Source organism: Polyodon spathula, chromosome 7 (genome assembly GCF_017654505.1).
Source record: "Polyodon spathula isolate WHYD16114869_AA chromosome 7, ASM1765450v1, whole genome shotgun sequence".
Taxonomy (NCBI): domain Eukaryota; kingdom Metazoa; phylum Chordata; class Actinopteri; order Acipenseriformes; family Polyodontidae; genus Polyodon; species Polyodon spathula.
In genome coordinates this window covers 20838716-20910804 of record NC_054540.1, presented here as the reverse complement: position 1 = coordinate 20910804, position 72089 = coordinate 20838716, and the positions used below count along the sequence as shown (strand labels likewise).

The following is a 72089-nucleotide window of genomic DNA, read 5'->3' as shown; positions in this document are numbered from 1 at the left end:
TATAGCCTAAATGGTAAACCCAAGCACATATATGTTTTTATATTGCAGTCTGATTAGTTTTGAATATAAATTATATTTAGACCCCTTTGTAGTATTGGATATGATACTAAGCTTAAAGTTGAGTTTTACTAAAAGCTGGGGTTGAATTATGTGCTTATATTCAACAAAGAAATACCAACAAATGGGGGGGGGGGGGGGGGGGGGGGGGGATCTTTGTGTATGCAAAACTGCTGTACAAAAACTGCTGTAGAAAATTGCAGCCACAAAAACTCAGACAGTTTAGACAGACTTCAAATTCCAAAATCCATACAGAATGACAAGAAATAACAATTTTATTCATTTAAAATATTTATAAATGTTATCACTATTTGATGCACAATCCATGACTAAATTGTAAACATAAAATAAAGCTGCTCACAGAACAAGAAACCTATGAGAAGGTTTGACAACATCTTGCATTATTAAGGCCATCGTTTGAAACCCATACTCAGTGTCTTGTCTTTTTCTTCACTCGGCATCATAAAACATTAAAATGCAGCTGTCAAACTGTACGTCACACTGTGTCATTTTTTTTCTGTCAATAAAATTAGAGTTGATAAAATAACTAGATACAAAGGTTTAATAAAAGCTGTCTGTAAAGCTTTTAAACACACAAACAAACAAACAAAAAACATTTGACAAGATGTAAATAACACAATTTCTTTATAAACGTCTTCACTATCTAGAAAACCAGAGGGCAATAGTAAACCAATTCCCTTGAAAAAAAAACCACCCAGTGTCCACGAAAGATAAATAACTGAATGACCTTGACTGTCTTGCTTATTGACAGATCTGCTATGGGTGGTAAATGTAAATTGACTGGTAAACAGTACTTCAATTAATCAACTATCCATTTGTATATTTAAGGTACTAAGACTCATCAAACTGCTTCTTACTAAATAGACTTTTTTTTTTAATTATCTAAGTAGTGGCTGATCAAAATAAGGTTATCCTTAAAACTCTTTTTGAGAACCAGCGGTATCTGGATCTTTAAAATAACAGATGGGATTCAACAAGACTCCCAAATAACTTCTACAAGGAAGCTTCTACATTATTTTTATTTCCCTGTCATACATTCGATTGTCTGTTTTATCCTCCTCTTCACCTCCTTATTCCTAGTCAGTTAGCCACTCTTGAGCTGCTGTTATAAGCAGAACTCTCCAGGGTTTCATTAATATTTGCACGTGTAACTATATAAAAAAAAAAAAAAGAAGAGTTACATGTTTTAAACATATCAATATTTAAAAAGAAACAGAAAATGTTGGTTTGTAACATAAGGCTTGGTCATGGCCTATACAAACTCAAAAATGAAAGTATCCTATTACTGAAAATTGCACACCATAAAAAGTCATATTAAGAAGAAAATCAAATGTCCTGCAGTAAGTTCATATATCTGAGGTGCACAATTACATAAAGTGTGAATTACAGAAAAGGCCTAAATAATTCTGTACGGCATATAAAAAGTGCTGAGATATAAAGTCTGTACTGTAGATATTGTCTTACAATATATGCAATGTACACATTTGGATAGTATGAAGGCATATACAGTACTCATGTTTACATGTCTTATTTGATCAGATCTCACCACCATGGGTAAAAAATTACCTCCTTTAGCAGGCAGATGGCTATTTTGTATAACTGCTCCTCACTAAACAAAGTGGCCAAATGCTGAGCTAGTGATTTGGAACTCTCTAAGTCTCTTCCACAGGGCTTGTCTATGATTATCCTGTGTCATTCCCTGGGGAATCCATAATTTATTCATAAGGTAGAACTGCATAACTGAAGGCCTCTCGCTATAAAGCACTGTCCTCTTTGGAAAACTGCCTAGGGGCAGATGTGAAATTTAAACAGACAATCCCACCAGGTAGTCAATCTTGTAAAAGCACTGATATTACAAAGTAAATACAAGAGATCTATTTATTTAAGGTTATCACTGTGACTGACAAGGTATTAAAACAGGCTTTCTACTATTACAAAATATATCACGGTCTTGAGTCCCAATTGATGTTCTTAGGCACGCTTATATCTTTTATATTTTTTTCTGTGGTGCCGAACTGGGGATTGGTGATTTGATAGATTTGAAGATGTTAATGTAATGCTAACTGAAACTCTCTCATCTACATTCAAATTCAGTAGATGTATTATAAAATTCTGACTGTTCATATTGGTTTGACTTCTAGGTAGCAACCAATTACCTTTTTTTTCAGCAGGCTATTTTTTATACATGAATTTGCTGCAGTAAATGTTAATCCTTTCTAAATAGCACCCTGCTTGTGTGATCATGTACCATTTTATAAACACAATTTTCTCTAACAAACTGTATTTTGTTTTCATTTCCTAAACTCATTTTATAAAACAACAAAAAAACCATAGAAAATATAAATTCAACAAGTGCCTCTTTATTAAAAAAAAAAAAAAAAAAAAAAAAAAACCCACAAAAATATATTTAGGTTGTCATAAATCAGTTGAAAAGTTAACACCTGCATTGATCTGCTTCTGGACAAAGAAACCAATGCAACTCTGGGGCCCTCCAGTGGCATTCCAATGGATTTGTATTTCATCTAAAAAATATACATACATTGACAATTGAAATACCCAACTGCTTCATGACAACCTATTTCTGTATTTGTTCAAATAAACAAGCAGATTGGTTTGTAAAATGTGTGATGCCGGTACAGTATTCAATGGAAACAAGTTTGGAAACAAATTGTGTACACAATAATTATATATACCCGTATATATCTATATATATATATTATAATATCATAATTATATATATATATATATATCTATATATATATATAATATCTATATATTCCTATAGAAAGTCTACACCCCTTGAACTTTTTTCACATTTTGTTGTGTCAGTGCCTCAGAGTTTCATGCATTTAAATGAGGATTTTTTTCCACTTATCAACACATCATATTCCATACTGTTAAGGGGATAAAAGGTTTTGTTGAGAAAAAAATTAGATATTAAAAATACAAAACTGAAAGATCATAATTGGATAACTTTAAAGCATTATAAATCATAATAAAGCATGTTTACTGAAACTTACAGCACCTTTAATACTCACATAGAAATTATAAATGCCTGCCAAGATTGCGTTCTTGCCCTTTTCAGTGTCCTCATCAGCATGTCATTCAAAACAGCTGCATCTGCTTGCTAGAATCTCAGCTAATGATTCAATAAGGTTTCAAGTATCTTCTAAGTGGATATAACTTCAGTTTGTGCAGAAGTGCACAGAAGGGTCATTTTCAAAAACAAAAATACTGTATATAAAGACTGAAAATACATACATTTTAATAATTTCCAGCATGTCTTCAACACCTTGAAATGAGGAAGTATCAACATTTCCTCCAGGATTTGTCTTTTTACTGTGCAGAAACATGGAACTGTCAACACTGCTGAAACAGCACTGGTAGCAGTGATACATATACAAGTGCATTGCCAGGACTGTATTCCATGTTAAAACACAAACAAAGGCAAGTGTCTACAACACAAAGTACAGTGTTATTTTGGCGCTAATGCAGCGACATGTTTGTGAAATGTCTTCCATTTTGATTGAAGTGTGCCACAATACAGAATTAACACAGGTCATTAAGAAAACTTTGACAATTGTCTTCTTCGATGTCTAGTTTTTTGCTTCTTGTAATGTGTCTCTACAGTATGTTTTATAGTCCCTGATAATTTCCTGTATATTGCATTAACAACCCTTTTATTTGGAGCAGACTTCCTCCCAGAGATGTCTTTTGACAGCTATGTTAGATGTTACATTTTGTAAAGTCTTTTAGCCTAAAAGTATCCCAAAAGGCTTAACATCTTTTATTTATTATGTTTGCTTTTCTTGCTTATTTTGATGAAAATGTTCAGCCTTCCCTGCATTTGGACAACTATTCAACTGAATAATCTGAATACTCAGTAGAAATTCAGGTTAACACCTGATGTGCATTAAGAACTGAATAATAACGGAGACTGAACAAAGTGTATGATTATGATCTCTTGAAAACGGAAATCTTTTTTTTTTTTTTTTTTCAAAACGTCATGCCAGGCTGTTCTTTTGAATGCCTGTGAAAGAAAGGTCATTAAAAAGCCACCAGCTGCCTCCATATAATAGAGTTGCATTGAAATATCTCCAACGCACGAAAAGACAACCAGTCTGTCAGAAAAGGGCTTTCAGCTATAAAGATAAATATTACATCTTACTAGGTTGTAATACATTTTTTTTTGCATAACCAATATTTTAAAATTCATGTTCTTGCCTCTTGTTAGCACTAGCAACAGTATCACTGATATCCTTTATAGTACTTAATATCGTGTGATTTAGAATTTAAAATGAGTGGTCCAGTATTTAAAGTCCAGGGCTGGTAACCGAAAGGCCACCTGTTCAAATCCCACCTCTGCCACTGACTAACTTATTGTGCAAATAACCCTGAGCAAATCACTTAACCTCCTTGTACTCCATCCTGAGGATGAGATGTTAAATCAATGTCCTAGTAAGTGAGCCTCCATATGATTTACAATTCACAGCACTGTAAAGTACTTTGTGATGGTGGTCCACTATGAAAGGTACTATAAATATTATTACATTTTTTTTATAATAAAATGGACAGCCTGTGTATAACGTGCAGCTGTGGGCTTATAGAGCATTTATCTCCTGTAATATGCACCTCTTATATATTACTGTATCAAAATCCATAGTATACTACAGCAGGCTATAAAGAATAATGGAATGGAATGGCGATTGCACTGTTTAGGGCAGCACAGTCAAAGACAGCAGTTGCAGGAGGAGCAGGGGGCGTGGCCCCTGGATGTGGACTGAGTGTGTTATGTCTGTATCAATATCAGTGTGTTTTCTGTGTTTAATATACATAAATATATTACTTTGTATATTTTACTTTGGGACACCGGATGGGCAATGAGGGCATCCTCAATGACCCCGAGAAGATTGCTGCCGGCCAGGACTGGCCTGTCCAAGCTGACCATCGCCACCTGCAGGGGTTCCTGGGCCTCACTTCATACTACCTCCGCTTTGTGGCTCGGTTCGCTGGCGTCGCTAACCTGCTCCACCTGCTGCTGCTGAAGGGAGGCCTGCCATAGCACCTTCAACACTGCTATTTCCGTCCCTACACTGCAGGTTACACTTCACCCTCCACGCCGCACTCCAGTGGCTGCTGAGCTTCTGGGATCCACAGGGGCAGGTGGTGCATTGGAATGAGCTGCTCCAGTCCTGCTGGCAGCAGGAGGTCAGGGAGCAGGAGCTGAGGGTTGCCCAGGACGTGTGTGGTACAGGTGGGCCAGATGACCTGTTTTGGGGCAACTCCAGAGGTGCACTCAGAGCTGTGCTGCTGGCTGGGGATCAAAAAAGACCTGCTGGGCTGGTGGAGAGATTTTAATCAAACCCTCTCCACCCAGCTCGCAATCGCCACCACTTCCTACCAGAGGGACTGGGAAGTCCAGCTGCCTCTGATCCTGCTGGCCTGTCAAACAGCAATACAGAATTCCACAGGCTGCTCCCCAGCACTCCTGATGCTTGGCCAGGAACTCCCAACCCCAGCTGGGCTGTTGTTTGACTGAGCCCCCCGGATGGTTGTGTTATGTCTGGATCTGTAACAATGTGTTTTCTGTGCTTAATTTACATAAATGTAATGTAATGTACATTATAGACTGCTAAGGGTCTTTCAGCCTTTTATATTCCACAGCACATCATGTGGAGAAACCCTATTCACGAAGTCAACCATGTCACTTTCAGTTTTTACAGTGCTGTTTATTCCATATGCGCATGATTGACGTCATCTTCTTAAAATAATTATACCTGAGGCACCTCAGAATTCCATTCAACTGAAGTGTTAATTCAAAACGAGATCATCACAATCTGCCATCAACCCAGTCGGTGTATGGTTTATATCGACACCCTCAGCGTGTAAAACAGACCTCGGTTTTCATCCTTGGTCTCTCTCCTTGCCCACATACATAGACGTTTGATGTCCTATAACCCTATACGATTGTCTGAGTATACTGAGCATCTTGTATATAATGCTTTATACAAACAGTGGTGAATTTAACAGAGCTCTTCAGCAGTTTACATATATACCCTAACCTTACCTAAGCAGGTACACATTGGAAGAGCAATATTGCTAATTTAAGTTTAACTGCAATACTCTTTGCATGCTCTTTACATCCATTGCTAAACCACACTGATGTGGAAGCTTGAAATGTACAGCTCCTACTGTGCAAATTCCTTATGGAAAATTCTCTGTTGGAAGCTCCCTTGGGGTGCCTAAGAAATAACTAAGAAATGGCCCTTTAGAGCATTTAAGAAATATGCATTGCCATGTATGTGTTAAGTACCATACTGAGTGAATTTGAAGAGGAGTGCTTTGCAGAGATTGTTTTCTAGATTCATTATGAGGTAAAGCAAAGACATCTGAAGATGGTTGCTTGCATTGAAATAATCTATCTACAAATAAATGCACATGTAGCAAGTGTTCAATTTACATCCATCTATGTCTGGCATCGTTTTCAATAAACTGAGTGATTTCAGTACCATTTAGCAGCTCGTAGCAGTGAAGTTCTCCTGTTGAGATTCTAAAGGATTTATAAGGCTTGGGGCGCTAAGGCTTGTCTCCAGCTCAGCAGACATATTGTTTGTTGATGAAGCATTTAAGCAACAGTATGAAACAATAACATAGTACTCTGTCACATAGTAAATGTCATTTTTCAGTGTACGTGGCAACTCCAGTGGAGCTGAGGGCAATGTAAAACTACTATATGAGAAGGTTTTTAAATAGGGTGGTTACATGTCACTGATAACTAACCCACCAGAAACATCGCACACTACAGTATAGGTCACGCTTTATTTTAAGCAGGATTTTTAGTTAACCTCTAACTAACATGGCAACAAATACTGTGAGTTTTTTGTTACTTGTACCCTATTTGTTAATTAATTCGTACAACCAATGGTAGCATATGTAGTAATTTTTAAAGAAACTTTAATGACAAGTTATTCTCAATGTCATTTTAAAAGATACCTACTTTAGAATGATGAATTCCAAGTCAGTTAGAACAATGACACAGGGTTAAAGCAAATTTGTTTTATATTATTATTATGCTTTTTTATGAATAATATGATGGAGAATGGACAATGAGATAAGGGTCTAAATGACTCAGACTGGTGGGGGTGGGTGCCTCCTTGTACGCTAATGAACACCCAACATGTTACCATTGCGTACCACCTGACTAACATGCTGGTAAGAAAGATGTCTCTGAAGAGTGACTACATTTTAATAAAGAAATTAAAATCTTTATATAGCACCTTTCATAGTAGACCAACATCACAAAGCACTTTACAAGATACAAGACTAGGGTGTGTGAACTGTGCATCAGCTGCAGAGTCACTTACAACAACGTCTCACCCGAGAGATGGAGCACAAAGAAGTTAAGTGACTTGTTCAGGGTCACACAATTAGTCAGTGGCTGAGCCACAATTTGAATTGGGGACCGCTTGGTTAGAAGCCCATTTCTTCAACCACTGGACCACAGAGTCTTCTATAAATTGATAATATTATTGTTACTATGTCGCTTATAAACAACACAGACAAACGTGATGTAAACATGGAAGCAGTCATGGAACATGCTTTGCGATTCATTGTACATGTATATAAAAACCTTAAACCATATCAAGTTCAACAAGACATTATTGCATTGCTGCCAAAGGCTGCAGCAGGAGCTGCATTTATTAGATTGTTTGAAAGACTTTTCTAATCCTTGGTTCAATTGGATTCTTATTGATAAATTACTTTCACATGGGAAGCATTGCTTATTTTCCTATATATAATTTTTATTTTTATCATCTCCCAATGCATCTAAGCTTTAAAAATGTATCGCTATCTACAGTACTCTCTGCAAGTCCTTTTTTTTTTCTTTACATTGACTGACACCCAGTGGTAAAATGTAAAATTGCAAATGACAAATGAACAGGGGAGCAGTATAATTATTGGTTTGTTAATACAGTTATGAAAATTGCCCTATATATATATATATATACCTAAGACATCACACAACTTATATAGTGCATAATTAAGTACAATTGAACTAGATTAATCTATTTATACTACTTTTCTGCTAATTATTATTAACTGGGAATGTATTGAAGTCTGTGATCTGATGCTGAAGTTGATTCCAACAGAGAAGGCTCTGGTGGTTAGAGAAATTGACATCTTGAGAAGCTGTATTTAGAAAACAGAAGTAATGTTGAGCTTGCTACTTGTAACAACAAGCAGCCCACAAAAAAAACAGTTTTTTTTGTTTGTTTGTTTAGTGATACATTTATGGACAGATGTGTTATTTAGTTTGTGTGTTAAGCTCTGGTTCTAAAATGTTTTGTTTTCTGCATCGTCATGTTGAATCATTTAAAATGCAAAACAAACAACAAATATCAAAAAAAGGTGAAGCATGATTGATTTCCATTACATGAGAGTAGATGTTAAACGTCATGCTGATTTGAACTCGGCTCTCGCCAAGATAAGCATCAACTAAGATATAACTTTACAGTAAACTAATGTGATCCATCTGCATCTCCATCCATTTGCGTTGCTTTCCATCTGATGATGTAGATATCCTTCTGTCTGGTGTTGATTGTTGAAGTGTAATGCTGGCTCCAGGGATCATCTTATTTTGCCTCCCCAGCGCATCAGTACACACAATGGCTGCAATCAACCCAGTGAGGTCTCCCAAGCGCATCAGCATGACAACCGTCTGGATTGAACTAAGTAGGGTACATCTCTGGAGTCTTCAAGTGGGCACCTTCTGTCCTCTGTGTTTCGTCGACTAGCCCACAACACCTCAAGAGGGCTCAACAGTGATTCTGGCGTCCCAGCATCACCCCCCTCCATCCCCCATTCAGCTCAGCCCAGCTTACTTACCCATACATCAGCGTTGCTTTCTTTCTATTGTGCTTGAGATCCCTATCCAGAATCTTTCTGTCTCAACCACAGTCAGTTGCTGCTCCTTTCTGCTGCTTCAGATAAGTTCTTCACTGTGTGACGCAACTCTTGGCCACTGAACCCGACATCTCTGAGAAACCGAGTTGTAGAGTGTGCCACAAATTCTCGACAACCCAGCTCCACTGGGTAAACTTGGACTCTCCGTCCTCGCTGTTCCGCTTCAGCAGCTAGTTGAGCATATCCAAAGTTTCTTCCTCTCATACACCTCATCCACAGCATCCTCCCATGGCACTGTTAACTCTACCAGTTGAACAAGGTATTCTGATTCAGACCACAAGACAATGTCTGGTCGAAGGTTAGTGGTGGCAATCTCAGGTGGAAAAATAAGCTGTTGACCATCTTCCAGTCTCTAGCAGCTTCCAGTTGTCCTGGGCGAGGCTTGGTTTTAACACCTTTTCTTGGTGGTTGCTCTCCTGGATGGAGGAATATTGTCTTTTGTGTGTAATGCTTTGATGGAACTGGTGGCAACTTATTAGTCAGGTTACACTTGTCTTCCAATGCTAAGGTCAAATATCGCAGCACCTGGTCATGGCGCCAAGTAAACCATCCTTGGCTAAAACCCACCTTACATCCTGTCAAAATGTGCCTTAATGTTGCAGATGATGAACACAAAGGACATGAGGGATCCTCACCTACCCAGAGGTTTAGGTTCTGTGGTGATGTGAGAACATCATATGTTGATCTGATGAGGAAACTGATCCTGCTCTGTTCCATTGTCCATAGGTCTTGCCAACCGATCTTGTGTTGTTCCACACTCTCCAATCTTATCCATTGTCTCTGCTTGGCCTGGGAAACTGCCTTTACACACCTGATCCTCTCCTCCTGCTTTTGCACCTCGTTGACTACCAGCCTCCTCCGTTGAGCTAAGGTTGCCTTGTGCCATGTAGGAGGAGCTGAACTGAGACCAAGACCTCCTTTTCCATGCTAAACTTGCCCCATAATATCTCCAATTCAAAGGGCAGCCTTAGCATCTTCCACAGCTTTATTTGCCGACCATTTTCTTCCAGTTTTCAACACAGGTGCTGCCTCCCTTATGCATTTGTCACATGAGTCTACTAATGTCATTTCCAGTCGGATTTTGGCACATTTAAACTCCTCGGTTAGAGCAGAGATTGGTAGCTGCAGTATTCCTTTACCATAAAGTCCCGCTCTAAGTTTTCTCTGTTTAATATGAAACAAAGGTTACAAAATAAGACCATGTTCACAGGCATGCTCCCCTCTCAGCATTTCAAGAGACAAGTATCTATTGCTACCCTTTGGCTTCTGGGCTTCCAAAAAAACATAGTAACACAAAACACACTGGGAGTGAACAGCAAGTGCTTGAGGCAGATTTGATTGGGTTTCAGAGCTTGGTAAAGAAGTTGAAAGGAACCAGGCGGCTATGTTTTGATTAGTCAGAAACTCCTACATTTTCAGATGTTTGCAGTGCCATACATCCTTCTTAAAAAAGGGTAAAACATATTCTGGTCAACAAAATGTAGGTACATCTGCATTAGAGTGATAGTAGATTAACATAGTGCACTAGAAGAACCTGCCTTACACAGTATACCATGCTGTATGCATAACCCAGTGTGGGGAGCCGTAGTCTAACTTTGTGGTGTGTAATATTTATGACAGTCTGGCTCTAGTAGTGCGTTATATTTACTTACTATATATAAAATGTTATCTTAAAAAAAACAAACAGTAACTACAGTGTGCATTTTGGGGATGATATCACTAACATTTAAATAATAGACTACAGAACCTCTCTGTTCATTTAACATAAACCGCTCTGCTGTTTTAAAATTTAAAAATGCTTTTGGTGGATATTTATAGTGCTCTGTATGTTGACGTTATGTAGCAAAAGGCAAAATTGATTTTGCAGAGGATTTCTCTTGGGTGCTCAGAGATTGCCAAACATACAAGAACAAGATACAGTACCTTTTGACATGCTGAATGGAGAAATACCAAGTGAAACCAATACTGTCTTAAAGTAGTACATGGATATGTGGATTGCTAATGTTTAACTGTAATATATCTATGATTCCAGCGCTTTAACTTGTATTATTGCCATGGAAAATCATTTAGGTTCAGTCTATATAATTATAATCTACAGAAGCGTCCTAATGCCAATTTAAAAATAAACACATAAATAAATAAATAAATAAATAAATAAATAAATAATCTCTTACGTACGACTTTTTAAATTAAATTTCCATAGCTTCGATTACATATTGGTGAATTGATGCATCAAATTAGAACCCAGTTGCCGGTTTGCATTAAAACCTGGTGTGTGAGAATTGCTGTCCTTAGAAAGGTAACACAAAATTCCCCTGTCGCTGTGCTCTGATTGGCTATCATATTATTGTTAATAAAACAATGAATAATCTTCTTCCTACACCGAAACCCTAACCTTAAGGTCAGTATCTTATAGTGCAGTCATCATACATCTAAAGTAGTTAATATTTCGCTGTGAATAAGTGCTTTTGTTCTTTAAAAAAAAGTGACCGGAGGCGCTGACTTCCTCAGCAGAGGAGGATTAAGATTTGTGGTGCCCTGGGCACAAAGAAAACTGCAGCCCCCTCCCCCTCCCCCTCCCTATTAAAAACACAAATGTATCAAAATGCATTAATAAATGGACCTGTTAAATGTTTACACATTGCATTAATCATGAAGCAAATCAAATTGCAACACGCGATGCCTAATCGAACTACTCAATTTTGCCACATACAAAACTCACGCCGATCCATACGGAGTGTTTTGTACAGAAATGTCTGTCATATCTTTGTTTTTTGGTGCGTCTGTCATCTAGTTTGCAAAAAAAAGTCTTAGGCTAGCTTACAACAATAGTAAATGTTTTGATGTAATTACACACAGTTGGACATTGTATTCTGTCATTAATATGTTAAATACAAATATTTATTTAAGAGTATTATTTTTTTTTTTTTTTGCCATAGTAGTGAAACAAGGATCAAGGGTCACAAATAGAGATTACATAAAGGGGCATTCAGAACAGAAAATAGGAGGCACTTTTTTACACAGAGAATGTCGAGGGTCTGGAACCAACTCCCCAGTAATGTTGTTGAAGCCGACACCCTGGGATCCTTCAAGAAGCCGCTTGATGAGATTTTGGGATCAAAAAGCTACTAACAACCAAATGAGCATGATGGGCCGAATGGCCTCCTATCGTTTGTAAATATTCTTATGTTCTAGTGTTTTTTCCCATGGGCCCGTGCATTAATCCGTCACTATTCCTCAGTTGTCCTAACAGTAACATTTTGTGGTACCTTTGTAGCACAATACACACTTTAGGCCTCTACATTTGCATTGGATACCCAGTGTAAAATTAATTTAGTTGCTTCACTGGCGAGTCTATGCATTTTTATATACTAAAAAGTGACAAGAACACAACATATAACTTTTATGTTATGCTTAATCATTTAAAAAGAATGCCAATATTACATTTACCGATTTACCTTTTGTTTCAAAGTATTTTGTGTTTGGATTATATGAATATATTATATAAAAAGAATCTGTATTTAGTACTGTAGTTAAGTCAGGAATTGTGAGATTAATTCAAAAGTTTTGCTTTGGACATAAAATGTTAACAGTAATAAACAACCACAGTTCACATAGAGTCTGTAGAGTAGTTCCTAGAAGCCCATGAAGGTTTCTGTATTATCAAATATAAATATTTATCAAATATGTAATTAAATCTTAAATGCTTAACTGCTTTTATCCTACTGTTTCTACAACATTAGTAATACACATATTACTAAAATGTATCAGTTCCACAGGTGTATATATTGAAGAATGTGTAACAATCAAAATCATGCAAAGAAAACGGCTTTGGGCCCTCATAACAAAAGATCACACTGGTTTAACTTAATTCATTTACTTAAAAAAAAAAAAAAAAAAAAAAAAAAAAAAAAAAATGTACAGCACAGTTTGTATGATATACACCATTCTCTTTAAAAACTTTACAGGGGAAATTTGTACATTTTTCAATATAAATTTTAGCTTCACACCAGCTACACAGATTACAAACACGTACTCACAACTCCTTCAAATGACTGATAGAAATGTTTCCTTACATTCTTTTACACCGATTGAGAACATTACGAAAATAGATAGCAAACATTTACACACAAAGAACTAATACATTTGAACACCAACAGCTCGATTATATTTTAAATTAAAAAAATTGCAGTAAAAATGAGACACCTTCTTTCTGTATGGAAATGACAATCTTTTTTTTCTCATCTCCAAGTTTTAGAATTACTGCCATAATTAGTAAGTTGTCTTCTACTCGTGCTGTAGAACTGTGGAGAAAATATATACAGTATGTATCCACTGTTGTGCAAAAAAAATATATAAATGTGAAAATCTCAGTATCAAGTGAACTGAACTAATTCTTCCTTTAATTTAAACCAAACCTTTTCTCCCATAGAAGATCGGCTACAGAAGAGCTGCTCAAAACAATTTGCATGTTTCTCAGTCTCTGTCAATACTGCTTAAAACAGTTGTGGATATGGGGTTGTGGTGGCTTAAATCTACCATAAAAAGAGTTTGTGCTATCAAAATGTATATATTTGTACCATTATACATTCTTAAGACATATCTGTGGGTTGTCATGCGACCAGTCAGATGAGGCACCAATGTTCAAACGTATGCTTTCATTACAAGACATATCGCTAGTTCTCATATCCCATTCCACAAAAGGGATTCAAACTGGCTTCACTCTCATAAGTGGAAAATCGTAGAGCTTCAACCAAACTTCTGTAAACATCTCAGATCTTAAATGTAAACTAAAATAGAGCACTTCACATTTGGCAGCAACAACTATCAATTTTACAATACATTATGTGCTTCTTTAGTATTTTCATCTACACTGTTTGCATTCTATTAATACAAAGGTAGTATGCCACACACTAGGTTGTTCTGGTATTCATGTGACAAAAATCAACTGTGGTACTGTTAATGTTTCAGTTCTGAGCTTAAAGCATGACAGGACATTTTTTCTAAAGTTTAGTAATCTGGATTACAAAAATGTTGTCGTACTGTTCAAAAACAAATACATACAAAAAAATTAAAATAAATCACTAAGCAATTCTTTGATAACAAAATAAAACAGAACATGGAAAAGGCTAATTAAGTGACATATGTCACTGCTTCTTGGTGGTCTGCTTGGTATCTAAAAACATTTGAACACAATTATTTAAAGCCAGAGTTAATATACTGAGGTGGTGGCCAGAACTACAATATGGCAATTCATTCAAAATTGGCCCTGTCACCGATTATGTTTTACTCTGTTCCTCCAGCACTGCTCACAAACATGGTTGGAAAATTAAACCTGGTTAAAAAGTAAACAACATACCAGAATCCTTTCAAAAAGCTAAAAGAGCACATAACAGGCAGAGGCCAGAATACTGTTTAAAAAAGAAAAAGAAAAGAAAAGCATTGTCTGTCATTGATGCAAAAGTTAAACCAGAATTCATTAAGCAATGATTTTGGATAAAGTGCTGCTACGAACCTGGTACCTGTTGAACTAAATGAGTTCTCATATCTTGCTGCTAACAGTACAACTATTTGCAGTGCATTCTCAGTGAGCATCACTGAAGTGTAATAAGCACGTGAGGCCAAAATACAAAATGCTGACAAGTATAGATACTTGTACTACCTGGCTATTGCCATCACTGCCCTTCTAAAGAGTGACTTTAAGTGCTTTGGTATGGGGATTTGGAAATGGTTTGTGCTGTGTTCACATGATCGGCAACTGTGTAACTTATACTGAACAGTAGAAACGGTATTGGTCATTCTGTATCTTGTGGTCTAGCTGTGTCTCAATTCCTTTTCTTAAACACTTGCTGGTTGGGGCTACTAAACAGTTTCATGAAAGATTTATTTATTGAGTTTTTGTGCAGTTTAAGGGTGGAATAAGCTTTGTGGTTAAAAACAAAGACAATCTTCAGTGCCGTTGATACAGTAGTGCTGAAGCCCAGCAAGACTTTCATACTTTCTATTGTCTTCTTCCAGTTGTGAATAGGAGCCTTTTGTAAAAACAAGGACGTTTATTGCCGGCACCTCACCCCTTTGAAGCATTTCACTTTTCTTAGAGATACAATAATTACATATAGAACATGTGGATGGTGTAAGTGGTCTATGTATTAGTTGGCTAAAGGCAGGCGAGGGGAGGCAATTTCACTGAGGTGTTAGGGTGCACTCATCCTGCAATGGATAATAAACCTGCTGGGAAAACTACATAGAAACCCTATCAATGACAATCTAGCTAAATGTAAATAATCTAAAATAAGAAAGTCACTTCTGGCCTGAAAGCACTTAAATTAACACTTGTAGTTATACTGTAGGGCATATATGGTATTACATATAAATTACTGAGTAAATGTTCTCCAAGTACAGTGTCAGTAATAGTGTAATTATTTTAGCAATAACAGGAAACTATTTGGTTATTCCTGCCATGTATAATATAATTGTAGTAATTACATGGTTACGACTGCTGTAATGTATGAAAATGCACTCTATTGAAAGTTTGTAACTCCTTACTTACATGGTAACACTAAATTAGTTACCCAAGTTTCATTAATACCAGTACTGTAGTCACCATATAATTACTTCTCAATTACTATGCCTTGTTTCTTGAAGTGTTGTACCAAAAAAAAAAAAAACACAAAAAAACACAAAAAAAACCCACATTTCTAGGAGGTCAAAACTCAGGATAATCTCCCAGGTTCTTGTAGACTACTCCTTTCACCACATATTTAAATCCTTTTTGTTTTTTTAACTAAATTAATTCCTTTTAGAAGGTACAATATTGACAGGCATTGCACTGTCCAGTCCATTCCGCAGGACTTGTTTTATACATGGAATTGAAAAAGGCTTCGATTTGTCTTTCTCCAGGTCAGTCTTAACTTCTATTTTCTCACACTTTCAAAGCACTTGGAAACAAATGCAAAAAGTGCTTACTGTGCAAGGCTTGCAGTAATAGTTACAGTAAATGTAAGAAAAAAAAAAGGACAAATACAAAAAATACACAAACTGTACAATACAAATTTCTATGACCTCAAAAACGTATTGCAAAGCAGGCAAAGGAGTCCTTGGCCCACCCCCCACCAAGAACAAGAGAGACATGAAGACAGTTTCCTTGCTGCTAGGTTTCACTGATGGAAGCTGCAGACATTATTTTCATGTACTGGGTGAAGATCATCTCAAAGGCCTCGTCTCTGTGTATCATGGCACCAAACACCAGTGGCTACAAACAGCAAAGAAACAGAAGACCCGATTTCTGGTTATTTATTTATTTACTTAAAATCAGGCAGAGACATTACATTACCCCCTGTCTACACTGCAAGAGACTTTTGCCTTTGTTAAAAGATAAAAAAAAACTGCATTATTACAATATTAACTCCTAATTTTTCAAATACACAGAAAATTGACAATGTCGGATAGCTTTCCGCTCATTTTATTATAAGCAGGTGTTAATCAATAGAGACTACATTTATACCACGTGGAAACAGGTGTAACCAGTAGATGTACAACAGCCTAACACCAGATGTGTAAATGCTTTCCAAATCACAAGTGGGGCTGTCTTGGTTCATTGAACTAGCTGTGCATCCATTAAAACAGAAAGATGACTTAAAAAAATGTAAGTGCCAGGGAGCTCCTAAACTTACATATTGGAAATCATTCATACTAAAAAGCAGCTGTCTCCACCAATGAATACATCACTTACTCATGCATTAACCCATTTGTACATGGGCCCTTGGTGTATGGTTAACTCACCTTTTGTGTAGACGGTGTTGCTATTGAAATGCCCATTCCTGATCCTGGCAGGACAGACAGCACTTTGTACTGGAACAAAAATACACATGCTTTTAAACTGAACAGGTCCTGCTTCATGCTTTATTATTTTACTAATTTAATTCATTAGCCAATATTTTCACTGGAATTGTAAAAGGCTAAACAAAAAAATATTTTTTAAAATCTATAATTTATTTAACACTGTATAAAAGACATCAGATTTTTGGGGGGATGTTATTTGTACTCCCTCAAATACGCTTTACCTAAATTGAACAAAAATATCCGAGCATTTAACTTAAGAGGCTGCACAGAACATTACATTCAGAGACTGCTTGTACCTTCGGCCTCTGAGTATCATACTGAACATTTTAATGAAATCATGTCAATTAATGAAGATATTTTAAAATAAAATTATCCACAAACTTGAACACAGATGAACTGATGTAGTATTACTAGGGATGCACCGAATCCAAGTTTTTAGGAGTCAGCCGTATACCGAATCCATCTCAAAAGATTAGTCCGAATACAGTTAATAGAAGAATACAGAATTTTAGTTAATAGTATTTTTTATTACTGAATGGAAATATATCCCTGTGGCAGAGCAAAGCTTTGCCCTTTTTTAAATTGGCAGGGATGGGGTTAACTTCCCCTACCTGCCTGGGTTTATTATGTTCAGGTGGCTGGGGTTGATTAGTTGATTAGGTTAATTAACGATCAATCAGCGCCCAGCCACCTGACATAAAAGGAGGCCTCTGCTTCTCATTTGGGAGAGGGAGCTGAGGAAGCAGGTTGGTTTTTTTGGTTGTTTGGAAAGTTTGAATCCAGTGAAGGCATTGCCCAGCCTGGAAATTGTTATTTTTGTAAGTTTTGCTTTTTGTCTTTCTTTGTGTTTAAATTTCTTTGTTTTGGCCCTTGTTCCCTTTCATTTTTGTGTTTATTTATAATAAAATAGTTATTTTTTTGAACTGCAGTCTGTCTCTGGGCCTCTTTCCACTCGCCTGCCTGCCACAATCCCCAAATAAGATTTTTTTAAAATTTGAAACTAACACAATTTACTGCTCGCCCCGCCTCCGAAAACTGAAACGTCAAAATCCTGAACCGTGTACAGTACATTTACAAAAAGGAGAGCTACATTCTTGTCCTAATCCACTATTTTCTTTAATCTGAGGTTTCAATCTGTGTGACACACATCTTTGAGAGCTTTAGGACAAAATTACTGCAATTACTGCAAGTTTATTTTCCAAACATTAAAACTGGGATGAAATCTGGGGGAAAACTAAAATAAACCAGAAGTTGCAAGCATCTTGACGGCTTCCAAGGCATTCTTGTTCCATAGTAACCATGAGCCTGCCTGCACTCCCTAAGCAGTTATAAGCCACTTTTCCATTTGACCGTAGGGAGAGGTCAAAGGTCACAGTCCAACATTTTTTGATAGAGCATGGGTTCTTGTATGTGTTCCATAGTAACCATGACCCTATCTGCACCCTAAGGTGTTATAAGCTAGTTTTGCATTTGACCGTAGGGAGAGGTCAAAGGTCACAGTCAAAGCAATTTTTGAATAGAGCACATATAGGATTATTTGTGAATTATATAGTAGCTATGGCACATGTAAAACAAGTTTTACATGTGAGCTTTAGCAAGGTAATATGTGCAAATATGTGCAATTTGACCATAGCTGAAATCTAATTGGCTCACGGCAGCCATGTTTTTTTATGTAGCGACTTGCTTTGAACAAACTTGCCAAGGCCATGTATGCAGAGTTTTGATTCAATCGGCACAATCATTTCAGAGACGTCGTTGTTTGAATACTTGACAAATCCAATATGTCCGCCAAACGATGTGACCGATTGACTTCTCTTGAACAACCGTGAATCTAGGCCATGAGGGGAGTATGTGCACCAAGTTTCAGATCTCTGCGGTAAACCGGTTCAGAGAAGAAGATTTTTTTAAATTGTCCAATTCTCAAAAAATCCAATATGGCCACCACACCATGTGACCTATGACCTTCATTTTTGCTCTGACACAACTTCCCTTAGGTGCTTACAATCCCTACCAAGATTCATGAGTTTCTGTACAACTGTGTTGATTTTAGAGATTTTTTGAAAAGAGAGGAAGAAAAAAAAAAAATCCTAACAGAAACAATAGGCTTCCCAGCCATTCTGGTTTGGATGCCTAATAATCAGTTTAAATCATTGTTTAAAAAATAAATAAAAAAAAGTCAGAACATTCACATTTTACTGCATGCTGCTGTAAGTATAAACCTAACCATGTTCAACTATTAACTAATGTGTTTGTACTTCAAAAACAAAATGTGTGTACATATTGCTGTACTCACCAAATTGAAAATTGAAAATTAATCTTCCAGTGCACTCAATAGTTCACTGACTTGTATCGCAGTGCATCCACCTCACCCTTGTCTTTAATTTTCTTGAAAGTTTGAAAACAAGAATTTTGTTTTATGAATACAGGCATGGATTTGTGTTTTCACTCCATTTGCTCGTTTTGTGGGGGTGTTTTAATCCAACGCCACGGATTTGGCAGGCAGCATCTGCATTCATGTTGTTTGATTTGCTGACCTGCTCTGTGTCCAGTTTGCATGCCGCGTTTCTCAAAAATAAGCATCCGCAAAGACTGAGTAAAAAAATATTGGACTGTACTGAACTGAAATCCTTGTAATTTATCTAAGTATATAGGCAAAAAAAAATGCAGAACACTACAAATAGACTGCGAAATAGTTCCAAATTATTTGAATAACTGCAGCTCTCAAATGGTTCAACTTGTATTGGCATCATCATGTAAAAATGTATTTACTAAAACATATTGTTCAACAACACATCTGAATGTTGGAAAGTTACAAAAACTATTTCTGTGCACTCTTATTTCTCAAGAACACATTTCACAGACAAAGTAACAAAGCAAAAAATCTACCAGTTTACCGTAAGTATCTATCTATCTATATCTATATCTATATATATACATATAAAAAAACTACAGCTTTTACTGCATGACTTTACTGCATAGCATGAAAAGTGTGATGTATTGAATGTGCTGTTGCACTGTACATTCAGCAGCTGTGTGACGTGTTTAGTGTGTGCACCGCCAGTAATTTAAGGAGTTTGAGAACTAGACTAGTTAAAACGTGTTTTTGCCTGTTAAATACAAGTTGAATTCAATACTCTATTTATTTCTGTTGGAGGGATATAATAAAATGTACGTGTGTCTTGGCGGAGATACAGAATTCGGATTCAGTTCACCGAATTCTAAATATTCGGCTGAATCCGAACCCTGCCCAAAAAGTATGTATTTGGGCCAAATCTGAAACTGAATCCTGGATTCGGTGCATCCCTAAGTATTACCAACAGCAAAACTGACATTTCTCAAAACACCTATTCATTATTCTACGTTTTTCCAATGAAAAGGCTGAACAAAATGACTGATATAATCACATTAAATGAAAGCAAAACAACAAGGCACACAACTATAAATGTAAACTTTGACATAAATTGTAAAATAATGACCAGACGAAGGGAAACAGAAAACAAGCACACACATTGAGAACATACCTTTTGAATATCTGTTATGTCTGTTAGTTTTATGACTTTATTTTTCTTGGATGATCCGGACTTGGAGCTTTCAAAGCATAAATAACTGGAGAAGAAAAACAAAAAGGTATCTTTATAACCAAAACTAAAAGGAATGTATTTGCAAACTTTTGTAATTATCATTATATGCTAAATATCGAGATGAAAAAAAAAAAAAAGTAGTTTACAAAAGTTGAACAGACAATATACAAAATACGTTATGCTGTAATAATTAAGTCACTCTGATAGTCTCCTATGCCTATGCACACCGCCCAGCACCACTTTTGCCAGTCTACCCGATTAGATTTGGCATCTCCCTCAGATGCAAATTAGTTTGATCATGTGACGTGACATGTAATTCCCTGCAGTACTGTAAAGCCACCATACTTTACTTAAGCACTGCTGCAGATCAAGTCAAGTCAACCCAACCCAATTTGTACCCTGATAATGAAGGCTTTGTTTAATATGAAATTGCAACTATCCACTGTGTAGGAACTGCATGTGCATAAATTTAAGACAAGAACATTTTTCAAGTACTTCCAGTTTCAAATTATTTGGCTGCCAGTGTAATTAAACAGTTTAATTGTGTTCATATTGTTAAGAAAGTAGAATTCTTTTGCATTTCTTTTATAACAAATCTCCCCTATGAATTAATCCTATTGCTATGAGTGGAGTATTCCCTGGTGTTGACAGCCTAGGGGTTTCCAAGCCTTACTATAAATGATATAGATTTCCATTGCTGGCTCTCACCAAGACCAGAGGGGTGTGGCTCATGCTCTCAAGTGTCTGAACTGTGACCAAACAGTGTAAGCTTTAAACTGCTGAACTTAATAAAGTGACGAAAAACACGATGCTAGCAGGCTGGGGTCCTGTACTGCTGCTTTTACATTGGATTTATGTATTACTTGTTATTAGTTATTCATTGCAGGAACCAAACATAAAAATAATACAAAGAAAGAATGAGAGAAATTAAGTAGCAGCAATTCATTTAAAGCAAAGAGATCCTCAAAAACTAAAGTCAATGATGAAAGTATCAAATTAACAAAAAATAAAACGATAAAAAAACACCGTCAGCAACACTCTTAAAACATTACATGTTAATATTATTCTATTTTACCTTGTCAGAAAGAGACTGCATCTATCTTTAGAAATACATACATAAATATACAACGTCATACTTTATTACTACAGAATCAAAACAGCAAGTCATATTCCAATACGGACCAAAGAACTTGAACCTACAGTATGCTAAAAGTCTTGCTTACTTTTCTGTTACATAAAGGATTCCATTACGAATGTAGTCAGTTGGCATCTTTCTGTCTCTATTTATCAAGCAGCAACGCCATCCATTTTCATAGGCTGCAAAACATTAAAAAAGTTATTAAAGAAATTAAATCGTACATCATGTTTACATGCAAGTAAAACAGCAAGAAAAAATCTACTACGTTCGGGGACTGTCAACAAACTCTGCTTGCTAATAAAGTAAAGTTTGTGGAACGATGTAGTTTAAAACAGACAACAAGGAATTATAGTTTACATAACCAAGCTGTATTGTGGGACACAGCTGCTTTAACATCAAATGGGAGTCATGTAAACACACTGTTAATAGTGTTTTTACAAAGGATGAAGTAAGCCATGCCATTACATAAAGCATGTCATCTTTTAAGTCAGTAAACAGAAGCTGGCCCATCAAATTAACCTAAATAACATAAAGTAATAAACAAACAGTTAAGAGTCATTAATTACTCTACTCTTGTAATTAAACCATTGTACCAGTACTTAAAGTAGAGGTGGGATTTTAGTTTTGAAATTACCATGTCAATACGACATTCTCCTGCTGGGCAGAAGACACACAGAAAATAAATAAATAAATAAAAATAATGTTCTTTATTATACTTGTTATCTAGTTAAATTGTGCCTAATTTTGTGTGAAAATATCAGAAATCCAAAAAAAGTCTCTGAATTGTATTTTACTATACATACCAGCTAGAGGGCGCTCAGTCTCTGACAAGTTGAAGATTTCATGGAAACTGCATTTTTTGGTGCTGTGAGATCGCCCGCCTTCATCTTCCCTATTGATCACTGAAGGGATATTTGTCCCAAGGATGCTTCGGGATGATGTAACTGGTTGAACCTATAAATGGAGAAACATCTAGTAAAAAACAGAGGGTTTCTTCTAATTGAATATCAACTCAAAAGACCTTTTCTGTCTGTTTTATGCAACAATGGAGGACTTTTCTGTTGCATCCTCCATCATTGGTTCAGCACTATGTACAGTCATAATTGCTTTATATAAATTACATAAAACAGCAAACCAAATGCACACCCATTCATAAAATGCAAAATAAATCAACCAAAGACGTATTTAAATTGATCCCAAATTTAAACATTTTCTGGCACGCAGGGCAGGCAAAGACTTTACTGAGCTTGAGTGTCTTAAAGAAAGTGCGCTTCTGCTTTTTTCAAACTCATGCAAGGCATACTGCAAGCTGAAGTGATTATAAACCTACTCAACTCAATAATTGAAATATTTTTTATTGTTTCAAAATATAGTCTTAACAGAAAGCAACCCTGGGCAGCCTGTTAAAACAATCAAAATCAAGTGCAAAACACAACTAAACTATATTCTTAGTTCACCAAAAAAAAAATAAATAAATAAATAAACAAAACAAAACAAAACAAAACAAAAAAACACATGCTGGATTAAAGATATGAGGAAATACCCTATGAAGTCATAGTATCACATAAATCACATTTTATCAACCCATTTATTGTTACAAAAACAAACAAACGTTTTTCATTGAATCTACTGCAATTTCAAAAATAACTACCTGTGGAGATGAACCAGATTAGATTATTAATATATTATAATTATTATTATTAATTAATTAAATAATAATAATAATATAATAATTTAAAAAAAAAACCTAAAACAATATTTTTGTCTTACTATTTAATATGAAATCAAGGTCTCAGGCTCATTTCATTACCGGAGCTGTCATATTGTGTTTTGTAATAAAGCTGGGCAAAAAAAGCATTCAGGTATCACTGGGAGCTTTGACACATTTCCACTTGATCTAACAAATCAATTCAAAACATAATTCAAAACTATACCAAACAATTTAAGTAGAGGTTTCAACTATTTTATGTATTTTTATTATTATTTTTTTTTAATTTACAGTAAGCCTTTAAAAGCAGCTGAAAATGACAGGGTACCTTTAATCCAACAAAAATGTATGTTCCTATAATAATAATAATAATAATAATAATAATAATAATAATGTGAAAGCAGTGTACAAGTTTCAGATACAAGCTAATCAAACATTGGGACCGTAATTTAAAATGTATTCCAAGTATTAGTAATTGTGTAAAAAATGTATGGAGGAAATATATGCCATATTTTTTTTTATAACTAAAAGAGCACTTTTTACAAAATATTATCAATTTTGGAAAAGGTATATATTCTTGCTATCTGGATCAAGCAGATCAATTTAGTTAGTCTACCATAAAAAGATGGGAACAGGTCTGCATCAGAATGGTTTGAAATGTTACAGAACAGTTGCGTTGTCCATGTTAGACTACCTGCAAGCTGAAAAAATAAATGCAGCAAACCTTCACACACAAACGACAGCCCCATTTAAAAAAGTGTAAAAAAGAGTTTCATATATTTTAAAATAAAGAATAATGTCACTACTCAATATTGTTTTGCTACATAAAAAAAAAATTTAAATAAAAAATAAAATCTGAGCAGCTTTTCACTGAAACCAATATTGGTTTACAATACACACATCTAAACTGCATGGCATGACTAGCACTTTCAAGAGGCACTATGTCTGGAGTAAGCATGGTAAAATTCAGAAAAATAAAATAATAAAATAAAATAAAATAACCCTACTGATAATGGATTTGTGCGACATAGTTTGGTTTTCTTTCAAACCCTTGTTTAACTGTTCCACATAGTTACCTTAAAACAACCTCTATTACCACTAAGGACAAAAGTAATATTAAAAGAAGTGTTGTTTACAATGGTTCACATTGATATCTCCACCCCCTCTTTGTGTGCCCCTGTTTTGCAGACGCACTCTCAGAGCATACACCACAAACACAGGAGAAACAGCTTCATCAGAAGAGGGTTCCTGCTATTTCTATTACACACGCCAGAACTATGGATGAAAATGTTGCCACAGTTAAATAAAAACTAAATAAAACATCAAATAAATGAATGGATGATTAAAATGCTTAAATCAAACCAGACATATACATATGATGAGCTCCACGCTGTGCAGCACAGTAATGTTTCGCAATGGCAGCAAGGAGGTCAACCATGCTCATTGTGCATTTGGACTAATTTGTTCCAATCATGAGTTGTATGTACAGTACACACTGTAGTGTGTGCAGTTAGTGTGATATATGAAAACATATGGCACACATTTTACTCCATAAATACACACACTAGACTGTGTAAACCAGGCATGTATCTAATATACACACACACACAGCATGTCAGCTTATCTTGCACACAAGCACTTTCAAACTAGAAAACTGTCACACATATGAAAGTCCATACCTTTTCATGCCCTGACAGCTGGCAGGAAAAGAAAAATAACAGAACACCAATGTGACAGTGACAAAAGAAAAAAATGCCACGGCTAGTTTACAGTAGAAGAAATGAAACAAGAACCAAGTAATACACTAACAGCACAACAGCACAGTGTTAACAGAAAAGGGCAAGTCTACAGGCTGCACAGCATGTACAAAATAATGCAAATATTTTTTTTTTGTTATAAAAACAAAGTAAAAATACAAAAAAAGAACCCTTTAAACCCTCCCTCCAGTCCCATCCCTCCCCTCCCTCAGATGCCACTGCAACAACAGACTGTTCCTTTAAAGTTCATATTTAAATAGTTAATTAAAATGCAATCATTGTTTATCTGTGCGATTAGAATATACATTAGCATGCAGATGTAAAATGTTACATGTAATGTGATACTAGAACGGTGTATTAATTGGGAAGTATTTTTCTAATACAAACAGTTCATATAAATTCCAATAACCCTCTGCACCAATATTTTCCTCTCAAGCCCCTTTCCTGCTCTACTGCATGGATATTTTTATTCTCCACTTCACTACATTCACTTGGTACAACTGCCATGGCTGCATTCAGTTCATACACCCCCTTGCTTTCAAGTAAGCTTCAAACTGAAAGCCCTATGAATTGTAACCAAAAAGAAATGAGCACAGAGCAGAAAATAAAAAGAATGATACAGGAGAGTATAACAAAACACAGCAAAATATAACAACACACATAATAAATCCATATGAAGTAATTAACAGCAAAGAACCAACAATACTGGCTGCTTGGTAGATCCCGCAGAAGCTGTGTTTGTTTCAGAGTGAATAAGTTGTAAACTGGATTATGACATGAAAATCCATCCAAAAAGGATGGAAAAGGTTTAATTACTGATGAAGTATGCAGTCAAAATGACATGAATTTTAACCACCCAGCAGTTCAGTGAAAGAGCAGAGGAAAGGAGATTTACCCGTCTTGATACTGTTGCATTTGTCCTTTCTTTGAGCTGCGGGTCAGTTGGCAAGTTCGTCCACACAATGTAAGGAGTATCATACTTGTCTCGGAGCTTCGGGCAACGTTTGAAGATGAAATCGATCATGAAAAACTTGATTCCAGCATACACTCCTTTTGAAAAAAAGGAAATGAAGGATACCATTTAAAAAGATATTTAAAAAAAGGACAACAAAATGTAATACAGATGTCCAATAAACATTTACTGGTAGGTACACAGCTACACCAAACATATTCAGAGAAATACATATTGAGTAAATCCTGAAATCCTGTGTTGAAAAAAAAAGGCCAACACCTTGATAACATTTACATCAAGGCTTAAATCAGATCTTCATAATGTATCTATTCAAATAGTATAAGGAGTAACTCCCCACACCCCCACAAAAAAAGAGGCTTCTTACCCATGAGAAAGCCCACTAGTTTGAAGGGAAGGAAACAAGATGCAATAAATGCAACCCAGAGCCCTACATAAAGCTTCTGTGTTATTTCAGGCTGGACCCACATAAATAAGCTGCAAGGACAGAAATAACAAACATATGATTAAAGGCAATCAGGAAACATGTAAACTTTTCTTATTTTAAAGTACTACTAGAAACTATACTATTTAAGAACTGGTATTTTAGGCGGGGAATCTACTTACTTTTTAATTTTTTCCAACACATCTGCCATCTTGCCAAACAGATTCTGTATTTAGGAAAGGTGAATGTCAGTTATAACAATTAAAATAAAAAAAAACATACGGACTATAGGTTTAGTGACAAAAAAAATAAAAAATTTTAAATAAGAAAAAAAGTTGCTACACTCTCATTGTTGGGCCAATGAGAATTTACAATTTACAACCCTTCTCAGGCATGACCTAGACACCTGCCAGCTACAACTCCACCCAGAGTTGTCTGTGAGCGAGTGAGCATGCATGCATGTGTGTGAGTCTTCCCTAATTGCTGGATATTAAAGAGCACATAATACATGTTAAAGAAGAACTGATGCCCTGGACTAATGCAGATGGTGTTGCAGAGGCCACTGAAGGTCAGATATAAAACACGGTAGAAGTGCAAGACGTGCTTTGACTTTGAACTCCATTATTTCTCCCAAGCTCTAAACAAAATTGACCCTGGTTGCTTTAATGAATCCCAGCTGTTGCTGCTTTTGAGAGCAAGAACAGTTCTGTAGCACAACGTTCCAAACCTAACAATAGCTCAAATACACAGATGTAACTGGGGTGCGTTCAAATAGGCGAGCGTTCACAGTGAACTGTGTTTGGCTAGTTGAACGGTTTACTGAACATTCCACAAACATTTCAAAATGGCGCTTAGATCAACTTCGGACTTAGCTGCACTAATGGCTTCATTAGTTATATTAGACGAATTCATGGATAATAGCGACCTTAGTAGTGTTCAGTGGTTGAAATTTTTAACATAACATCACTTATAAAAGTATCTGCCTAATAAATATTGTAGCAATCTACGAAATGAGCAAAGCAAGACAGGGATTCAGAGCTAACTCCATTTTTATTTGCCAACACAGAACTGATCAACAGGCAACTGAGTGCTGCGCTGTTATATGACTCTCCGGTTGCTATCAGCTGCAGCCACGCTCTCTAATCCAGTTCTCTCCTATTTCTCAGCACCGTTCAGTTCGTCTCTAGTCGAGCCTAATAAAACATGAGAAATTCTACATGACTTTTGAAATAGTTTAATAATCACATTATTTAATAGTGAAACCTACAACGCAATACATGATGGCTCAGCTGCAGCGGTGCTACACTTATTCTGCCATTCTCGGGCAAAGTATGTCAGGTTTTTTTTTTTTTTTTTGTATTGTTATTCTTTGACTGGATTCTGAGAAATCTCTCTTTTTCTTCTTGGATTTCTATGGCGGTTAACACTAACAGGTAAAAAAAAAAATGAAGACTGTGCAGCAAAGGACAAGGTTGGTGACCTTAAGAACGTTTATGAATTTAAAAACAAGCGAAGCACCACTAAAATAAGTGCTTTGCTTATTTTAAATTCATAAACGTTCTTACATTCACCAACTTTATTTATTTTTTGTTTGTTTGTTTTGCTGGTATCAGCCTAGGTTGCAGTTTAATTAGCAACTTTGTATTTACTGCAGTGTGGTGTAAATCGTGTGGTTTAATGAATAACTGTTTGTAACCATTTATAAACTCAAGAAGATCAACTAACCATTTTTCTTTTTTTTTTCTTTCTTTTTAAACGCTGTAAATGGACACTTACACAAATTACACATTAGAGCACTTTATTTATTAACTAATTAGTTAATATTTATAATCAGCAAAACATATGACTATATATTTCACAATTTTTAAACATATTTTACCAATTGTATATTAAAAAAAACATGTTTTTAACATTAATATAAACAAATCTGATGAAACTCTTTCCACTTCTTGCTTTGTCATATATTGACAAAACTTTTCCATCGATGAGTCAATTAAATGTTCTCCCTTCCAGAGCCATTTTTGTTCGCATTAAACTGCCTCTTTAGAGTGTTCGCCACTGAAGGCAAACGTTTGCGATGAACAGACCACAAACAAGCTTGCAAACATTCGCCTAGTTGAACGCACCGCTGGCTACCCAGTTTGTGTCACAATACCAAAAAAGCTTTTGTGTTAGTGTGTTTAGTGAGCTTTTCATAAACGGAATATTCTTTGTGTACATGAGCAGTTTTTGGCAGTCTTTAAAAACAACAAAACAATACCGAAAGTAAAAAGGGGAAAACCAAAATCACAAGAAACAAGCATAAAAAAGTATTTAAGAGTACCTGTGCTTTTTGTGCAACATCAAGAACAAGCTGAAACTTTTCTGATACAGTAAGGTCTTCTTTTGGAGGTTCCTAAGGATGAAAAAGTACTTGTACTTTAGATTTAGGTCTGCAACAAGCCAGGAGTAAAGTAGCTCTTGTGACATGTAACAAGTCACAACTTCCTGTGTCTAGTGTAAAAGCAGACTTTACCACAGGTTCTGAAACTTCAGGCACAATACTCCACTGTATCCTCCAACCCCTGCAAACAGGAACACAACAGGTTTTTATTATTATTATTATTATTATTATTATTATTATTATTATTATTGCAGTTATTGCAATTTAACAATGTAGGCAAAGCAGAGAAAGTAACATCTACTTTTACAGTAAAAAAAATAGTACAGTAATAGGGCTTACTTGATTTTATACTACAGATCTAACTAGACATGGATTGTAATCTGCACTCAGTGAATCAATACTTAGCTGGATTATATTACAGTACAGAGTTTGTGCTTAGTATTTCAGTTTCACAGAAGAACCAAACATGATTAAAAGTGAGACTTCTTACCTTGCAATGAGGTAATTTAAGGATAACCTCAAAATGGCTAAAAAGAGGAACATAGGGATGGCCCAGCCATGCCACGCAGCATTCATGTAAATCTACAAAAATGACAAAAACACACTGTTGCACTGATATAAAAAGAAAAAACTATAAAAAAAAACAATAAAAAATGTTACCTTTTCCCCTTAAACAGCATAATTGAAGTCTGAGTTTTGGTTTAAGCATATTCCAATATGCTTAATCTTTGTAGCACTCATTGACTTAAATTTTATCGCTGTAAAACAGCAGCATGTTTTAATACTGCTGGTGGGAAATATATACATATGCTCTTTCACAGACCTCATTGTGTGCTGTATTTTAATTGTCATCAAACAACCTGTATTGCAACAGAGCTTAGTCTGGTTTACCCACTTATTGGGCAGCCTGTCCTCCCCAATGTTGTTTCTGTACTGTGCAACGAAACCCAAATCCATGACAACATTCAACATTTACTCAAAGATAACAGGTATAATACAATACAAATATTTAAGCATATTCAGGAAAAAAAAAAAAAAAAAAAAAAAAAAAAAAAAAACCTCAGTAAGTCTCTTTACTGTTTTAGGCTAAATGCCAAGAAAATAAATAACACTGTATACTGAACTAAATTTCAAATCATTCCAGTCTGACTAATACTTACAATGAAGGCAATTGCTGAAGTGTATACAGAGTGCCAATTTGATAAGGCTGAGAGGTTCCTTAAAAAGTTAGTGACAGGTTTGGCACCTCGCTCTGAAATTAAAAGACAAAATAAATCAATTTTCCCTTTTACTCAAGAAGCTTGTAGCACGTTCCATAATAAAACCTGTCAAACTGCCAATGTTCTCCAAGGCCCAAAATTACATTGTCTAAAAAGACTAGAAATGTTCCCCTTAATTTCTTAAAAAGATGTACCTGGCTATGTCTTTAGTGTAAATACATTTAAAAAGTATTTAAGTAAATATTTAGAAAGCAACTGCTGAGTTCAGTTTACTTACTTAATCTTCTCATGTTTTCTGTTAACCTAGAAAACAAAATAAACCGGTTGAGTCAAAATAACCCAAAGCAATAGAATACCACTCCAAAAGTCAGCCTCTCATCAGAACGCTGCGAGTTTAAGGGGTGTTAGTACCACACACCCACACTTCAATTGTTGTAGGAAGTTAAAAGAAAGACTTGAAAGGCAGCAGTTTTCAGTGCATCAGGCAATACCTTAATATGTGTACAATACTCTAGTGCTCCAACTGTGAAACCACGATGGAAGTTTAAGCTTGTGGTGCAGATTCCTGGCCTCTATAGCATAGTGTGACCAACAAAAGTAAAGACAAAAGGTATAGGGGAAGAGTTAAGTTAGGAACAGCAGGGCAAAGAGCCCAAGAAACACCTGGTCTTCACCTACGGTGATTCAGTGTGCAAGAGGCAGGTAGTCAAAAGTCTACCCATAGTTTTGTAGCTACAATCACAAGCCTGAATCCATTAATATGTAGTTCACCAGGACTGACTATAATACTGTAATGATAAAACGTACACACCAAGTTTCATTACAATTGGATTATCCATTCTTTATACACTATATATGCAACCTCCATAGAGGATAATAATGTGTACAACCTGGGCAAGAGATAATCATTTAGATAGAGTAGGTGGTTATCTGCATCTGCATTTCTTTACTATATAACGTTTAGCCTCAAGGCCAGTTTACCGTTTAGCACTTAGTGGTTCTTCTGTCTCCACAGTGTTTTCTTCTGGCTGAAAACGGAAGTCCTCAATGTACACCTCAAGCTTATCATAAAGCCATTTCTGAAATCTTGAATAGACTGTTTCAACCCTTTTCTCTATTAAAAAAAATAAAAAATAAATTAAAAAAATGCAAGATTAAATATTGTATTCCTTTTGATTGCAAAACAAACTGTTGGAGTTTAGTTTCTAGATTCTGTAATCTAGTTTAAATGAAAAATGTTACAGATGTTTCTCTACAATATGTGACAATGCTACAGTTTAACTGGACATTTGTACAAAGTGCTCTTCAGTTACTGAATTTCATCTGGACTTTAATTTTAATTACACTGCGGTTTGAATTAAATTTCATGAAATTTCAAAAATTCATGAAAAAAAAAACTTAGCACTTTACTTAATATAAGATTCTATGCTGTATGTGTAATGTACAGTACATAATTGCATTTATAATTCCTTTACATTAAACTAACTACATATTTGATTTCATGTTTAATTAAAAATGCTTGGAGTATGTATATAAACTCCATCTGCATCATCACACAGCTCCCCCTCTATCTCAAGAGGACTATGTTTGATATCTGAAACTCAAACTCTTATCAGCCCAGCACTACCTAATTTTCACACCCCATCTTGTTTCCTCCGATGAGATTCTGCTGAAACTGCCCTCCTAGAAACCCTAAATTACCCTCAGCTGAGAAATGAACTCGGAGTTTCATTCAGTGTGTCGCTTTTGAGGGGGTGTTGACATGACAAGAAACTCATTTAAAAAGGCAATCCTTTATGCGTCAATCCTTTGTATTATAGGCCCCAGTAGGAGGTAATTCACAGAGAAAGGCTGCAGAATTCTCACACTTCATCACATTAGTGTGGTGGTTCACATATTTCCTAAAGGAGGTGGGGGGGCATGCTTAATGGTGTGCTGACCTATACAATATTAAAATTGTTTTGCAGAAAGTGCATCTCCTCCCGAGCAGTTAATGGAACAATAACACAAAGTGGGGAACTTAACGTTGCTTCCTTAATTATAACCATTTAAAACTGCTGCGCTTACACCACAGCAAGAGATAGCACGAGGATGTCCGTGACACATCACTGGAGCTAAAACTACTAGGCCCGTCATCAAACAGGATAACAAGAAGGTTTGGGGGCGCACAGACAAGTAAAACTATTATAGGTAACAAATTAGATTTTTTATGTTAAACTGTGCAGGTGTGAGGAACACAGATATCACCTCAAACCCAGCGCACACTGATATACTTACCACATCAGGAAGTACATGTACATGCACAGTATCAGCCATATTCAAACAGCATTCAGTGTTTTGTTACCTGTTCCATTGACTTTCGTAGGCGGTTGTACTGCAGATTCTTCTCTGCATGGAGGGAAAAAAAGACAAAATATGATCAAGTACAACACGGGTTTGTTTAATATGGCAAGCCATTTTACGTTTGTTTGCGTTACTCCATGCATATTAATGAAAAAAATAATAAATAGTATGTGTGACCTAACCAATATTACACAGATGTTCGGGTCAGTTTTAATCTAGTGGTGGATCTTAATAGTCTTAAGTACTCCATACAACAGAAATGCAGTGAAATAAGATCTGAAAAAAAAATAAATCACGTTTATAAATTGTAGGGGTCTTCCATGGTTTAGAATATTAAAAAGAACTGGCTATGTTGTAGATACTTTACATATTGAAATAAATCAAAACACTAAAAAAAGTATAGTTCAACAGTAAACTACTACCAGCAGGAAACATTTCCATATTTATTTGTACCTCATAATACATACTGGATTGTTTGTGTCAGTAGTAGATATTTTGCATAGCTATACTGACGTATGTTTAGCCCATAGCATGCAGAACTGCTCCTTGAAAAACTCTTAGGTCGCTTGCCAAGTTGCTAGTAACCAATTCTATTTTTAAAATTGTCTACTTGAATTCCAGGCCTTTATTGCATGGGATACTGTTAACAGATGCAGTGTTTTAAATGTTAAAGGTAATGGATGTATTTTTTATCTATTTATTTTTCATGTAGTACTAAAAACAACCAATGTTTAGCATATTCTTTTCTGTCAATAACATCCTACATCAAGAATAAAAACACTACAATGCAAGGTTCAGTATTATCATAGCAAATTGTATTCATTTAATCAAAACAGTACAAGTCAATCCTAGGATATACCCTTAAATCAGGTGTTAGTATTGTGAAAACATTTACAGTACAGTCAATAGATCTTGTTTTATCAAAGGTCAATGCAAAATAATGAGATTTGAGAAACTGGTTCTGAAAATGTAGCCACTCTTACCTCAACCAATCAAACTCCTGAAAAAGTAGGGTCACTGTGACCTAAATTCTAAAACCCTCAATAACTTACGCTAAGGAATAGCTGCACTTGGATGAACAGTGCTCATGGTCGGAAATGTAAGTATAAGCCTGCACTATATCCCTGTCATGGGGGCGAGATGCATTCCCATGGCAAATGCTGATTAACGCGTAAGCTTACTCAGAGTTGTTAAGGAAGCACTGAACTTGTAAAAAGGTGAGTTTTACAGTTCTGAAGTGACAAAAAAGTTCAAAGTGTTTCGAATTGTGAACTCCTACCTTGCTTTCAGAACTTCGTTGACTTTTTGTTCCAGTTCTATTCTTTTTATTCTCTCTTTATCAAGTTCCTGCTTTAATGTTTCAACATTTGTTTCTTCTCGCAGTTTTCTTAATTCTTCCTCTGTAACAAAAAAGAAAACATTTGCAAAATGTCTGATGCACAAACAACCCATGCAACAAAGACTTGCATACTGTAATACATTAAGTAACTGTTCAATTAACACAATAGCATTTACAGTTTCTATATTTATAGAATACATTTGTATTTATCAAAACCATATTTAAAAAATAATTCATACATACATACATATACACATGAACACTAAGGCCACATCAGCTCCTAATTCTGGTCAGGAATCACATCTACAGTATTGGGGTTTGGTCTGTGTCATACGCTCAATTTGTGTTTGATCAATATTATAAACTGAGCAAAATAAATAAAGATATGTTATTCCTTCACTTCATGCAAAGGTTACAGAATTTGAATATTTTTGCTTATTCTGGTACACATGAACTGCCTGCATATCTGCCATGGGCACACAGATATGAGTAATTAGTGTGCATATTTGATTTTTATAAATGTTATTGGTACACCCTGGAAAAAACACAGTATTGAAACTAGATTAAAAAAAAATAATAATCAAATCAAAAAAGGGTAGGGAAATATGGTTTAACATCACAATTACATTGCAAGGGCCATATTCATGAAACTACGTCATGACTATGATATAACCTGCTTAATATATTACTATAGCTTTCATGCAACTAGATGGTAAAAGTGCTATTCACTTTACTATTGGGGTGGATTTGCATAACAGGAACATGTATAGAAGTATAGCCTGGTGCCAAGAAATCACAAACAATGTAATTTTCATAACTAAATTATTGGGTGACTGTGGCTTGAGGCAATGCCATTTTTAGAACTGCGATGATCTCTGCCATAAAACTGGCTATTGTTTCACGACAAGTATTATTTTTTGAAAACTGCATTGCCCTGCTAGACCACATGCACTGAAGCTGTTCTCCGATTGGTCAATTCCCTAGCTGTTGAATGACAAATCACAAAAACAGGATTCAAATTATTATCAAATCCCTCAGAATGGCCCTAACTTGAATTTGAATGTACCCAATAGACCAGTTGGTTGTGCCATGGAATCATTTTGTCCTATCGTGTTACAAGACCTGAATAAATTTGTGTTGAAGATGAACTCCTCCACTTGTACTTTAGATCCAATCCCCACTAAATTCCTCAAAGACATTTTTAATGATCTGTGCCCCTTTATTTTGGAAATTATAAATAAATCCTTGTCAACTAGAATAGTTCTTGCTGCTTTTAAAACTGCCCTGGTTAAGCCCATACTCAAAAAACCTAACTTAAAAATGTACCTTTTGCCACTTAGGTTTTAGAGAAGATGGTAGCTGGCCAGCTCAATATATTTCTTGGTGATAACCACATCCTTGAAAAGTTTAAAAATAGGGCTTTACAACTGGTCACAGTACAGAGATTGCCATATAAAGGGCTGAATTATTTAATAATGAGTGCAGACTCCGGTCACATATCCATTCTGGTTCTGTTAGATCTAAGTGCAGCATCTGATACCATTAATCATGCAATTTTAACTGATTGCCTTGAAAATTGGATAGGGCTATCAGGAACTGTTTTAGACTGGCTTAGTTCTTATCTTATTGTCAGGCGTAATTTTGTTTCAATAGCAGACTCTGTATCACAATTATCTATCTCCTGTGGTGTCCTCCAGGGCTCCATTCTTGGCTCCTTACTATTCTCCATATACATGCCACCATTGGGCATGATTATAAACACCATGTACATTTTCACCATTATGCTGATGACACACAACTTTACATCTCTGTAAAACCTGGGGGTATATCGGCTGTCTCCACCCTAATTGCATGTCTGTCTGAGGGGGGAAGCTGGACGTCCCAATACCACTAAAGTGTCCTTTTATCATTTACAGAACATAGCCAAGATTAGGTCTTTTTTTAATCACTGCCTGATGCTGAGAAGATAATTCATGCATTTGCTTCATCTAGACTGGATTACTGCAATGCTCTTATATGGGCTACCAAATCATGGCTTATTCCGTTTGCAACTTTTTCAAAATGCAGTTGCCAGGGTGCTAAGTAGAACAAAGAACAGAGAGCACATAACTCCAGTATTGGCTTCACTTCACTGGCTTCCAGTTGTAGAACAGATTGCCGTCCGACATCAGAGAAGCAGACTCACTTAATGTTTTTAGGTCAAGATTAAAAACTCATTTAGCTTTTGAATCCTGATTTTATGTATCAATCGATTATTATTTTAAACTTGTTCACTGTATTTCTGTTTTTAAACAGAATTATTTTTTTTATTAATATTACCAATTTTGCTGTAAAAATTGTGTTTAATTCTGTATTATTTTTTTTTTTATTGTATTGTAAAGCACTTTGAGACACTTTGTGTGACAAGTGCTATATAAATAAATAAAAAACTTTAATGGGGGGGATACACTTAAAATTATATGACCCAAGAAGCAGCAATGAAAAGCAGTCCTCAAATGTCAGCTTTGGTATATCCTAAAAATGAAAAGTTATGCCACCTTTGTTGTAACTTATTAAGACCCAAATGCCTCTCTCAATTTGTCAGTAACTCATAAATCAGCAAGACTGCAACGTGCTAAAAATTCAAACAATTCCAAGTTCACCCTTCATTCATTAGTCTTCAAAAAGGCTCTCTGCTGTTTTCAAATGTGTCCATAATGAGCTGGTGTTGAACCTCAGGTGATTCAGGTTTGACATAGTCTAATTACAGTAGAGTAGTAGTCCCTTGACTACAGTGCTGGAGGGGCATAAGCACTGGTAAACTGACTTGACCAAGGCCGCAGAGTGACGCAGATACAATAAACATGACAAATAAAAGGGTTAGCACAGTTTCTAAATAATAATACTAAAAAAAAAAACCCTGTTGATTAAAAATGCACTATTGCATACCTGATTACTTACTGAAATACCTCCAAAACCAAATGAATGTGGTAAATACATATAGCCTAGAATGAACTCTTGTTATTATTGATCCTAAACCAGTGTTAAACGTGAATAAGACACAGTTGATTCAGTGAGCAAAAATGTATTTTCCTAGGTGACATGCACAGTTCTTAGGTTACAAAAACCAGAAAGAAACTTCAAAGCTTTTTGTCAGTATTAAGAGTAACTTTATAAACACATGTTTTGTAATTTGTACTCCTTAGTAAACACTAAGGATGGAGGTTCCGAGTGGCACATCCGGTAAAGGCACTCCACCCAGAGTGCAGGATGCATCCTATAGCTTGGAGATCACCAGGCTATGCCACTGCCGACAGTGGACGGGCGTTCCCAGGAGGCGTCGCACAATGGGTCAAGCACTGCCCGGGCGGGGTAGGGGTTAGGTCGGCTAAGAAGTCTTTGGTTCACCGCACACCAGCGAATCCTGCGGCTGGATGGGCGCCTGCAGGCCGGCCTGTATGCAATTTAAAACTGTGTGGTCCTCTGACGCTGTAAGTTATGGCTATAGCTGCACGGGAGATGCGAGTGCTCGTCTCCGTCTCTTCTGAGTCAGTTTGGGATTTGCAGTGGGTGAGCCAGGTTCAGTAATAATTGGACATTCCAAAACAGGGAGAAATATGGAAAATGCTTAAAAGTAATTGTTAAAAAAACAAAAACATTTGTACCTAATTTGCCTTCAGCCTTGGTTTCCAGTACAAAAAACATACAGTAAAAGAAATGGAGAGAAATGGACGGGATCTCATTAAAATTTGAACTTGTTCTTTTCAAAGGGGAAGAAAGTGGGACATGGATTGGGCAGGGATGGAAATAAGACTCATATTGCACAGCTTCACCCATTCTAGGTTTTACTAAAAAGTTCTGATAGGAGGTAGGAGTAAAACTAGTAGAACACACATGTTGTCATAAGTATACTTTGACTTGCCATTTACCTGCCTGAAAAGGATATCTTTTATCTTTAAAATGACCATTCTGTATCACTTGCCTGCATACACTGTACAGTGAACAATACAACAAGCAAAAGGATGGTGATGAGAATTAAGGTCACTGATGTGTTTTTTTTTATTAATTTTTAAAGCTTATGAAAATACACATTTGAAAGGACTACACTGCTGCTGTCCTATGTACAATTTATAAATACGCTCCTCTTTGTTCAAGCATAGCACTCTTAATTGCAGTGTTTTTAAAAATGAAGATGCCAAACTTAAGGTGCAATACAGTCAAAATCTATCTAGCTGGTTTTACTAGAGTAAATGATAAAGGTACCATTTTGTAATTGTGGCACAACAGCAGACTTCTATTTGGCTTCTATTTGGGTTAATCAAAGTACGTGACATTCTACAGAGTATTCCATTAGCTTTCTAAATAGTACGATGACTGTGCTGGCAAGCTATATTGTAGTTAATGAGGTTAGGTGGTAGGCTACATTGTATACACACCTGCAATTTTCTGTCCCTCTATAAAGTTCCATTTGTTTTTATCATTACTGTTAGCTATGGTATTGTGTTACATGATTTAGGAACAAGTGAACATGACACCCCAGTAATTAATTATTTAGCGTGCCTTTTATGTCCTGATCACCACCTACGTAGCATGACATGCAAGGGACAAAAAGCTAGCGCAATTCAAGCAAGAAAATTATTCCAGACTAATGTAGAATGATCCACCTAGTCAAAGACAGGAACTTTCTAGTAAAAGTTTTAAATGATTGCACCTGAGACGGCTTAGAAACCGAATAGCCATTATGGCTTTTTCAAGCACAGTAGGTTGAAACTCTAATAGGCAAATAAACAACTGCTATAACTCTGAGTTTAATCACATGAAATCCTTTCCTGACCCCAACGCATTACACCAGATCAAGCAGACTGTTGTATAAATGGTATTGAACCGACTGGCATAATCAGTAAATCCTGGTCACATTGTCAATATGGTTAACATCAGCAGTTAACTTGACTGTGTAGTAAATGTATGTAGTGAATCAAGTCCAATTCCAAAAGGTTACCAAGGACCGGAAATTACAGTGTGACAATCAAAAGGCATTGAAAGTCCTGTTACTCTTAATGCTGTAAAGTGATATCTTCAAGAACAGCTGTATTTAACTGTGCTGTGTAACAGTCTACAGTGGAAATAAGACATTTCAATGGTTTTGTTCTGGCTCACTGATGAGCCAGTGTAACTTATAAGAAAACAATGTATGGGCATAATGCATATCCACCACCAAGGACATAAAGCACACATTAAAAGAAGCAATATCAGGTGAAAATAGGTCACTATGGCGTAATTCTACAGCATGTACATGATCTAGTGGTACTCACTTGCATCTACAATTGTAGTTCATTGCAACCCAGGACAGGTTTTAATGGCTTCATTTAACATCTGTGTTCTATTAATCAATCAAGGACCACACTAGAGCTAGGCACTGGACAGCTAGGTTCAACATGCAAGGAAATGGCTGGAACATGGTCCTAGACTGGAATGGATTGAATTGAAAGAGTGACAAGTGAGTATCACTGATCTCATAACAAATGCCCATACATAGATTTATTAAAACCGAAATTCCAAGGATTCCAAAAGACAAAACCTTCGATAACTTGTTAAAAAAAAACAAGCAAGGGTGACTCAAAACCAAGCAAGCTATTCTGAATTAAGTTAGAACTCATGGAAAAGGAAGTCACTGTACCTACATTCAGATTCAAGAATGTACTTACAAGGCTGGGTCTGTAGACCTGGTATATCTATACGTATTACCAATCTGACATTGGTAAACAACAGCTCAAGGGCCCAGGATGTACAAAATACTAGTCACAATATAACAAATGTCTCTTACATGGTGTTATGCATACTGCAATTCACTATTCAATTATATTTGATAATTGAGCAAACAACTCAGGCAAAGTTAAACAACCACCACTTTGAAGCAGACCTAAATTACATGCCGCTGTTAAATACTTTTCAATTCCCTCTCCATGAATTGTAAGATCCGGGCCACTGCCCTCTTGTCTGCCCAAAACTGATCCCTGTCAGTTCCGAACATTTTCTTTTTAGCGTCTAGGCATGGTGTGATGTGCTAAATGAAATACCACTGCACCCCACCCAGTTATTCAACACTAACAAACTTCCTTCATTCCTGTTTTAAAAAGTTCTGCCACAAAGGTTGGCACCACATAAGGCAAACAGGAATGTCATTCAGTAGTGCAAGTCACAGCCAGGTCCTTGAAAATCAAGAACAAAAGTCTACAGAATTAGAATTAAGCTGAGCCTTTCTGAACACAAACAGTTCAATAAATGTTAATTGAAAAAATCCTGGTACTAACAACCACACTAATAACAACAAAGGCTTACTGTACTATGAAAGATACACACCCTTGTTCAACAAGCACCGTATTACTTTGAATTAATACAGTGCGTTTATTTTAAATTGCTAAAAACAGCTGCAGTGCTTATTCAAGGGTGGTGGCAATCAGAAGTACTTTAGTTTTCGAAAGGCGCCATTTTTTATTGTGGTTTTTACAGTATTTGAGGGAGGCGTATATTGAAGTTTATTTCTGCAGATACAACTTGATCAGAATGGCAAAGAAGTGCTACAACTTAGCTTTTAAACTGAAAGTTTTTGAGCTCACAGATCAGAAAGGGAAAAAAAATGTACATGTTTCGTTATTGAGGGCAGGGTCTATTACAAATCTGATATCTGAGTGTGGCACTTATTCAAGGGAGGCGATAATTCAAAGTAATGCAGTATTTGAAGTATTTTTTTTTTATAGCATTTATAAAAGAAAAAAAAAATGGTGAATGCCTTTGCACTCTTTCCATGCTGCACTTCCTGTAAAAGGCACATACCTGACACATGCAAGTTGCTTCTCAGAAGCATTTCTTCAATTAAAAACAAAATATATCACGGATGTGACCTGAGCAGTAACATGTTGCAGAAAGCTGGCTTCTGTTTATAAAGGGGTGCATCTGCAAGCTGTCACAAGCAGGCATGCAAAATGTTCCAAAATTATACAAATGCTAGGGAGGGCATCTATGTTTCCTTGTTTTAATGAACACATTCAAAATATACCTAATAAAATAAGTATTACAGAATAGGCAGATCTCATACCTATATATGTCTCATTTCCGTTATGGATCAAAACAATTAGCATATTGCTTTATAACTCCACAACACATTTGCACATAATGTGCATGGTTAACCAAGCCTGTCTAAGCTGCATCAAACTGGTGACTACAGAGATAACATGCCACAATGAAAAGACAGGGAGATTACCCCTAAGGTGTAATTTATCATTGGAAAGATTGTGCATTCCGAAGACTACAGGAAGTTTTGCTTTAGACTGAACTAAAGCAAAACCATTTTTGTACATCTACAACCTTTTTTATGAATTTAACCAGGAGATCATTATCCAGGAGTATAAAGTATGTGCAAGACCAGCTGCTGGCAGTAACTGCTGGTGGTACATAAACACAGCAAAGTGTTTTTGCCTGCACTGTTTGGAAGTTGTTTTTTAAACAATAGTTTAAAAAGCAGCATCTCTGCAAGGAAACGGATCCGGTTATCCATCAAGGTAAAAACCAGGGGTCAGCTTGGAAGGTCACATTACTGTTAAAGTAATGTGTTAATGTAAAAGAAAATCAAATTTCATACTAGACAGGAAAATACCTACTACAGTATGTTGTAACACTGTTGTAAATTAGCAAATAGGGAAGAAAAAATAATACATTTGACCTGACATGGCACCGATAACAGGACATCAGTTTCAGACTCAGTGTTGTGAGGCTGGTAAAACAGTCCAGAAAATACAGTATTTTAACTGGATATAAACCTATTATTAGGCATTCAACTAACCACTTTAAATATAAGGGATGTTTATAGGAAACTGCATATAATAGTACAAAATATAGGACATTTTTATTGTTGTCTCTCAAAATCTATGTAATCCAGTAGGGTCATTTTTAGCACCAAGAGCTCAAACAGCAGCACAAAAGGACACATGCATTTCCTGCCTCACTTTTTTACTGGAATATACACCAATAAATAGTTTTTAGTAAAACTGTAGGTTCCCAACAGGGGTTTACTTACACAAAAACATGTACTCTGACCTCCCATGTCATGAAAATTGACCATAAATGGCATTAAACCAACGTTCTACTCCCAATAGTTCATTAGACAGGGACAGTGCTCCTGATGAACAACTCCATGCCCCAAGTTCGTCATGGACGGCAACAATGATTTCCCAAGCAAATCCCAGTCCAGTTACAGTACTTGACCCAATCTTACTGACAATGAATTCTTCCTTTTATTTATTTATTTTAATTAAAACTGTTCAGAATGTAATTATTCCTACAGTATAAGACCATGTGTGGCATACTGCCCTGCCCTTTGGTGAACAATCAAGCTCTTAACCTAGTTGCCAAAGGCTTACTTTTCCTTTGTCAAACTCTCGTTCAAGCTGAAAAACATCTTGTTCCAACAGACACTGATTTATATGCCTGTATATAATTAACAAAGGGCAAAGCGTTGAACAACAAGAGAAGGCCTCCAATAGGCCAAAGTTCCCACGGTTCCAAATCAGAGCCCAAGACAACAAGCTATAAATAAAACCCAGTGGATGCATTTAGAGAGGTTCACTACATTTAAAGTCCACTTTGTCACTATCAAGAACTGACTGTAAAAAATGTTTTTTATATATACACAACTGGTTCTGCATTTACAGTGACTAAACCTTTGTGGCTGTTTAACCCTTTCATGCATTGTGACATCATACTGGGAATAAACTGGGAATAGATTAAGGGGTCCTGGCTAATCCAGTTAAGAGAGCTGAGAGCGCAGGATAAGTCACAAAGCTTGGACGGCGACAGTTCGTATCCCGGCTACGCAAAAAGGCTGAACTTTGCTGGGGACCCCGAGGGGGGTGTCACATTGGCTCGGACTTTCCCCGGGAAGGATCCTAGATGACCTAAGCCACAGCGCATTATTTTGTCAAACAAAACTCTTAAACCTGCCAAATTGAGATGCCATTTGAAAAAATAAACAATTTTAAAATAAAAGAAACAGGAACCTTTGCCATCAACAACTTTCAATGCACAACATGACAACATTCCTTGCTGAGCTGGCAGCGAAGATTCAAGCCCAGGAATCTCATTTAGTTAGGTGCTTTCTACATGTACATTTACAAATTGGTTTCAAAATGCTAATGTGAAAAAAAAAAGTGTGGCAAGTGGTCCGTGGGAAAAATCCAAACACCAAGGTGGTCCCTACATTGAAAAAGGTTGGGAACCACTGCACTATGCATGGATTATCGAAGTGCAGTTACGTGCTTTTACTTTCATTTGTGCTCAAGTTTTACCTGTCTCTGGTAAACTCATTCTAATTAATAAAAACTGTTCATTAAAATGGTTGCACCAGTTTAGGAGCTTTGCATGAGCATTCATATTATGTCAGTAGTGTCTAGATGATGTGTCTCTGTACCAGCTTTCTAAGGCTACAAATCTGATGATTGGCCTGCTCAAGTGAACATATAGTTTAGAATCATTGACGGAAGTAACAAAAAAAACAAACAAAAAAAAAACACACACACACACACACACACACACACACACACAAGGATTAGTCAATTTTATCATTAAGCTAATTAACCACGTGAATTTTGAGTAGACTGCAGGATTTGCTGATACTATGCTGGTATGGCAGTATATGCATGCTTCATGAACACTGTGATGGTTTAAACAGCTATTAACCAACTACTTACGCAAGAAATGTTTTTCCAATAAGGCAATTTCCAGATGACCTTTGATCTCATTTAGTCTGTCAGATTCCGTTCTTTGGAAGTCCTGTAATGCTGATGCCATCACTAGATTCCCTGGACCTGCCTAAACACAAACAAAAACATTACAAATCAGGGAGGAAGAATGAGGAAAACAAAAAAGCCTGAACTGAACTTCAAGCTGAATGTAGATTTCCAAAAGGTCATGCACATAAAACATCCCAAAATCCTCAGGGGGGGCCAAAAAGATTAAACCTTTGTAACCTGCTTAGCGCAAATAAAATGAATTGCTTGTTCAAATGCAAGCATGATTCAAATTCTCTTGACAGCACTGTAAAGTAACCGATGCGTGTACAGTACACTAAGGAGGAAAGTGCTGACTGCAGGACAAAGAAACATTGCATCCCACACTGTTACCTTTGAAAGAAGGCAGGACGTGAATTAAATCTGCAATCAAAAAGGATGCATTCCCCCTTAAAAAAAGACGCCACTAGCACATTTAGATTTGCATATTATTTTAAATCAGTAGCATTTAAGAGACTGTTGTACCACTGCATCTATTGACGTGTCTCACAGCTACTTCTCAGTATAATGCACAGCCCTTTAAGCCTCCTTGCTGCTTCATAATGAAACAGCAGTGGTACGCATCAGGGATATATTGTATAACCAATAAAAATGCAGCAGGGCCATACCATAGACCACATGGTACTTCCTTCCACAAATAACCTCACCAGACAGGGTTTTTTTTTTTTCCCTTTAATTGAAACCTGTAATGCAAGTTTGGCTACTGTTTTACAATTGGTTTGTTATAAAATGAAAAGAAGGAACACTTCATAGCAGTTGGAAGGAATAACATCTTTAAATTAGGCACCAGTCATATGGTTTCTTACAGAAGAACAGGCAGCAGGGAGCTACAGTCTCTCAAATCCCTAGCAAGGTACCAACGTAGTACAATCCATGCCTTTCAGATTAAAAATCGAGAAATATTGGGTGCGTTTTGAATGCCTTATTTTAAATATGCCAAATCAACGTACTGCTTATACTGTTGTTGGACTACTATATAAAAAGAGGGCTCAGTTATTATTCTCTACGTATTACAAAAATAAATGATCAGGCATTTTGCACCACATATCCTAAATTATTTAGTTTTATAATATAATGCAATTCTATATGAATTGTATACTTATTTAAGAAAACATCCTGTCAATTTAATAATATAGAAATTAATCTTGTTCCGTTTTTCAGCATTTAAAAAAAATACATATATATATATATATATATATATATATATATATATATATATATATATATATATATATATATATATATATAATCACTGCACACTTAAACGGAATTGCCTTCCGGAACAGGCAGAGAAAATACAACTTTATTTATTTGTACATTATATATATATATATCATATTCTATATATTATATAATAATATATTATTATATTATATATATAAACTATATATATATAAATACGCATTAGTTAAAAGAATTAGTTAACGATCTGCAGATGTTCTCAGCACCTGTTAGGTTAGCTACTGCAGTGGTCAATACCCTTTAAAAAAGTCCTTTAACATTACAAGGCTTTGTGATTTGTTTCTCACCTGCCATACAAATATCAGTGTATCATTTTAAAAAGTGTAGCATGACTGCCTTGAGCTTCTGTTCCAAAGGCATTATCACATATTCATTTTGAAATTGTGCTCATAAATTGCATACTTTCTATAGCTTTGGAGCTCAGGTTTCCTTTACCATTGTTTAATAAGTAAAATACTCAATAGAATTACTGCCATTTGTACGTTCACACCTCTGTGTTTAGATTTGTTCTGTACTGTAACTGGAAGTCAGTAGGCCCTCACAGTTGTCTCTTAGAATTGTGCAACAATAAAGCCATCATATTAATAATTTCTGTTCTGTACCTCAATTGTCCAATGCTCTGTAAATAAATAACATTACTCTGTGCCCTATCGTGACAGTAGTTATTTTTGCCATTTTCTCAAGTTTTGGGGAATTATTATAGTAGAGGCTTTCAGTTTTCATTTTTTCAGTGTCGATACCTCTCCAGTTACAGCTCCTGTTTGCAAAGCATTTTTACCTGCCATCTGACACTAGCAATGAGTTTGTATTGTTTTAAATCTGATTGCTTGCTTATAAATGCATTACAATGAGCTGCTTGTGCCGTATTACCAGATATAGCGGACCAATGATTTACAGCTGTTGTTAGTCTAGCTTTACAGTACAGAAGTCAATCTATTTGTTTACCTTCTACCATTCTTTCTACTTAATCAGGAAGGGTTTGTTTTTATTTATTTAGTTATATGTTATTAATGATTTTTTTTATAGTGTGTTCTTAATGCTAACATAATTTCCTAGCCACTAGTATAACATGTGTGCAGGTCAAGAAAGCCAAAACAGCCTGCATTAAACTAATTTCTTGGATTCGAAGAAAAGTAAGGTTTTGTTTACAGAAACTGTGTGGGTTTGAGTGTCTATGTACTGTGCTTAAACTACATAGCTGTTAACTACTTTTGTTAAAACCACAAAGGTTGTGCAAAACTTCTTTGGGAAATATAAGCATGTTAAAAAAGGAAAAAAATTAAGTCCCCACTTATAATACAGCATCAGTGACCACACAAATACTCCAGAGACAGCAACAGCACACGTGTTTTGATACCCAATGTAACTGGTGATGCACAAATTACCTACACTTTGTTTGAACTGCTATGTGAAATTCAGATGAGGTGCAAATGTGAGGACCCACCTGTGTGCCAAAGCCAATGCATTACTATATATGGAACACTATGACTCCGGTTAACCCTTTAATGCCCATGACAGGAGTCACAAATTCTTTTTGTTGTTTATTTGAATTTCACTGTCATTTTTTTCTTCTTTTAATTAAGACTCTAGAAACTCTGTCTTACTGATTCAATCAGTGTTGTCACAAACAGAAACTGTCACAATTTGCCACCACCAGACGGAATGTCCAGGATAGCGGTTCTCAAAGTTTGGCCTGTGGTTCTTTTCAACCACCCATTCTGTTACAAACTTTCACAAGTCTGACACAAACAATTTTAGCTGTTACTTAATTAAACCATTAAACACACACACACACACACACACAACAGAATACACACAAAAATGCTTAACATAAAAAAAGAACAGTCCTACTGCAGTAACAGGAGCAGTTTACACTGCCTCTTGGTTTCTGATCACATCATCAATTCTGCGTTTTTTTAAATCTGTTGATGGAAATGCCCGGTCTACTTTAAACGTTTTCAAGCAAATTAGCTTCATCACTGCCATTCTCATATCCACTTTGATATCTGATATTATTCCCCTCGCCTCTTTAATCTGTTCTGTATACCACTCTAACAGACAGCGGGATCGCTGCGAGTATTGTATGCAACCCTCTGACTGGTGGAAGTATTATTGGTGATCCAATCAAAGCCCAAAATAAAGTATCCGCCCGTTATATGGTATAGCCTAGGTCAAGATGTGCACTGTAATTCTATTCTATTTTTTAAAAATACAATTTTAAAAAGCCTGAACCTAGGGGCTCCCGAGTGGCACATCCAGTAAAGGAGCGCTGCGTGGAGTGCAGGATGCGTCCTATAGCCTGTAGATCGCTGGTTCGGGTCCAGGTTATGTCATCATCGATTGTTGCTGGGAGTTCCTAGGGGCGGCGCACAACTGGCCGAGCTGGGATAAAAATAATAATTTGGCATTCCAAATTGGGGAGAAAACCAGAGTAAAAATCATTGGTGACAACTAAATTTATATAAAAAAACAACAACAACAACAACAAAAAAAAAAAAACAACTCTGAACTTTAACACCCCCCCCAAGATATAGTCACCTAGTTTGAGAACCGCTGGTGTACGAGAAAATACAAGGTAGTAAAAGTTGTTTAGGAAGCACACAAATGCAGATGTTTTGCTTTTACTTTTACAAAATTATTAGTCATGTAGTAAAGCACACAGTATTTCTTAAATATTTAAATTAATTTAAGGATAGGCTGACTATTCTTTTGTTGGGTGGTCGAATATACAATATTTCTGTCACAATACTCTACACAAAAAATCTGACCTGTATTCTATCTGTATCCTATTATTGTGTTGTTTTTTTTCAAATCAGCAAACTAACTTATGTTTTTTTTTTGTTTTTTTTTAGTAACCTCGCAAGACAAGGATCTGTAATTTGGGAATTTTGCCTAAAAATGGAGGCCAAAAATGAAATATTTACTATAGAAGTTATTTCACCTTTAAATGGAAGTCATATTGGGTTCATTTTACAAAATTAACCACATTCTTAGTATTTTCTAACACCATGTTGTGAAAAGTGGTTTACTCCCCCTCCCCCATTTAGGTATTATGTAGGATGCTTTTTATTGAACAGCATGCTGGATCAGAGCTTTAAATAGGCCGGTCCTTCCATATTCCAAAGACCAGCGTACTGGCACTTTTAGCCACAAATACGATCTAAAATGCATAGAGGGGTTTTTGAAAGTTGCCGCTGAGTGCTTAATAGCAAAGAGCTGGGGAGTTGTATTTCCCAAATGTATATGACACTAATCTGTTTATTTTTTACTATATATATATACCCAGTCCAGACTACAATACCCAGAATGCATTCAACGCTACGTAATATCATGTGATTTCACCAACGAGCACCTGGTGAAGAGTATTCAATTTAATAAGTGCTGATGCACTAGGAACTTCATCTGAACAAGAAGTTGGGACAGAATATATTTCAGCAAGTCACACTGTTGCATCATTCTGAACCCTGGTCAAAGGAGAGGTGCTAGATATTTCGGTACGGTGAATGGGACCAGAGGCAACTTTGCACAATGATATACTAGACAGCGTAAGGGCATTTAGGATGACCCCCCCCATCCCATCCCATCTCATCCTCTCACTTAACAAGCACTGCACTGGTAAAACTATATTATATTACATATCAACCCAGATATAAGCCCTTCCTGTTCTGACTCGCATTGACAGCTTGACTGCAAAGGTTAGAGGCATTTTCCTCTTTATTGCCATTGTAGCAGCTTTAAGTCCCTATTATTTTCAATTAACTAAAAATGCGTGGGAACATCCAGGCCTACCAGCTAAACCTTTTCAGCATATTTTTTAAAAGGCAATCTTAAAATGACCTTTTCTAGTGCCTGCCAAGTTTTACATTTCAACTTCACTGCCATCTACAAAGTTCACTTGTCAGGAGCGAGTCAGGGTGGATCCTCGTCCTTTCCTTCACACCTTGTGAAGGTCAGTAACTGGCAATACAGAAATGTATCCATCTTGTTAGAAATGGAGGTTTATATCTTAATATAAATCAGCAGTGCATGATCCCTGACTGTTCAAATGCTTTTTTATGAATCAATAAGCATCTATGTACTAAGTAGCTAAGTGATTAGATAAGAGGACTGAGAGGCAATCCATTTTCAATCCCAGATCATCTACAGACCTCTCTGCAATTAACTTACTGTACATCTGCTCAAGCCAAGCCCGAGACCTTTGAAATATTTGCATACCCAACCATCTCCACAAACATATTCCAAACATACGCTATTGAAATTAAGTACCTTCAGTGTTCCTGGTTTCCAGTTCAAATGTAAAAAAGAAAGAAAAAAAAATCACTTTTGCTTGTTTTACTCCATCAACCTATATACAGATGAACCTGCTTTATATCATTATTTCTGTGTAGGCATAATTTGTGATATAAAAGTGGGTCATGACATAAACCGAGTTTCACGTTTGCCTATGACTATATTACGAGTGCGAAAAAAAGAAAACTAACGGTGAATTCAAGAGCAGTGTTTTAATACTGTACATTTGGTCGTTCTTTACATTTAAACAAATGCATAGTTTACTACGGAACAAACACATTTTGTATCATTTAACTGGAAAGAAATAGTTTGTGTTATCTAAAAAAAGGCATGAATTGTCGACTGCTGAGAGCTTTCAATTAGGTGCTGCACTTGGTGTTTTTTTTTGGTTTTTTTTGCATGCATTGACTGTTAATTTGGCGACGTTGGTGTTTTGTAACTGAACTCTATCCCGTTAAGACCACCCACGCAGCATTTAAGAGGCTGCACAAAACAAATAAGCGGGTTTGTGTGATGATATTAATAAGCAATTTCTCAAAGAACCTATGGTACATTGCGAGTGGTTTTTCAAAAATCATGAAGCAGGAAGTGAGTTTTAGGAAGCACTTACGCACAGAGGAAGAAAAAAACTCACTTAAAATTAAAAATGCTAAAATCCACTCACTGATAACACTAACCCGACCCCGAACCATAACATACAAACTATACCCCACCCGAACCAGACACGCATTGTCAGGTCCCGTTGGGTCCGAGACAGGTAGCAAGGCTCTACTGTACGTGTGCCTCAGCTTAAGCAGATTTCATTTAGTCAAAGCAGAAGTACTCCAAAAACAAACAAAAAGAAAACTAAAAACATATGTCTTGGCTCTATTTAAAGCATCACCCACAAACATTAAAAACATTCAACGTGCTGAATTTAGAACACTAAAAGAAACTTAAATTCAATGGCAAACATTTTGACTACAAGTCTTTCAAAATTTCGGTATTTTGAAAAATAAGAACTAATCCGACTAAAGCAGCATCCACGCCGGACGCACAGATGTGGCCGAATGTCAATCCACACCAGACGCGATTTAGAAACAATCCAAAAGACTGGAAATAAATAGATAACCCCGCCCATGCATTCCTATTGGAGATACTACAGATGGGCTGTCCCATTACAAAACAGGTTGTGTTTTGATAAAAGGTTACCACCCTGATCTCCAGCAACTATGTTGTAAAATAATGGTTGGACTTGTAAAACAGTTTTATTGTTATCACATATTAGTAGTAACTGTACAGTTGTACTCATAGTATTTTTTTCTTCATGGCACCAGTGGTCGTAGAAGTCCAATTTGAAGCCCGGGCTGCAGTGACTTCTAAATTATTTGCTCGCGTCCAGCGTGGATGCAGCTTAACTGTGTACAGTTCCCGCACTTGAATAGGCTAGGTTTGTAATTATTACCTCATCACATCTTGTAATAATGTATTCTGAAATGTAAAGATTTAGACATTGCAGGGGCAATAAAAACAAAGTTTGCCTTATTGTACATGTGATGTGCACCTCGCAAACAAACATTCAATGCATTTTATGTTGCTAAGGCTTTCATATTATCATGAAATGTGTTGCCACTATGGCACAGTATCTAACTGAAAAGTAGACAATATTAACAATGTCTGGTGAAAGGCTTTAAATATTAAATAATTCAGGAGAGAGAGAGGAGAGGAAAGAGCGAGAGGGAAAACAGGGATGAATAAGAATCAGCTGGTGATGTAATTTACAACACATACCATTTTTATAGCACAAAAACAAACCAACAAAATGCAACACAGGAGAATCCAACAACCTGAAAACAAATATCGAGTTCACTTAAAATTAAAAAGATCAGCTTCATTTAGCTCACAAAACATTGCCAAAGAAGTCATAGTATTGTATTCAATAATTATAGTACATTATATAAAAGACACCAATAAATCATTATTGCGACCCTTGATAACATTTTCTTTCAAACAAGACTTTTTACTCCACCTGTGGTCTTGACCTGTGAACCTCTTCAGCCTGTATTTACCCACCAAATCTTCGAATGTTTGAGGTTGGTGGCCTTACATTTAAAAGGAGCAGCACACAAAACAATCTGTTAGAATACCCAAACACTGTAATAATCACTTCCTTCTGTATTACAGCGTCTTTGAGAACAAATGTACCTCTAGCTGATGTCCATCAATGTTAGGTATTACTGTAGTTCAGAAGGGTAAAGAAATGCACACTTTCTCATCGCTAAGCAAGAAAAGTTTCAAGCCAAAGCAATGCATATCCTAATTCCCTTGTGATGTGTGAGTCTGCAACACTAGAGTGCACAGTATCAGTGAACAGGAGTATACTGCTGTATTGTGCTTTCTTGCTTTTCTAGGAAAATGCATTTCAAATCACATGTACTGTATGCATATGGCTCCGAGTGTACCACCTTCACAAAGTCTGACTCAGTCTTGCACATCACATCAAATAAGGGTCATTCCATGCCAACTCAACCAGTGCCGTTGACCGTCCATCTCAGATTTTCCGAGAAAAATTAATCTGGGGGTTTTCAGGCACGCCAAGTTCACGAAGGACAGCCACTTTTTTTTTTTTTTTTTTTATTTCCCCTTCGACCTGTGACCTTGCAAAGGTCAACCTAAAAGTGAGAAATTGACCTTGACCAGAAAAATCACCCTGAGTGCAATTTAGATGCTACCAACATGTGTAACACCTTGTTCTACTCATATTGAATAGGGCTTTTCAGAAAAACAATACTAGGAGCACCCTGCTCACTTCTGGCAAATTGCCAGACGAGGGGTAACTCACGAGTTTTATTCGAACTTCAGCCTAACCCTTTAACCTGTAGGGGACGTGCGTCCTAAATGTAAGTATTGCTGTAAGAACCTTAGGAGTCAGTCTCTCAAATTATGTGAAAAACATTTGCTTTCAAGTCCCACCACTGGTCATTAAACCTCCTTGAAATTTGAGTTTTTGCTATTTGTACCAAGTTTAGGCCGTAATAACTTGCGTGGGGGGGACACGGACTCCAAAAAATCACCCATAGTTAAGTTTAGATAGATGTTAATGAGATCTACAAGCATCAAGCTAAATATGGTAACAGGAGATTTTTGAAGTTGCATTTGTCATGCATTCAAGCATTGCTTATGGCCACTTTAGAGGGGTTAAAGCACCACACAGTTCTATCCAAACTGGCTATTTCTTCAATTGTGTATTCTCTGAGGACTGAGCTAGAGGAAAAAGTAACAATGTGGGCTTCCAATGGCACTAAGCTTGGAGCTGAGAGGTTATGAACTTGCATATGGGACTTTGGACTTCGCTGTTATGATGACACATTTGAAACTACCAAAACCTTACTTAGTTGGATTTTAAAAACCAAAAAGTGATAGTAAAGGTTGTGGTGCCTACCCATGGGGATAAGTTAATTGACTGACCAACCATTTGAGAACAAGCCATTTGCTGCATTCTCATGCTAGCCAATCAGTCAATTTCAGGCACAACTGAAAGTCTTTCGTTTAGGAGGTCTTCGACGACAGAGACAGGTGTATTTAAACAGTGCTGTAAAGAATATTTTTTTTTTTTTTTTTTTTTTTTAAAAAAAAAAAACACGAATTTATTTTTTTAAAACCCAACTAAGTAAGGTTTTGGTAGTTTCAAATGTGACACCATAACAAAGAAGTCCCAAGTCCCATGCAAGTTCATAACCCCTCAGCTCCAAGCTAGTACCAGTGGAAGCACATACTATTACGTTTTACTCTGGATCAATCCTCAGAGATATCACAACTGAAGAAATAGCCAGTTTGGATAGAACTATGCAGCACTTTAGCCTCACCATGGATAATAATGTTTAGCTTAATGCTGTATCTCATCAACACCTATCCAAACATATCTTTGGGTGATTTTTTTTGGAGTTCCCCCCCACCCCCCACCCCCATGCAAGTTATTACAGCCTAATCTTTGAAATTTTCACTAAACAAATTTTCACTAAACACAAACTCAAGTTTCAAGGGGTTTTAATGACCAGTGGTGGGAAGTGAAAGCAAATGTTTTTCACAGAATTTGAGAGACTGGTTCCTAAGGTTCTTACAGCAATACTTGCAGTTTAGCACCCACATCCCCTACAGTGTAAAGGGTTAGGCTGAAGTTTGAACAAAACTCGTCAGTTACCCCTCATCTGGCAGTTTGCCAGAAGTGAGCAGGGTGCTCCTAGTATTGTTTTCCGAAAAGCTCTATTCAATACTAGTAGAACAAGGTGCTACACATGATGGCAGCATCTAAATTGCAACCAGGGTGATTTTTCTGGTCAATGTCCCCTTCTCACTTTAGTTTGACCTTTGCAATGTCACAGGTCGAAGGGGATATTTAAAAAAAAATAAATAAATAAATAAATAAAAAAAAGATTGGCTATCATTTCTGAGCTCAGCATGTCAGAAAACCCCCAGGTGAATATTTCTAGGAAAATCTGAGACGGACGGGCAATGAAATGTCCCTTTTCTGGCTGAGTTGGCGTGGAATGACCCATAATCAACATTTCTCTATTTTAAACATGTGAGATGAAAGTTCTGATTGGAGAATGCATTTGTATTCTCCAATATATTGTACATACCCAATAGCACAGTAGTTTGTTTCTTTCAAGCACACATCGATGTACCAATTCCAAGCTATTACTATGCACTCAGTGGATAAGTTCAACAAAAATTAAACAGCCCTAAGAAGCAGGACACAATAATTTCCTTGATGCTGTACTCCCCATCGATACAGACAACTATCATTAGTCAGGATAGACAAAAGCACAGGGTTTTATGGTTGGAGTTGAATACTACAAACTTTGGACTAGTTTGTCCTCACTGTTATTTAGGAGTTGTAGCACCCCATCTACGTAAATGGTAAATTCTAAAGCCACAGACACATGTTGTGTATACTATGTAATATATAACATTTATAACTTTTTGCTGGTTTGGTTTTTGCGATTAACAGGACAGATGAAACCAATCAGAAATGCAACACATCAAAACACTGTAAGCCAATAAGGACTTTATGGACAATTAAGCACATTAGATATCAAAAGGACAACATGAACTCTACAAAACCAAATTACAGTGGTTCAGAAAAGTTCAGAAAGTTCACTCATTTTCAGGGAGGTCCCATAAATTATATTTTTTTCAAAAGTATGGAAGGTTTCTACTGCACTTACAGGGTCTCTGTAGTCTTCAGCGTCTTTTAATGATGGACGGGGCTTCACTGGGATGTCATCACTACATTCATTGTCTGATGTGTTGGGAGATTCGGCTAAATCAAGGAACTCATCTCGCTTGTGGCCTCTGAACCTTATTTTGTCCAACCGCTTTAGCATGTTCAACACAGAGCTCTTCTGCTTTACCTTAACATGCTGAACGGTGTCCCTGGAGGGGGGGAAAAATGAATAGAATAGGATCTGATTACAGCAGTATTCATCTGATTACATGCATTATTCTTTTTGGAGCTGGTATTGAACACACCAAAAAGAGTTTTGAACAGTTTGATAAATATCAAAACTTTAAAGATTTGTGAATAGGGCCTAATCTTTAAGGCCCAATCAAAAATAATTTTTGAATTTGTCTATGAATGTATGCAGTGTATGTTCTACTTAAAATGTTATGATTGGGATCACTACATTTTACTGTCTGATAAAATACTTTTTTTACAACCAAACCAGAACTTAAAGTATTATCTTCTCAAAAGTGATCTGCTCAAAACAAATGCGATCGATCGTCCTGATCAGGCAATAAAAAAAAAAAACTTCATCAACCTATACTTTGGGTCCTGCCTAAACAGGCTGACAGCTCATTATTAACCTACTTGTAATCCATGAATATGCAGGTATTAGACAAAGATCAAAAACACTGAGCAAGGTTATGAAGCAGCAGCTTGCAAGCTGACATTTCAGTCACATTAGAAAGTGTTAAGTGTATTCAATGACTGATTTATCTTAAAAAGCCTGTTACAACATGTATTTTAGAAATGATCCTTCCCTGGATAACAACTGTGGAGATTAAAAAATAAATAAATCTTGCTCTGATGAACTACAGTGTAAATCCACAAAAGACATACCATATGCAAACAATAAATAAAACAGATCATTATCAATGCAAATCATTGCCTTCTGTTGTTAAGCAAGTCTCGTTTTCATAACATTTAGGTAGGTAGCTAGCAAGCTAGCAGCCTTTTCAATGCAGGTGTCTAGGGATATGTTTATTTGTTGTGATGATCACAAGTTCTAACCATCTGCAGCCAATAAAAATCCATCACAGTTAATATAAAACAGCAGCAATAAATTATTATATATTTCAGGTACCAGAGTTATCCCGCATTACACTGCCCCCCTTTATAACGCCACCCTTGCATACCGCCAGCTATTCTCTCTGAACAAATGTCACCAATATAAAAACAGTGCTATTTGTACTCGTTATATCGCCATCCCGCTGTCTGCCACCCGCCAACTTCCCAAGCCAAGCAAGTGTAAAAATAAGCATCGTAGTTTCCCTCATTGTAGCACCAGGGAAATAATCATGGCCAATTAAAAGAAAGTTATGCAGTTAACGTTTGACTCGCTTTCCTAATTCGTCGTTAACTGAATGTTCATACCAATGTCATCAGGTTTGTTCACGTGCAAGTTTTGCACAAATGACGGCTGACAAACTAAAGCATCAGTTTTGTAAACAGCAGAATATATATATTTTTTTTTTAACTGCTTAAAAAAGAATGCTGTTGAGCTTAACCTACTTTGAAAAATAAATAGATGGCATTGTTCAGTGGGGGATAATATTCAGGAGGCTGGCAGTCGTGCCACAAAGAGAATTTCAAATGACCAATATGGTAAAAAAAAGTACACTTGTTTTTACGGAACTGTTGTTTGGGCGATTTGACACTAACAGTGTATTTTTATTTATTTATTTATAAGTACAAACTGTTCCTCAAAAAGTAATCATGTATGTTTCATAGAGATGGAAAAAGATGGTAAAACGTCACTGTTACCTACTGTTGTGTTTAGAACTAGTACTGTAGTTTTAAAAAAGATATGTTTTCTTAAAATGGCCTGGAGAAACTGTAATTGTACAACTACAAAAATAAAACATTTTAAATGTACTGCAAACATAGAAGGTTTTGTGTGTGTGTGTATTTACTTTTTTTTTTTGTTGACCCTCACTGTATCACCACCCTCGCTTATTGCCCGTTTATGCCCATGGCACTTACCTTACCTCTATAAAGAGGGTTGACTGTACATATCAAGACAATACTATGGTTTAACTGCATTACCAGCAAGAGGACAGAAAACTACATGGAATGTACTGTATCATTGTTTTTTTTTCTTTTACGAAAACCAACACGAATAATGATGTGGAAAAAAAATACTGGGTATACCAAGACAGCATTTAATACACATTTCTTTCAGCCCACATTCAGTTCAACAATGTTGCAAACCTAGTTAACTCAAGCACAGACTTCAGTTCTGTTCCATACACAGAGCGAAGGTATTCCTGACCAGTGTGAAAGACTACCTATTAACTCGCTTTCCAAAACAGCTGATAGGCCTTGTCCTGAATGTTAAGTTTAAATAATTTAGATAAGAACAGAATATATCCCCTTTACTAATAAATTAATCTAGAATGACTATTGTTATTTCGTATACCGCATTAATAGAGTAACATGAACTTAAAATGCCATGGGCAGAGTGTGGGCCTGTTTTGTATCTAGGTCAAATGACAATCACATGGTCTTTGACTGTTCTGGGATAAGCAGTTTATTATAAATGAAAGCTACTTGAAGAAGCAGAGGAATTTTTCCCCTTGGAGTTTTTTTCTCAAGAAAAAAATAGTTATGGCAAAAGACTTATTTTTAGTTCCATTTTATGATTCATAGTTTGTACATAAGACAACTAAACTTGCCTTTAAAGATATTGCGCGAAGCAAGCTAGCGTCTGAGCAGTGTGAGGTTGGAGACGGAGGTCTATCTGTTCAGACAGTTGCCATTAATACACACTTAATAATTGTTTTGTTTTTCATTAGATGTCAGCCTTTAGGCAAAAATTTTGGGGGTGGGGGGGGGAGTCAGAGAGGGCCCCAATCTCTCACTACGATCTCCATTTCTCCATCTATATTCGCCTATATAAGCACGGTTCTAATTCCGGTCTATGTTTTGCATTTGTTTTCCTCCTCCTCCTCCTCCTCCTCTTCTTCTATACCGCAAGCAATGCACCGGTTCAGCAGGGGGAGTAAATTCCCTGAGCAGTAAAGGGACTCTCCATGTGTTATATGTTCTCTGGTTCCACCCATATCGGAACCTCTTGCTGTCATGGGTACCTTGCTGCCAAACAGCCGAGGAAGCTCCTCACGGCTCTCTGATTAGTAAGAGTCACGTACAGTGGTTCCCCTACCATTCTACAAGCCTGGCAGCCAGTCGGATCACAAAAGGCAGCCGCCAAGCCTACTAAATTGGAGAAAAAAAAATCATAGTTGCATGTGTGAAGTTAGTTTTCAGGTTTGTTTTAGCAGAACAGGCTCCTGCACCTCCCCACAAGCACCACAGGCCCGACTGGGCCGGTTACATTTAACTAGTGTAATACATAGAAAGTGCCCATGGCCAATTAATTTACAAATCATTTTTTAAAAACGTAACTATGAACTCATCTGAACTTTCCCGCCGCACAATATTTGTTGTACAGTCAGACTCTGAGACTGCGTACCAAAGTGCTGTGTTGGTGGTACTCCTTCCCACGACATGGCAAATCTTTTACAAATCAGGTTTTCTACAACTAAGCAACCAATAAGCCAAAAGGAAAGTGCTGAAATCAATAAATCATAATGAAAGTAAAAATGAAAAAAAAAAATTAAAGACAAACATTTAGAGTGGAGGCTTCATTATGACAGTGAAAAAAAAAAGTAAAGTTCTGCCTTGCTTGGCGTCAGTTTCCCAGACTTGCAGGTAAAACAGCAGCTTTATTTGTTCTGAATTCAACATTTCGTTTACATTTCCAGCCTCCCAGTAAGATATCCAGATGGATACCCAAATAAGCGATTTAACTTTTTGATTCGGGATCCGGTGTGTTCAGGTCAAAAACGTCATTCACAATCTTTCCAGGACTCGCTGGTATCACTCAGCAAGACTGGCGCTGACTTGGGAGAGGCTACACAAGCGACAACGCTCCGAGAAGGATTGTTATTATTTTGTGTTACGAATATTGTTTTAATAGTGTTTACTATTAGGATTAGGGATGGGAATTTCGAATAGTTTCCTATTTGAATACACAGGGTGCAACATTTTTGTGTGTTCGATTACCCGAACTCTGGTCCCGTACGCTACCAAGAATAAAAGGCAAATGCGTGCGTACAAGCAGACAGCATAACAGCGTAAGCCGGTAAAGTTTAGTCGGGTTCACAAAGTGTTCAAACAATGTCCAAGACAAGATTTCCTTGTTCAATACCCTATTTCCTTAGCCACAAGTTTTTCCTTTTGTTTACTGAATTAAAATACAGAACTCAATGAGCACCAACATCACAGCATGTATCTCTTCCAATTAAAACAACAGTAGCATAATATTGCGCAAACCACCAAATAATCATTATTGCCATAGTGTATTCAGAATAAAAGCACACCTATCTTAAAGCAATGTAAACATTCTACATCTGTTTACCATTCTAACATTACAATAGTTTAACATTACTAATTACAACTAGCCATCAAGTACTGACATCAGATAAATCTAAGTCAAGTTACTTTGTTTATTCAATAACCTGTAAATAATTCAAAACAAGGGCACCTGGTTGTACTTTTAATGGTCAGTCTAAATGCTGACGTTACTACATCCATTCACAGAAAGTCAACAGTAGATGTTTTGCATTGAACTGCAGTCCAGTTAAAAAAAGAACTCCTTTCCAACTCCAAGTATCTTGCCTTTTCTTATTAGTCACTGCATTGTTCTGCTTAACATGTAGTATGTCTTTATATTCATCATAACGTTAAATTACCTTTCTAATTTCGATGTTACCGAAGTTTGGATTACTTCTTTTAGCACTTGCTATATACATTAATTTATTTCAGTTCACAAATTAAAAATTTGTCTGTGCCATGTTCCCGGAAGCTGTTTCACGACTGGCTAGCAACAGCTGCAGAAGCTAGTGTGTACAGTCATTACACAGGAACTCAAGCAGGGATCTGTTAACATTAGCTAAAAAGCATGGCAATACAACAGAATACTATTACTGTAGAATGTTGCTGTTACATGATTGGCATACTTAATTAGGGTACTTACGTTTAAAATGCAAATTAAGACTGACAACACGTGTTAAGCGTCAGCATTAAAAACATAAAATAGGCGCGTTTGCTTCTATTAGTAGTTAATGTATAAGGCTTTTTTTGTGTACTCATATGTAATATGCTATTCAAACAGTTTTTTTTTTTTTTTAAATTATTATTTTCATGTAATCGTGTTCTTGACTACACTGACCTTTCCCTAATTAGGATTATTATAATTCAGTGTTAGCGTTGCTGTGACCATATGGTAACAGCTTGGTTGCGGGTTTGCTTGTGAAAAATACATTTTCAAATCTTGAATACAGTATTTATTTTCCAACAAGCACACAGAGGTGTTCATGATTAATGGCTGAAGTAACATATATTGATAAGCTTTGTTTAGCCACTTTCTTTTGAGACATGGGCTCTCTTTGGTTACCGTACACAGTTAGAGACATACTGAAAAAAAAACATCATGACAAAATATATAAATATATTGGGCCCAATAAAATTGCATCCGGGACAGTAAAAACACTAGCTGACCCAAGGGGCCAGTAGTTTAAAATCTAAACATCGAGCCCTGCAATGGGTAAAGGACCCCAGTTACAGCTCCTGGCTGTGCAACACTATGGTATGTTAACAAGCTTTAAAAAATAAATAGATTGATTCATTTGTAACTCTAAAGGAAATGCTTTGTGTAACTAACGATTATACAATGTGAATAGCGTAAGTAGAAGTATAATGCTGTTAATAATCCATATGGGAGAGTATTTTCACTTATTTTGACACTTCCTCCAATGATCAATGTTCAATTTGCTTGCATGAATTAAGATTTGTGTGTTGAAGTGTCAATGTAAGGCAAATCAAACTTGTTAAATATCAAAGACGTGAGTGTTTGTTTGAAACAAAGCCTGGAGGTTTACTGACTTCCAGTTTCTGAATATGATTATCAGAAGGCCATGGCTGTTTGTTTCTCCAAGCCACGAAAAATAAGCTGCACAGATGACACCTACACTTTGTGTAAAAAATAACACCAAACTTACCCCACCCCCCGGGGCTATGTGATTTTCTACCCTCACCCCCACACCCACCAGGCCTATGTGATTTTTCTACCCCCACCAACACCACCACAGGGCCTTTGTGATTTTCTAGGAGAAACACTGATGTCTCTTCTGTCTGTTTACTAATCTCAGCCCTTAAAATACGCCCTGTGAAATAAAATTAATAAAAATACTGTGTATACTTAAATTATAACTCAAGTCCAGTTTCAACTGAATATACTTTAAAACATGTTCAAAAGGCAAAGAAGCAATTTATAAGCAGAATTTCTTGCTATTTTATACAGCTAAAATGATTTTCTGAAAATGATTTTCTGACTTTTCTTCAAACATCCCCACAGATAATATTTACCTCAGAGGACAAACATTATTCAAGGGGGACACACACACACACGTTCAGGGGGTTCTGCATTGGTTTTTGGGGCCAAAGTACTCCACACTGTGCTTGGAGAAGAGGTACGTTATGTTTCAAATTTAACTGCTGCTCTCTAGCAGGTGCACAAACATTAAAACTGAAGCTGGCATTCAATCCCCCTTTCACACAGACGAGTTATGACGGCTCAGAACCGGCACTGATGCGGCATTTTGGTCTCTGTGAATTGCCTATACAGTCACAGAGCTATTATATTTTATGCTGTCTCTTGTTCAGAATCAGCACTAAACTGTCCAAACTCCTGTGTGAAAGGCTATGCCGGCACTGAAACGCTATAATGGGCGTGGATTGAAAGTCAACATCCCACATAACTGTACACCGGACAGGTTGGGTATTTTTGTTGTTGGTGTTACACGCTTTCATTTTTTTCAAATGTTCGCTGATAAAGAATGAGGTAGTAATTGGCGTCTGGAAGAAGTTAAGTAATTGTTCACTTAACAGGCTGACAAGGTTAACTTACAAATGGAAGGGATAGTGCGGGATGCTGCAATTTATGGGCGAATTGCCATTGCCATGAAAACGATCCGTTGACTGACAGGTTGGAAAGTTTTACTCACATGATCCCTTTGGCTGTGTGAAAGCGTTATGACAGTATTATACCAGCATAGATTGCAAAATGTTATGCTGTGTGAATTGGTATTTAAAAAAATAAAATAACGTCTTTGAGACAGCTCAGTAGTGCCATATGTGTGTGAATGGGGTAAAGTCCATTTTCTTTCCAAATGGAAATATTTGCCCAGTCATTTACAACAAGCAATAAAACCATAGTCATCTACTTTCACTGAAATGAGAGGCCTACTACTCCTACAATTTTGTGCCATGTATCTGTTTACTACCACACAGGCATTGCAGGCATCTGCATTTGATCAAAAAATATATATAAAAAAATACTTTACATAGAAAATATACTTTAAACTGCTTTATCAGTGTTTGCCCTCACTTAGAAACTGTTTTGCTTGTCAGGACAAGGACTTTGTTGCTGCCCAAAAGGCTTAGCATTTGCTAGTTTTTTGTATAAAGCACATACTCACTGTACCTCTTTCAAAGGCAGGATTTGGAACATCACAGCTGCACTTCAACTATGTTATCCTACAGTTAGAAAATATCTGCAATCTTATCTTAAGTCTGTCACCTCTTGCTGTGCTCTGCTGTTCATCAGCACAGAGTCTCAGTACACAGCAGGGTATGTTTCTGACGAGGAAGGATTTATTTACCTTTCATAAAGTGACTCAGCATGTCTAAATTCAGACTTTCATCCAAGCACACCGCCCAGGACAAATCACTGAACCCACTGAATCCTGTTAATCGCATACAAACCACTAAATTGATGTATTATTAACCACAAAAGTTACATTTGAGTACCAGTAAGGACTACTGTTAAATATCACTTTAAGGTTAAATATTAACTGTAAATCAAGAAATCGCCATAAAATAAATAAAAGGATGCTTAGGCCTACTTTTTTTCCAGTCTGTAACAGAGCTCAGACTATCACATAGAATGGCTTTGGTAAAAAATCACAAGCTATTCAGTTACGCTAGTTAAGAGTAATTTATGTTTCTTGTATTTACAAAAACATGGCAAACTATACAGCAGTGCACGTTATTAATAAAAACCTGATCTTGCTCAGTTGATGGTAGGCAACAGTCATGTTGTTGTCCTAATCAGTCTGACCGATACCCTTTTCATATTATCATCAGTTAAAATCCTGAACAAAATATAATTATCCATAGAATACTTCCCAAAAAATAAAAATAAAACCTACCAGATGTAGCAGTAATTCCAATTATGTGTTATAAGCAATAAAAATGAATAGTAAATGCTCTAAAAAATGTGGTTTACATTCAAAGTGTGACAAAGCCAGGGCTAAAAGAAATAAATAGGAAACACTACTGAGTCACTGGCTTTACATTTCTCGATTTTACAGGGACCCAGCACAGGACTACTAAATGATTAGTTTCTATTGACATTAGTATATCAAATTGACTGTGCAGCGGTTTGAACACCCATGTTTGTACTTCGTGTTTGAGTACTTTGGGCAATACACGTAGCACAACACCACTATTGCTGTCAAATTTGTTCACAACAGTTCTCTTACAAATAGTAGGCTGGACAAAAAAAAAAAAAAAAAGACATTCTTGTTATGTTGTAAATGCAAATGACAATCAGCACTTGAGATAATTGATATATTCTGCTTTAGTAAGTGATCAAATACTGTAAAGTTTTACTGTTGCCAGACCAAGGAACTGGTACTGTTAACCTAGCTCCTCAGTCTTGATTAACAGTTGTTGTTAGTATATCAATAATTAGCTTTACATTTATGCGTTTAAAAAACCTAAAACAAACAAAATCAAACAAAACAGTCTATCTTCCCTCTTTCAAGTACAGTATGCAGAGGAACAGTATAGCTGGCATCCAGTCTGGATTAGTAGGGTATAACAGTAGAGCAAGTAGCTGAAAGTTTAACAAACAACACTGCACATTTTGTCCTCTATTGCTACTTCAACAAAACTCACTGTTCACCTACAGCATTTTGTGTTCCACTGACCAATCTGGCAGCAATGACAAATCAGTCATCGGCTAATGAGTCAGATGGTATGCCTGTACAAAGTACCAGAGGTCAGACTGAACCATACAGTAATATGGTTATCTTTCTGAAAAGTACTAGGAAAAGTAATGCAAATAGAGTACAGTTTGTTATGTCGGCACATATGCTATTTTCTTTCAGTATCTTGATTACACACATTTGCTGCAAAGCAGATTACTGCCAGGCTGGACCTGGCTTAACCCTTTAAGGTACAAGGGACATATGTGTGCCACAAATAAAATTATGTTAACTTTCTTACTTTTGCAATGGGGTGCATGAAACAGGGTTTCAAGTTTACTGACAGGTTGGATCTGGTCAACCAAATGGTCTCTTTCCTTATGATACTTGAGTCACTCTCTGATGTATTTTAAGAAGAAACTGTTTGAACAACAGCTCAATTTCTTGTGTACCTTAAGGGGTTAATAACAGGTCAAGCAATGTCCAATCCTGAAACATTCCACATGCCAATGCATAATGCTCATCTATAGGACTACAGAGTTTTCTGAAAAAGAGGGGTTTCCTATATCAAAGAAACTAGTGCTGCACATATCCAGGATTAGAATCGAACCCTCCATAGAAATTAGCTGCTTTGGTTTGTGTGAATTGCAGTCATCACCAATCTAAGCAGATGTTTCTTCTTGTGTTTCACACCAATGACCCTTGCCTGTGAAGAGCTCATTCCAAACAATTGGTCGTGCAGCACTGAAAGAAACACCAATCTGCTGATTTGGCCTTTCTTTACTTGTTTACAAAGCCAATATTTGCAACTGACAGCGGGGTTTTTAATTAACATCATTACAGCTCTTATATTTCGCGTGCATTATTATGGTTGTTTAAGTAAAGATTACCCAATTTAAATGCATTTAACATTCCTATAAGAGCAGCTTGGGGCTTTTGCCACGTCTTCGAAAAAAAGTAGAAAGCAGTGTATTTAACAACCCAGTTAAATAATGCCCATGCACTTCAAAAAAGAAACAAGATACTACAAACTTAACCATTAAATTAATTGAAACAAAAACGTACTGCAGACATGTATGTTTCATCGTAATTAAATTTGGCTTAATGGTAGGCCTTGATAAAATGCAGTATCTTCCCACCCTAACTGAATCAGCCACAATTTGATAAGCAGCTATAAATATCATTATACCAAAACTGAAATGTGTGCAATAGACTGCCTTACAAGGATGCTCAATTAACTTATAAAGGCACATTGCTAAAGTTCAGAATGACTGTGCCAGTGTGCCAAACCTGTGAGTTGAGGGCAGCGACATTACTTTAACATGCGCGTTTTACTTAAAAGGCCTATATAATAACAAATGCATTTAACGGGATTACAACAAGCAAACATATACCAAATGCAGAGTGCCCTAATACATTTCGGTAGTTATAGTTTTGTGAGAAACGTCTATTCTACTTTATACTCAAAGACTGAGGATTAATATTTTACACACAATCGACATTCGTTGATTTAAGGTTAGCTTCCGAGACGCGTGAAAAAGACCCGCTGCTTTCTACAAGATTAAATAACTACAGTCTATCGACAATGCTCTGTTGTCTTGTTACTGTTGAACAGACTTCTTCCTTATCAGCAGGCAACTAAACACTGGTTAACAGGAAACAGTCGCCTGTAGCACTATTTTCAGAATGCAACACGATTTACTAGACTACAGAACTAACAATCTATACTGAAAGAATAAAGACAGTTATTTTTACAAAACGGTGGGTGTGATGGAAAGCCTAGTCTGACTATAGCGGCAACAAAAGTAGCAAAGGAGTGCATTAGGTGTTGGCTGTAACACGACAGCCTGATTATTTATATAACTACCACATTTATAAAATGCGACCAAAAAGCAATTGACGATTAATACCCATATATAATCAAAATACATTGCAGGATAGTATGTGGTACCCGATACGCCTCAGTCAGTGGTAATGTTATACAACACTATTCATTCACAGCAATACAAAACTGTAATTTGCGTTGATCAAACAATGCAGATACGGTTTATACATTCAAATCAAGTGAAACATGTTGCTCGTATTTTTTTTATTACTAAATAAACAAAACAAAGTTACATACCCAGCGCGGAAATCAGAGCAAAGTTTCATTAACACTGAGGGTCCTTGAGATTCTGTGGTGTATTTCTCTCTACACCTGCTGAACCAACTGAATATCTTTAAAACCTCGAGATGAACAAAATGAAGAAATATATTTCTGCCTTTGTTTACTGAATCGCCGCTTGAAAATCGATGGCTTAGTTGCCAATGCAGGTTATTTTGTGTCAATGCCAGCCCCGCCGTATATATATATATATAAAAGGCTGCCTCAATTTCTCTTGTTGATTTTCAGTGAAGTACACAACACAGGAGGAGGACCTGACCAGGAAATTTCGTCAATGTCAGCGACTACACGCTTAAAGGGGCCGTCTGTTCGGGATGATCCAATAACACCACAAGCGAACGATTGTCTAGGAGCCTGAGGAGGAACAATAAAAACAAATATGAGAATAATATAAGTAAAATACATTTACGTGACCGCTATTTAAAAACAAGTGAAAGTAAACGGCTATTTTTCATTCTTGTGAATTCATTAGAAAATAGACATCAGTAGCCTATGCACTGCATCATATATTTAAATCCTACAACTTTATCAGGGCATATTAAGTCGCTGTAACAATGTTATTTTGTATGTTATTTCCATATGTTTTAATCAGCCCGTAATTTTGCAGAAGCCGAGCAACATTCCTCGGCAAAATAGGTGAACAAAGCCAATACAACAACCACTCGGCTCGAAACGCTACAGTACATCTCCTAAGTCCACGACACTGAAATTGGTTTTTAGGGAAATGCAGTAACTGAAAACCTGTATTTGGTTGTGTGATTCCTCGTGTAGCCTGAGTATCCACTGCCTGCACAAGATTGTTCCGGTGATGTCATGCTTGTTCTGATGTTCTTCACCCAGTGGATATATATATATTTATATATATATATATATATATATATATATATATATATATATATATATATATATATATATATGTGTGTGTGTGTGTGTATATATATATATATATATATATATATATATATATATATATATATATATATATATATATATATATAGTTGAATGTCTTGCAAATAAATTGAAAACACAATAATAGTCTCCACCATTTAGATTTGCATGGTCATACCAGTGGGTGAGTTCTTAATGTATTTATAAACTGTGGTAGAGAAACTGGTCCATGCAGAAAGTCACCTCTACATGTGCTAGCCTTCCTAAGTATTCCCTTCACAACCGTTTCAGAATATGGCAGCTCAAATACATACTAAAACTCCACCTCGTCATCATATTTCACCCATTAAGATTCTGCTTTTGATCAATTCTCTTATGTCTTCTGACCTGGAGTTGTGTGACAAAAACTAGGATGCATAGGGAGGCAGAGATTTAACCCCTGGACTTTGCAATGCTTTACCACACTCTGTGAGGGGTACTGATACAACATCTAAAATAACCACTTATCAGGATTTGTTTTCTTGAAGTTTAGTGTGTGACATTGTATTATTGCCTGTAAAGAGCCAGGGACAGATATGTAGTGAAAGGCGCTGTGGAAGTATAATGATGGTATTGTGCCTTTGTGATTGCAATATGATTTAGTACATCTCAAAAGACATGTTAAAACAACATATTTACAGTCAGGCTGAGCAAAACACTTTTGAATACTATTTTCTGTACAGATGCTAAATATATTATTTTATTAGCATGCATTTATTATCCTTTTAGTTATTTTGCTAATATATACAGTATATGACTGATGGCAATAATTTAATTAATGTTTAAACTTCTTTCTTAGACTCAAAGCTCAGAAACTAAGCATAAGGTAATTCATAGAGAGGAAAGGTCAAACTGGTGACATATTTCAATTTAATAACAAACCCAGCCCATTTATATATATATATATATATATATATATATATATATATATATATATATATATATATATATATATATATATATATATGTGTATACCATAACCCTATTGTAGTAAGCCAGCCCTAAGGATATCAGATGAATGGAAAGCAGTGGGGGTGCATTGCATGTGTATAGATGTCTCTGTTTCCAGCCACAATGTCTATATACAGTACAATCCTAGTGTACAACAAAGTTTTCAGTTCTTTATAAAACTGTATTTGGTTTGGTTAATGTAGTTTCAGCTCTCAGCCTGTATACTCCCTCAGTGTACTTCTACTATTTGGAAGCTTTTGGGTCTTCCCAATAAAAACTAAAATAAAATAATTTAAAAAAAACAACTTTGGAACTTGAATGGTTCCTTGACTATTAACCTGGTAATATAATAAAAATACAATACAAATGTATTTTTATATCACGCCCTTTATGCCATGACATCTCAGAACACTGTACAAAGTTAAAAACAAAACTAAATAGCTCAATATATAATACACTCCAATTACAACCAATTACATAAAAGCACATTAAAAAAAAATTAAAAGAACCTGCCTAACGGTAACCAGAATTTCACAACCGAGGTGCACAATAGCAAAAAGCTCTGAGTCCAGTTGATTTTAGATGTCTTTTTGAAACAACTGAAAGTTCTGCATTTTCTGACCTTAAAGAATGAGTCGGAATATACAGAGTTAGTAGTTCTTGGAGATAACATGGCCCTAATCCATGAAGGACCTTATAAGTTATAACAGCAACTTTAAAATCAATTTGGTAGCTCATAATAATGACATTTCATTTTATTAACTATGCCATTTATGATTTTAAAGACTTCAATCAAGTCCTGTCTTTCTCTTTTTTTTTCTAAGCTGAAGAGATGTCATTGTTTTAACCTGTCTTCACAGCTCATGTCATTAGGACCTGGGATCAGCCTAGCTGCCCTTCTCCAGTGCAATGATTTATTTTTTGTACTGAGTTGACCAAAACTGCACACAGTATTGTAGGTGGGGTCTAACTAGGGCATTGTATAATCTCTGCATAACCTCTCTAGACTTGTATTCCATGCTTTTTGCAATATAGTCTAACATTCTATTTGCCTTTTTAATTGCCTCACCACGCTTGCAAGATAGTTTTAATGATGACTTCACTATAACCCTGGATCCTTTTCAAAGTCCTCGTCCCCTATTTCCACCCCGTTAATTTTATACTCAGAACCTGGATTATTATGCCCAATATTAAAAACTTTACATTTCTTAATGTTAAAAATATTTTGCTACAAGTTTGCCCAGTTACAGAGAAGGCCCAAATCCCTTTGTATTAGCTGGGCTGCAGTTTCTGTACACGTCTCCCCCATGTTTAGTATCATCTGTAAAATTAACAATCCTGCAATGTGTATCTTGGTCCAAGTCATTTCTATAAATGAGGAGCAGTAAGGGTTCAAGTACAGACCCTTGTGGTACCTCTCAATTACTCTCTGCTTTCTGTTTTTTAACCAGTTGTGTATACCATTACATGTCCCCCCCTGTATTCCTGCTGATTTTAATTTACATATAAGTCTCTCATGTGGCACTTTGTCAAATGTGTTTTGTAAATCAAGATACATTATATAATAAGCATTGCCATCATCTACATTAGCTGTAACATCCTCAAAAAGTAGGCTAATTAAGCATGACCTCTCTTTTGAATCCATGCTGGCTAACCCCTATCATATCATATAACCTCTTATAGCCTGAATTACTTGAATGGTTACATTTCTATTTCAGGGAACCAGGGTTATGATAATAATTGTCATTTACTGTACCTGTATCCTACGTGGTGTTTATTAAAAGCAGACGATCACTTATTTAAGCTAAACCTGCAGACATGTCTTAGTGTATTTTGATTAACAAACAGTAAAATACACCATGAATTAGATTTTTGAGAATGTATTATTAAAGACTGTCCAGTACTTGTTGTTTCTTTTTTTGTAAAAAGAAATGTAATTGTCGTAGTATTACATAGGGGCTCTAAAATTATCACTTAAACATTTTTGTTTAGGAAAAACTGCTGCAAACTTTGCTCTGAATTAAATGTTTAGTGAGTCTGGCCCAATGTATGATTTGTAATCACTGGGTCCAGAAAAACAGGAAATGAACCATTTGCTGTACATCCAAAACACAACCTTTTTTTTATATATGTTTGACTCAGGTGACTGTAAAGAGATAGTGATAACCCCCTCCAGTGTCTGATAAATTTGAGCATAACTTGTAGATTGGCAGGTGGAGCATTTTATCCAAACCAGTCACAACAAACAACATGTAAACATATAAAGGCTTTCTATCTGAGCCTACCCTTATTATACCGTATATCAGAAGTCTTAAATGACCTCCTATTTTGAAAGGAGGAAAACACCTGTTCATTTTACAAAGTTTCAAACAATAAAGTGATATAATTTAAAGTCTCTTAAGCATTCTGAAGTTGTTCTTCTAATACATTAAGGACAAACCATTCATATACAGAACAAGCCATAAGAGGAGAGTGCAGTGAGATTATCAAACAGCCAAATAAAGTCAGCAAATGCAGTGAAGAATTATAGGTTGAAGGATTTAATAAATGCTGAGGTTAAGTGTCTGACAATCCAATATTGATATAGGCCAAAAGTAGAGTCAAACTGTGTGATTTAAAAAAGCAGTCATGTCATAAACTCTACTGCATAGTTCCAGGATTATGTCCAGCAAATCAGTTTACTTGATTTAAAATGTTTTAATGTTTTTTTTTTTTTTTTTTTTTTTTTTTTAATCTTTGAAGATCACACAATCAAAACTGGTTCAAACAATCACACCACTGTTGTATGCAGAAATTAATTCCACATTGAAGCAATATTAATTCATTAATATTAATTAATATTAATTAAATATTAATTAAAGATGCATTTTGTAAATCTTGTCTACTTTTACACAAGATAGTGTCGAAAATTGTATTCTCGTATCGGCTTTATTGGTTTCTAAACATAGACTTGCTGTCCACCATTAACTGTAGACCCTCACTGTCTAAAGTGAAACCTTAAAATCGGTGCACCAGTCCTCACACGGGCCAGTTAGTGAGAAATGTCTGGTAATCCCATCTGAGAAACTTAAACTATATATATATATATATATATATATATATATATATATATATATATATATATATATATATATATATATATATATGTGCAACCACTATATTTAAACTACTCTACAAGTATGTTGCAAAACTTGTTGCACTGTGTTAAATACATATTTACATATGAACATATTTGTCTTTATCATGTTTGCCTGAACTGAATTTATAAACAGATACATTTTCCCCCCAAAAAATAAAAATGTAATGCTGTTTGTTGTTCAACAGTGTTGTGTTTGGGGAAGGGAGGTCTTGGTTGAAGAAAGATAAAGACATAAAAACACCCAAGAGATCAAGTAATGCATTCTGGTTAATAGGGTCACATTTGCTCATAATTAAGCCTATTAGCTGAAGGGCAAAGTGGTGCTTTCATTTAAAGAACTAAGAGAAACTGGAATGCATTGACAGAGGCAAGGCAACATGTCCATCAGCCAAATCAATACAGTACCACTGAAATCACCACAGATGGTTGGATTATCAATGACACCTCTGTGTTAAGTCTAGTCAATCAAATAAGCAATCCCACTGCCTGTGCCAGTGGTCCAGAGGCATTGAAAGCAGTGTTTTTAGAGCAGTCCATTAACACAACTTATTTTTTCTCAAATGCATACAGCTCTAAAGAGAACAGTGCCACAATTGAAACTAGATCCTTGGAGGAGTCAACTACAGATTCTGAATGTTAACCATATATAAATTTTGCCACTTTTAGAATGAGTAATACAATTAAATTAAAAGTGTGTCTTTGGTCTAACCAAAATTCTAGAAAACACTGTCTTGTTGAAATTGTATAACGATGCAAAATACAGTAAAAAGTGATAGTCCACTCATTTAAGAACCTACTTTACAGCTAATAATCACAGAAATTTTACACACAAATAATTTACATATGCATATAATAAAAACATATACAATCTGAAAAAAATCTTTGGTTCATGTTTCCTCTTATCATACATAAGCACCAGTATACTCAAACAACTAACATGTACAGTACATGCAAAACTAGACAAAAAGGGGTTATTTTCATTAGTAATCAGTAAAACAATTGCATTCACATAATATAAAAAACAGGACAGATAGGCTTGCTCATTCAAATATCAATTGTTCTTTAACAATTAATAATTTCTACATTTATGCTTTACCTTTTGATATGCAGCCAACCGTCCACAAAAACACACATTTTAGGGAATGTTCAGAAACTAATGCTGCTATGAATACAAATATGACCCAGCTGTTGTACTATTAGAAGATTGTATGACTGCTCCATCCTTATTCTGTCTTTCTACCAAGGCCATATAGTCACATGACCACCTCACACACACTCATTCATTTCTCACAAGTTTTGAACTTGACTACACTAATTATGATCGCCTAATCTTTTTTTTTTCTTTTGTTCCATCACTAGAATGAGTTATAAAGTTTTACAATCTTAGGTTGAATTGTAGTTAATTCTCTAATTATAATAATAATGCATCGATAGCGTTTACATATAAAACACTATCGATTATCAACTTTATTACTCTATATCTGGGTGGAA

The 72089-nt window shown here is 36.1% G+C and overlaps 1 protein-coding gene across 3 annotated transcripts; it reads right to left on the bottom strand.

The window, feature by feature from the left end:
- Positions 1 to 12950: 12950 nt before the first annotated feature.
- Positions 12951 to 66407, bottom strand: LOC121318340 (GRAM domain-containing protein 4-like). 3 transcript variants are annotated; one of them, XM_041254888.1, is made up of 21 exons: positions 66322 to 66407; positions 65539 to 65934; positions 54308 to 54515; positions 43470 to 43590; positions 33688 to 33808; positions 32410 to 32453; positions 31047 to 31179; positions 30343 to 30368; positions 30006 to 30097; positions 29336 to 29427; positions 28978 to 29026; positions 28786 to 28857; positions 26645 to 26688; positions 26406 to 26515; positions 25964 to 26118; positions 24991 to 25008; positions 22407 to 22557; positions 21689 to 21782; positions 20406 to 20490; positions 16825 to 16893; positions 12951 to 16294 (listed from the first exon to the last, which is right to left on the bottom strand). In XM_041254888.1, the coding sequence occupies exons 2-21, from the start codon at positions 65565 to 65567 to the stop codon at positions 16193 to 16195; spliced, it is 1815 nt and encodes a 604-aa protein (XP_041110822.1). In that variant the 5' UTR covers positions 65568 to 65934; positions 66322 to 66407; the 3' UTR covers positions 12951 to 16192. The 3 variants fall into 3 exon arrangements, with proteins under 3 accessions (XP_041110822.1, XP_041110824.1, XP_041110823.1); XM_041254890.1 differs by lacking the exon at positions 24991 to 25008; XM_041254889.1 differs by lacking the exon at positions 66322 to 66407 and having other exon boundaries at positions 65539 to 66095.
- Positions 66408 to 72089: the final 5682 nt, after the last annotated feature.

Bases quoted from the DNA above. Each gene is read 5' to 3' on its own strand.
- LOC121318340 (XM_041254888.1), bottom strand. From the start codon at position 65,567: ATGAAACTTTGCTCTGATTTCCGCGCTGG. The intron at 26,689-28,785 runs GTACTCTTAAAT...TCCTAAATACAG, and splicing joins ATGTTGCACAAAAAGCACAG to AATCTGTTTGGCAAGATGGC. The intron at 26,516-26,644 runs GTAAGTAGATTC...CTGTCCTTGCAG, and splicing joins GTGTTGGAAAAAATTAAAAA to CTTATTTATGTGGGTCCAGC.